The 70,892-nt window shown below is 48.4% G+C and overlaps 2 protein-coding genes across 2 annotated transcripts; both read left to right on the top strand.

The window, feature by feature from the left end:
• The first annotated feature begins 2,724 nt into the window (after positions 1–2,724).
• Positions 2,725–4,504, top strand: LOC114693337 (sentrin-specific protease 2-like). The gene has a single exon (XM_037211926.1). It carries the CDS (start codon positions 2,785–2,787, stop codon positions 4,219–4,221), a length of 1,437 nt encoding a protein of 478 aa, XP_037067821.1. The 5' UTR covers positions 2,725–2,784; the 3' UTR covers positions 4,222–4,504.
• Positions 4,505–28,900: 24,396 nt separating this feature from the next.
• On the top strand, positions 28,901–67,051 carry Gns (glucosamine (N-acetyl)-6-sulfatase). The gene is made up of 14 exons (XM_028869603.2): positions 28,901–29,178; positions 34,849–34,908; positions 38,561–38,767; positions 40,597–40,662; positions 41,075–41,173; positions 42,355–42,522; positions 45,160–45,242; positions 46,123–46,241; positions 48,370–48,473; positions 54,793–54,894; positions 59,747–59,854; positions 60,510–60,620; positions 61,963–62,123; positions 64,817–67,051. The coding sequence occupies exons 1-14, from the start codon at positions 29,008–29,010 to the stop codon at positions 64,893–64,895; spliced, it is 1,638 nt and encodes a 545-aa protein (XP_028725436.1). The 5' UTR covers positions 28,901–29,007; the 3' UTR covers positions 64,896–67,051.
• Positions 67,052–70,892: the final 3,841 nt, after the last annotated feature.

The raw sequence follows: 70,892 nt of genomic DNA, 5'->3' as shown, positions 1-70,892 counted from the left end.
GTGGACAGAGGTATGAGTATATGTAGGCTGTAGGTCTGTTCCCTCTATTTCAAGTTTCTGGGGCATATGATATCTTAAATTCTTTCTAAATGGTGTTATCAAGTGACAATTAAGGTCGGGTGTCATCTTTTCTTCTGCTTTTTTATGTGTTGGTCACAATTTTATTTATTGGTTTTCCGAGAGAGGGTTTCTCTGTGTACTTTTGGTGTCTGTCCTGGAACTCACTCTGTAGCCCAGGCTGGCCTCAAACTCAGAGATCTGCCTGCCTCTGCCTCCCGAGTGCTGGGAGGTCACGATTTTATTTTGTTCCTCCTCAAGAGGCTCATCCGGGCCTTTCCTAGACCAGCCCACGTTTCCTTCCTCACAGTCCCTGCCTCCTCCTTCCATCTCGTCGTCGTCTGTCCTCACCCCAGCATGTCCTTTTGTGATCTGCAGAGACTGCTCAAATGACCTCACTAAAATGCACACAACACACAGGGAGAATGAAAACCACACGTGTGTCCTCTGTGGGTTTGTTGCTCATACATCCAGCCAACCTTTGGGCAGTTCTGCAATTAACTGGAAAACACAAGAATTGGATGAAAACCCCCTTAGCTTTCCTGAAGGCCAACTTCTACATCCTCTTCCCTAAAGTATGTATATATTGAAAAAAAAATCATAATATATATTTTTGCTTCATTTTTTGTTTCTGAGACAGGGTTTTTCTATGTAGCCCCAGCTGTCCTGGAACTATGCAGATAAAGATGGCTTTGTACTCAGTGATCCTTCTGCCTCTGCCGCCCACATGCTAGGATCAAAGGTGTGTGCCACTATGCCCAGCCTTACTTCTTAAATTTTTATTTAATCTATTTCTGTCTGTCTCGTGTGTGTGTGTGTGCATGTACACATGCGCACTCAGCCAACGGGATGTCAAAAACAACTTTGGGAGTTAGTTTTCTCTTTCTGCCGTTGGATTCCAGGTTAAGCTCAGGAATTATCCATCAAGCTTGGTAGTAAGCTCCTTTATCTGCTGAGCAATCGAGCTAGGCCATACTTCTAACTCTGTGTTTGGACTAGTCTCCACAAGGACAGAGTGACCTTAATGTAGCCGAGGCTGAGAGTCTCATGGCCCTGCCTTATGAGTATTATAGTACAGGCCTGAACCATCACACCAGCTTTATATTTTTAATAAAGTCCTTCGATTTAATTCTCTGATTGTCTAATGATTAGAAACAGGGTTTCTTTTGTTACCAGGATGTCAAAGAAATGATGTATCTTTTCCAGTGCATCCAGTCCATGGTGATATTTATTCTCTTACTGACTGATCTTTGGTAAGTCACCATCAGCCAGGTTTTGCCACTGTCAAATTCTATTGTTTTCCTCCATAATTAGTAAGCATGTAATGAGGAGCGACTTTGAAATTATACAAATCTCCTGGTTCTTATCAGTATCTTCTACCGACTGGAGAAGCACTGGGGAGCACTCCAGGGAAGGATGATGATATTTATTTGGTCTCCTGTAATTGCCCATGTCAGACAAGAAGGCTCACCCCTTAAAAGTAAATGTCACAGTCAAGGTGAGCTCGGTTATCATACTGAGACAACCAACAACCCCCTCGGATCTCAGCGGCACGGGGTGTGACCTGAGGTTCCTGGTGACCCAGTGTTCATACCTGAGGGACTCGGGGACTGAAATGAATTCGGCACTGGCTAACCTCTGCCCGGAAGAGCCTCCTATGGCTTGTACTACACCTTCTTCAACAAAATGAACCACATAGGTGGGTCACCTAAAGGAGTCGAGGAAGATAATCCTAGCCTGTGTTGGCCAGAGAGGAGCGGGAATGAATATGTAAATAGCTCCGGGGACTCCAATCCCATCTCCGGGACTTCAGATCTCAGTCCAATAAAGTACACTTAAATAGGACCATTTCTTCCCTATATTTCTATATCTCTCGTGAAGATGAGGGTAACTTCTGCACCTCTTGAGTTCCAATTTGGTCTTGAGGTCGCTTTGGCCCTCGGAACCTGGGCAGACGGCAGGAAGGGTGCCGCTCTGTAGACAAGAATGCTTTAAGACCCTGACCGTGGACAGTGGTGGGCGGAGCCTCGGCCCACAACCGAACGGACGGAACGAACGTTGACTCTTCATCTGTCCAATCGCATCACGCCCGAAAAAGAACCAACCCCGGGTGAGACCCGGAGCTGCGACGACCCCCGGGGAAGGCGTCAGTCTGGGGCTCGCCCTCTTGACTACCCTGCCAAGGCCTGGTGTCCTCGGTGGACCGGCTGGTCCACTGAGTGCAATTTTCAAGGTTTCCGGGTTGTGCTCCCCACCCCTACGCCCAGAGGCCCTCCGCAGGAAAGAGCCTGGACTCTTCGGAGTTTTCCCACGGTGGGAACTGGTGAACCGCCACCGTAAAGACGGCCTTGGATGGATTGAGTCACCGAGTGAAAAGTACCCTTGGATACCGTGGCCTCCATCTGACTTCACATTCCGACTGCCCCCCCACACACACACACACACACTCAAGGCGACCTCCTCTGATAAAGAGGAAATCTGAGCTCTTCAACCGGTGCTTTCTGACCTTGGACCAACATGTCCAGGGTGGACACGACATCTCCGAGTGGACTAAATGATCCTTCAGCCATCCAGAGGGCAACCACCCGAGAGCACCCACCGAGACTCCGGCGGACCTGCACTTGGTCTTGGAAATCAGAAGGCTGCACCACAGCAGACAGCAGACACCTGAGCAAAGGCAATGCAGTCCGTCCCTGTGGGCGGCAACCTCGCCGGCAGCGTGAAACCATGAGCCCCGAACACCCCCGGAAAGGGCAAAAGAGGAAACGCCAGGAAGAGTGGGGAACCCTTGTACAGACTCAAGAGCCAGCCGAGCCTAGGAGGAGGGTGAAACAGGAACAGGGTGAAATTGAGCTTGAGTGTGAAGAACCCGGCAAGGGTCAGATACGGAAACCCCAGGAAGAGGATCGATCACAGCTAAAGCCCGGAGAGTGCGCCAAAGACTCTCAGGAAGAGGCCCTGGCTGAGGTGAAGTCTGTGGATGGTGGGAAGGGTCGCAAACATTCCTACTGCAACACAGAGGAAGGTGTTCAGGAACATGACAAAGAAAAGTACCGAAGGCTGTTGGAAAAGTACCGGGTTGTTGCTCAACCCGGTGATCATGTGAGCTCTGACCCTCACAGTGCTCACAGGAGCCCTGTGGACACCTCGAAGAAGATCAAAGGCCGTGTGGAGGGACAGATTCACAGATCTGAACCAACTCACTCTGAGCCAGGGCAATCTGCCTGTGCTGTCACGAGAGAAGGTCAGTCACCAGTGAAGAGTGAGAAGAGGTCTTCAGAGGAGAAAATTTCCAATGCAGAAGAGATAGTTGGAACAAACCTCAACAATGACAGTAGGGGACATCACCCCCAGCCCGACTTTCTGGGAGGAGCCCAGGTCCAAATCGGCCTAGACAGTGTCAGCAATGACATTCTCAACAACAAAATACCTAGGGCCAAGGAAAAGGCTCTTGCAGATCAAGAGAAGGGCAGAGGACTGGACCATGGCCCCGATGTCACAGCAGACATGGAAAAGGAAATTAGGAGTGCATTAGGCCCAGGGCCAGAAGATGAGATCTTGAGTTGTGCCTTCAAACTTCGAATTACGCGAGGAGACATCCAGACACTGAAGGAGACCCAGTGGCTCAACGATGAGGTCATCAATTTTTACATGAATCTTCTCATGGAGAGAAACCAAAATGAAGGATACCCATCAGTTCACGCATTTAATACCTTCTTTTACACCAAATTCAAGTGTGGAGGCTACAGGTCAGTCAAAAGGTGGACCCAGGCAGTAAACCTCTTTGCAAAGGAACTTATTCTGGTGCCGATTCACCTGGATGTGCACTGGAGCCTGGTGGTAGTAGACCTAAGAATAAAGCATATTGTCTATCTGGATTCGATGGGACAGAAAAGACCAGATGTCCTCAAGATGATTTTTCAGTACCTGCAGGACGAGAGCAAAGCCCGAAGGAATATTGATCTGCACCCTTTGGAGTGGAGGCAATACAGCATGCCAGCGGAGGAGATTCCTCAGCAGCGGAATGGGAGCGATTGTGGAATGTTTACCTGTAAATACGCAGATTATATTTCCAGAGGCCAATCCCTCACCTTCTCTCAGCAGCACATGCCTCTGTTCAGGAAGAAGATGGTGTGGGAAATCCTGCACAAGCGCTTACTGTAGGGGCATGTCTCTCAGGATCCATGGTCTATGGAGCTACAGCCAATGGCCTCTGCAGAAGTGCTAGAGAAAGGTGTCCTGGTCATTCATTTCAAGTCATTTTCTTTTCTGGGATTAAGGAGATCTGCCTTCTTCATGGAAGATGACTGAAATAACTATAACATTGAATGTTCATCTTTTATCCCAAGTCTCCCTGAATATAGACCTCAGCCTTGTAAGGGCTGGACTGCATTGGTTATTTAAAAATTCTCTTCAATTTAAAGCTATTCTTAATTGTTATATATATATATTCAGCTGAAATTTTTTTACTCCTTAAAATTAATATTCCCCCTATTCCCACTGTGGAAATAAGCATTTTGTATTAGTGTTGATACTGCCAATTATTTTACATATAATAGTTTTTATTTAACTTTTATGTTTATTGTTAATCTTATAGCTGTGTTTTTACAATTTTTTATTTAATATAAAATTTAAAGTTAAAGTTCAGAACAAACATACATTGCAAGATCTGGTACCTAGTGTTGTTTTTTTTTTTTTTTGTTTTGATTTTGTTTTGTTTTATTTTGTTTTTTGACATAGGGTTTCTCTATGTATCCCTGGCTGTCCTGGAACTCTGTGTAGACCCAGCTGGCCTTGGACTTGAAGAGATCTGCCTATCTGTGCCTCCAGGGTGTTGGAATTAAAGTTGTGTGCCACCATGCCCAGCTCTTAGTATTGCTTTCATGGTGTAATAAGAGATTGTCTGAGAACCTGGAAAGCAGATGCCAGGGTATGGTCTGCCAGTGTAAGTCACTCATACATATCCCTGCATGTCTATAGTCAAGTTTTCTCCAGTCCCGCCAGGAACCTCAGTCCCACAGCCACTTATAAAATAATCACTCAGAGGCTTACTATTATTTACAAACTATATGGTCTATGGCAGGCCTCTTGCAAACTAGCTCTTATATCTTAAGTTAAACCCATTTCTATTAATCCATTTTTTGCCACATGTTCCGTGGCGTTACCAGTCCGCTGGCATGTTGCTCCTTGGGTATCAGGCTGGTGTCCCGCCTTTCTCTTTCCTGTCTCTCTCCCTGGATTTCCCACCTGCTCTAAGCTACCTTGCCATAAGCCAAAGCAGCTTATTTATTAACCAACAGGAACAACATACATTCACAGAGTACAGAAAGACATCCCCCAGCACATGTCAGTGATTGTTCTTTTGTTCTGAGCCTCCACAGTAAAAATAAAAAAAACCTCAGTGAGGACCTGCTCTTCTACCCTGCACTGTGGAAGAGAAAGGTACTTGGAGCTTTGAGCAGGGCCCGGCTGAGCCCTGTAGAGTCGTGGCCATGTACACAGCCTGGGGGTAATGGGATAGGAATATTTGTCACTGGGAACCACTGTCCATGATTACAAATGGGATCAGGTCTACCGAAAGCAAAACAAAACTAAACAAACAAAAAAGGGAGATTGTAACTGGAAAAAGGAAATGATTCGTTTATGTTTTTCCCCAGGACTAGAGAGAAAATGCTTCAGTTCTGTCTCCTTTTCTATATATGTAGCAGTTTGACTGCGTATAGAAAAAATGAGAAGGTTGAGAAATGGCTCAGCTGGCAGAGCATTTGCTATGCAAGTATGAGGGACGGAGTGTATCCAGAGCCCCGTTAGGATAAACAACGGTGGAATAGCTTGTGATTGTAATCTCAAGAATGGAGAGGTGGAGACAGGGGGATTCCTGGTCAGCTGGATCTAATCCCCAAGTTCAAGGTTAGTAAGAGACCCCCATCTCAAAAATAAGAAAGAAAAAGGGTACCATGACAAGGACAGACATCTTAGGTTGATCTCTGGACCTACATGAATAGACATACTCTACACACATGTGCACCCACCCACACACACAGAGGTACATATACACACCATCTTAAGCTGGGCGTGGTGGCGCACGCCTTTAATCCCAGCACTTGGGAGGCAGAGGCAGGCGGATCTCTGTGAGTTCGAGGCCAGCCTGGGCTACCAAGTGAGCTCCAGGAAAGGCGCAAAGCTACACAGAGAAACCCTGTCTCGAAAAACCAAAAAAAAAAAAAAAAAAAAAAAAAAAAAAGAAAGCTCATACTATGCAAAAGAGACAAAAAGCCCATTCTATGAGACACGGAAGCCCTGATCCTTTTGTGATCATGTGACCTCTCTACCAGCCTCCTTCTCTTGGAAGTATGTCTTTTCCTAATAAATATATAGATATAGATATTTTCCTGCCCTGGGCTCTTCTGAAGCTATCTCTCATCAATTTCCTGTTTTGGAAGAGGAAAAACTTGGAACCCCTTCAGAGTGTCCTTTGAACCCCAATATCATCCAATATCAGCCACGTCCGGGTATCTTCAAGAGCTAACTGTGTGCTTTTCTTGAAAAAGCACTAGAAACTGTGAATTCCAGGAGCGATTAACTCCTAGACTCTGAAGTCAGCTGACCATAGCTGGGTCTTTGCCACAGTAAGTCCTAAACAGGAATGTGTTCAATGAGTACTTTAGTGAGACTTCACAAGTTTGTCACACCGGCTATGGGAAACACTCTGCATTTGTTTACACATTTTGCCGAAGAAGTCCTTTTAGCAATAATTTGGGACACAACAGGAACCTGGTAGGTATACTAATGGCTCCTTCTATTGGAAACCTATGGGACAGAAGTGGCTGGAGGTGGCAGGTTCTTTAAGTTTAGACTTGAAGAGAATAGACAACCATTTCTGAGGTCGTCTCAAATACAACTCTACAAAATTGTCCTCTGCTCATCACGCATATATCATGGTACCTGTACACACACACACACATACACACACACACACACACACACACACACACACACACACACGAGCACCATAGTAATAATAAATCATCTTTTTTAAAGAACAAGTACTTCTGGGAACTTATTTAGTTGATAGAGTTCTTGGTCAATGCATAAAACCCTGGTCTCTATTCCCCAACACCACATAACCCAGTGTGGTGGTATAATCTGGAAATCCAAGGAAATAGAGGCAGGAGGATTCAAAGTTCAAAGCCAGCCTCACTCAGCTACACAGCAAATTAAGGCACATCCTGGGTGACATGAAGGCCTGCCTCAAACAAAAGGAGGGTAGGCCAATACCCACAGGATTGCCATGGTAACATCCCCAAACATTGACAATGTGATATTTCTGGATTCCTCATTCTGTCTGATTCACCTACCTGTTTATACAAAGTACCACAAGTGAGTTCATTCTTTTAATTGTAAGCATTAGTGGTTGAACTTTGTTATATATTAAGGTTGTTTTGATTATTTCTAGTCTAAATTAATACATAGATTTTAGTGGTTGAACTTTGTTATATATTAAGGTTGTTTTGATTATTTCTAGTCTAAATTAATACATGATTTAGGATTTGTTTTCTGCTAAAAGACCATTTTAGATTTTTATAAAGAATACTTCAAATCCTTAAATCAATCCAAAATAATAGAGCCAGATGACCATGGACTGAAGATGTTGAAGCCATGAAATAAACAACAGCTCTCTTTGAATTGTTCTCCCAAGTGTACAGGTCATAGCTACAAAAAGTACACAATTCCTTGGGTGTAATCAGACATTTTCCATGTCCCAACCACTGGTCCCAAATAATCAACTCAGAGGATGAATATGAATTATAAATGCTTGGCCAATAGCTCAGGCTTGTTATGAACTAGCTCTTACATTTTAAGTTAATCCATATTTCTATTTAGTTTTGCCACATGGTAGTACCTTTATTAGCATGGCACATTCATCTACTCCCCTCTGCATCTGGCTGGTGACTCCTGACTGCCCTTCCCATCATCCTTAGTTTGGTCACCTCGCCCATACTTCCTGACTGGCTAATGGCCAATCTGCATTTTATTAAACCAATTCGAGTGACAAATCTTTACAGTGTACAAGAGGATTATTCCACAGCAATTGGACTTTTTTTCCTGTGTTGTTTTAATAGCAAACTTAGAGGAACTACATGGACAACAGGGAGGAAACATGTAAAGACCCATGTGCTTGCATGCAGGGCATCTCACGAGGTCAGAGTCACAGGATGGCAGCCACTGTGCAGTGAACGCGCTATAGTCAGGACTGGAGCGGCAGCTGCGGGTCGGGCTAGTGCCCAGTGTGCATGATGCCTTGGGTTTGATCTTCAGCATTGCAAGAACACTAACCTCTCCCCACAGAAAAAGCCTACAAATGTCACTTGGTGGACATCAATACCCAACTGGTTTCAAAAACAATCTAAGCCAGGCATGGTAACAATGCTTTTCGTCCCAATACCCAAAGCAGACAGGTGGATGTCTGAATTTCAAGGCCAGCCTGACCTATAGAGCAAGTTTCTGGATAGCCAGGGCTACACAGTGAGACCCTGTCTCATAACAAAATAAATCTAAATAGGACCAGCAAGATGGCTCAGCAGGTAAAAGACCTTGCAAGAAAAGGGGGGAAAAAAATGCTTGGGCTATCTCCCAAAACAAACCAGTGAGCATGTGTGCTTACTTAGAAGTTGTGGTGGGAAACTGGAGAGATGGCTCAGTGTTTCAGAGCACTGGCTGCTCTTCCAGAGGACCTCAGTTCCAGTCCCAGCATCCACATGGCAGCTCACACCTGTAACTCCAATCCCAGGGGAGCTAATGCCGCCTTCTGGCCTCCTCAGGCACCAGGCACGCAGGTCGTGCACAGACATACAGGCAAGCAAAACACCCAGACACGTAACAAAAATAAATCTTTGGGAAAAAAAAAAGTTGTGGAAGAAGAGAATCTTGGAGACACTGAAACAAATTCACCCAAATAGTCTGTAGACATCCTCGCACTCACCAGTAATTCCTGAGCACAGTCCAGGGGGCAAACACAGAAGAGAGGGATTACAGACTAGTGCTGTGTTTCTCAACCTGTGGGGCTCGACCCCTCTAGGGGTCCTGTTGTTTTTTAACAAAAATCTCCGTCGTTTGATTTTACCAGTAAAGACTCGGAAGCCAGATGCTGGGGTGAAAGCCTGCTAGCTCAGAGTGAGGCGGAGAAAGCACCCAGCTGACCTTCCTCCTCAGCTGTCACCCCTGAAGCCTCTCTCTCCTACACCTGGTGGTACACCAGCTCCTCAAACTGAATGACCCTCCCTTCTACTTCCTGAGCATCTCTCTATCCATCCTCCTGACGCCCTCTTACTCTCTATGGTTTTTTTTCTTAATCATCCTACGTTCACTTCCTGTCAACTGGTTGCTTGCTCCGCCTCTTGACCTATGGTTGACTATTTAATCCTGTTCACAATTCTCAAGGGGAAGCTCTGGGATTAAAGGTGTGTGCTGTGGCTGAGCCACACCCACAGCCAGAAACAGGGGTTTCCAATAAATAATGCAATCTCAGAGTTCACAGTGTGGCCAGCTATCCTGCAACGGCGTTGCATATCAGATACACTGCACATCAGATATTTACATTATGAGTCATAACAGTAGCAAAATCACAGTTATGAAGTAGCAATGAAAATAATTTTACGGTTGGGGGTCAGCACAACATGAGGAACTGTATTAAAGGATCACAGCGTTAGAAAGGGTGAGAACCACTGCTTGAGCGTGAGAGGCAAGCAAAAGTTCAAATCCATTCCGCACCGTGTTTATTCAAATAATTTACACAAAATGAAATCTATCATTCCTCAACCAAACTCTTAATTTTTTTTTTTTTGAAATTCATCACGGAGAGTTCCAGCTGGGTGGGACATTCTTCTAGAGGGTGATGCTGGTCAACAGCAGCATCTCAGAACTACCGTGGTGGGCGAGTCCACTAAGCTGACAGTGGATCTCAGGAAAGGCAGAGGAGGAACAGGAAAAAAAGTAACTCCTGTAAGAGCCTGAAAGGACCAAGCAGATGCCATAACAGGCTGCTCAGTCTTCTCTCAGAAATCAGGTCTCAATTTCAGTTCCCTGAGACTTGAGCAAGCAGTCTCTGGGAGGGCCATGAACAAAAGACACAGTCCTTGCGGTAGCTCCCTTTCTGCATGTACTCTGACTGCTTAAGGTTTAGTCAATTGTTTACTGTCTGGGACCCCTCACCAACTTAGACCTATGTGCATGAGTCAAGGACAGAGCCTGGGCTGCTGAGTCAGCCCCTATAGTCAAGTACATGCCAGGCCAGCCAGCCTCCATGGCAGCTCAAGGACAGAGCCTGGGACTTGTCCAGGCCTGCCTAAAAATGGTAAGTGTAACCCCCAACTAACCGTAGCCAATTAAAAGTTACCAGCATGATTGCTGCTCATATAAACCAATCCCGAGTCTGTTCCTATGTAGTCTGAAGACCCCAAGCCCCCTTTGCTTTAAAAACACTGTCCCAGTGCTACTCAGGGTCTCTCCTGCTCTGCGGCTGCATCAGACAGACGGAGAGCCCCAGTTAACTCGTAATAGTAGAAAGACTCTTTGCTTTTGCATCAGATTCGGTCTCTTGGTGGTCTTTGGGGGACTCTGAGTACAATAAGTCAAGAACTTGGCACTTTGAATATAATCAGAGAAAAAAAACAATACAAAGTGTACCCCCAAATAACAACAACAGCAATAACATGCCCATGGAAGGACAACCTACTTGAAAGGAAAAACAGACAACCTACACACCTGAGAGACCCAGCACCAAAGTGTTGGACTATCTCAGTTTCTTGGAGCTATTTCTTACCTGCACCTCCACCCTATCTGCCCCCTATGCTATTTTAAAATTTTTTCCATTAACAATTTTTGTATCTACTCCTGGGATACTTTTCATAATAACCAGGGCTAATGCTAAAGCACATGGAGATGGACTACACACACTCTGAGCATGTTACATGAATTAATAACCTCCTGATAATAAAAGCTGTTAGCTCCCAACTGCCAGCTGCATGCGTTAAAGAATTTTGTCCACAGTCCCAGGGCTCCCAATGGCCAAACCCATTAGAGAGTCCCACCGTCCGGAATCCAGAACCTATAACATTAAACCATAGCAGTCCATGGTTTGTGTTGTTTTGAGCTTTGGTTTGTACTTCTGAGCATCAGACCCAGGGCCTTCCACCTGCTAAGAAAACACTCTAGCACTAAGCTACATCTCCAGCCCTAACAATAAGTTTAAACCATTGAATATTAAACATCTGAACAGTTTGTGCTGGGCCTTTCCGTTGTTTCAAATTTCTTGCCATTAAAATTAATGCTTTCCAGCCAGGCGGTGGTGGTTCACGCCTTTAATCCCAGCACTCGGGAGGCAGAGCCAGGCGGATCTCTGTGAGTTTGAGGCCAGCCTGGTCTCCAAAGCGAGTTCCAGGAAAAGTGCAAAGCTACACAGAGAAACACTGTCTCGAAAAACCAAAAAAAAAAAAAAAAAAAAAAAAATGCTTTCCACATGCCTTTGATCCCAGCACTGGGGAGGCAGAGGCAGGCGGATCTCTGTGAGTTTGAGGCCAGCCTGGGCTACAGAGTGAGTTCCAAGAAAGGCACAAAGTTACACAGAGAAACCCTGTCTCGAAAACCAATAATAATAATGCTTTCAAGCCAGGTATAGTGGTATGCACCATTAATCCCAGCATTCCAGCTGCAGAGGCAGGTGGATCTCTGAATTTGAGGCCAGCCTAGTCTACAGAGAAAGTTCTGGGACAGCCAAGGCTACACTGAGAAATTGTCTCAAACAAACAAGAAGTTTAGTATAGTAGAAAAGATGATTTGCCACAAACAACTGTAATTAGATGGCTACAAGTTGAGGGTAAGGCTCACTAGTACACAGTCACCAGGAAGCCTGCAGACAGCTGAAGAAATGGTTGTGTTCAACAGACCAAATTCAATGTCCCTTGGGGTCAGATATCCTCAGGTCCACCTGTCCCCACACCCACTGAGTTTCCCCATTGGTTTTCAATCCTGACATCACCTGCTTCAAAGCTCCAAGTCAAGCTCCAATTCTTAAATAAGAATATCTCATCTAAGGACAGAGACTAGAATGATAAAGAAATGGGTGTAGACATAGAGTAGCTGCTGTTCCGTCTTTACAAAGAAGGGAAGCCTTCCACTTACAAAGCATGGACGAACCCTGAGGATATTACTGCAGGGAAGTCCGTCAGTCACAGAAAACACACAACATGACCCCACTCACGGAAGTATGGATAGTACTAAAGCAGTCGGACATGTATCTGTGCAGTATATAAACTCTAAGTGTGGGTATGCCATAACATTTCCACAGGAGACCAAGAAAGGGTGGTATGAGGAGACAGAGGCTGGAATGCAGGCAAAAGGACATGGCTTGTCAAAGAGGAGATGACGCTAATTGCTTCTCTAATTTCAGCTGTCACAGTGCAAAAATATTCATAAAAGGCGATTGATATTGGAAGTGTGAACTGTAACTGAAGCTCTGTCTCCAGAATGGCCATTCTAAGGGTACAGAAGGTAGAGTTGGGGACTGAGCCATGTGACATCTTTATTGTGAGATCATTACACCATCAAGTGATTTCTTAGATTAAAAAATAAAATAGTCAAACTTCAAGCAGCAGCCAACAGGAAGGTGGTTACCAAGGGCTGGGAGGAGGGGGCAGCGAGAATCAGTGTTCGGTGAGTGTGAGTTCCAGTTATACGAGATGAACAAGCCTGGAGACAGCACACTGTGCCTATGGTGAACAATGGGCACTGGACGCTTACAGTTTGATAAGAGGACAGATATCCTGCCAAATGTCCTCACCACACGCTAGAGTGATGAGAACTCTTAGAGAGGATGAAGCTTATCATCTTGATAATGGTGTCAGTATTGCAAATACGTGCATGTGTCCAAACGCATCAAATCATGCACATTAAATATTCCCAGGGTTTTTTGTGTATCTATTTTTTTTATTTAACATGAACCTTTTATTATTTTTTTGTTTTTTTAAATATTTATTTATTTATTATGTACACAGAAGAGGGTACCAGATCTCATTACAGATGGTTGTGAGCCACCATGTGGTTGCTGGGAATTGAACTCAGGACCTCTGAAAGAACAGTCGGTGCTCTTAACCTGAGTCATCTCTCCAGCCCAAGAAAGTTTTTTTTTTTTTTTGGTCTGATTGTTCTTTATTTTATATCTAGAATCCACTTATGAGTGAGCCTGCATATCTATTTTTACCTATTTCTTTATTTCTGTATATCTATATTTACCTCAATAAAGCTGTAATATATACACACGTATTTATATGCATATTTATGTGCCCAAATGAAAATGATGTGGTCCATTAAGGAAAAAATATGTAAGTCAAACTTGCCAAGTGATAGATGAAAATGAAGATTCTCAGAATCTGCCTGGGACAGATCAGATAGGTCAGTGATGTATTGCTAACATTACTTAGGATCATCTAAGCAGGGACAGTGGCAAGACAACAGGTAGGTTAAGCAAAACCAAAGATGTATGAAAACCCCTGGTGGAGGGGGCTAGAGAGATGCCTCAGTGGTTAAGAGCACTGGTTGTTCTTCCAGAGGACCCAGGTTCAATTCCCAGCACACACATAACATCTTACAACTGTCTGTAACTCCAGTCCCAGGGGATCTGACACCCTCACACACAGACAGACAGACATGCAGGCAAAACACCAATGCACAAAAAATAAAAATACATGAATAAAAACCTTTGGAAACCCACTACTTTATAACTTAATAACAAAACATTCTTAAACATGGTACCCTGCATGGGTGAACAATCCTCTCTCAGAAGACAAGGGTTCTTAAGTTAAAATCACAGTGCCAGGTATTAGGTTCTCGCTGTGGGTTATTGGTCAGGGAGGTCCCAGAAGCTCCCAAAGCAACACGGGCTGCTGACATTGCTCTTGTTTGCCTGACATAACTAGATGGTAAGATCCTGTTGCCAAAGGCACGCATTCTACATAGACAGAGAAATCAAAATGAAACGGACCTGAGAACTTCCCTCTTATTGGCTAGGTTTCAGGGTGCTACAAGGTGCTATGAAGACCGCCAGGGAAGAGAAGTCATCAATGGACTCACCCAGGAGTGAACCCTGACTACTACAGCACCAACCCACCAGGCAAAAATGTGCCCAGTAGTTGAGTAGAGGCATGAAGGTTATCGGGACCACCAACTACTTTCTGATTGGATGTGAGGCCTGCCTCATAGAAGAGACTTCATGCCTCCTACTGTAAATCTAGTCAAACCCCATGGCTGGGGAGGTCATAGGGCCTGGGTGGGAAGGACCGATCTCTGCAGTGGGCAGTAGTTAATACAGAGTCAGGACTGATCAGGGTTCTGAGAATAAGTGACTGTCGGTGTTAAGCCACAAATAGGCTAGCTCTATCCATCACACACACCCCTCCACTGCTCGGGGGGAATGTCATGGAAGAGGGGGCTGATGGAATGTGAGAGCCAGGGCGTGGGGGGGGGTGCTGTGAAATTGCTGTCTTCCAGATAGGACTTGCGCTCATAAATTCACTGTAGTTATGGTTCCCTGAACAAGACCTGCCCAAGCTCAAGCCAGCAAGATGAGTCAGGCAGGACTAATCGAGTTACAAAAATAAAAAATAATAAAGGAAGGAGTGGACATGAAGGCTGTGAGCGGCATGGGGACATGCTGGGGTTTGGGGGAGATTGAGATGGGTAGAGTTGGAGTGGAAATGATCAAGACACTTTGTACATATGAATGAAATTATCAAGGAATACATAAAAGATATTCTAACACACGCATGCTGGTTAAGTAGCAAGAGTCAGCTTGAGGGGTATTAATATTGGGTGGCATTCAAGCAAGAAAATATGTTACGGGAACTTTGGCTCCTATTTGTTTTATTGGACTTCAATGTGACAAAAAATAACATCTCACGTCAGGACAGGGTCCATGAATGAAGCTGTGTGAGGGGATTTCTGAGAGCGTGGGAGACAACTCCAAGTGAACAAGACAAGCTCTGATAAACTCTGTTCCTCCATCCATGGGCTGTTCTTGGAATGTGTTTGCATGCCCCTCCCGGGTGTAGTGAATAAGAGTGGACTCACTTCAGATTATTCGTTACAACTGGTGATTGTGGTTTGTTTATACGCACGCCTCTGTGGAAAAACAGGTTTTGCCACATGCAGCCTGTCCTTGTGGTTGGATATTTTACTCATGTGACTCTTCTTAGCTCTCAGAGGATAAATGGTCTGATGCTCTGAATAAAGTTGGTTCTTGCATGAGACTCTAGTCTGCCTCATTTCTAGGCTCCGTTCTCCCAGGTCCCACCGCCTCTAGAGTGGTAAACAGTTTCCTTTGCAGTAACAGAAAAACTGCCACTGCTCCTCAGCCAGAAATGAAACCTCTGATCTCTCATCTGTATTTAAAAATAAAAACCTTTTAAACCAAGGTCTCAGGATGCAGCTCATGTTGGCCTTGAACTTACAATTCTCCTGCCTCACGCTCCCAAGAGCGGGGATGATAGGTGTCATGATGCCATCTTAAAGCATCGTTTTTAAAAGGAAAGTGTCGTGCCTGTGGTGACAGCATGTGGGTAGAGCTGCCTGGCCAACACAAGCTCAATAAGATATTTTATTACACAAATTAGATAGAATTTGTCATTTGATGCCTCGTCTATAGTGCATGCTTTCTGCTGAGCAGAAACATGATGCCATGACCGTCAATGCCTGGAGTCTCCTCATGCGTCCATTCATGTGTCCTTATTGTCCCAGACCTCTCATTTCCAGTTTTCCAATCTTTCAACACTCACCACCAGTCAACCGTCCAGTATTACCAAGAAGAGTGAGTGTGTGTGTGTGTGTGTGTGTGTGTGTGCGCACACGTGCGCGCACTTGTGTGTGCACATGGCCTACATTTCTCCTTCTAAACAGACCAGATAGTCAGATGCACTACCCAACGCTCCATCAGAACGGCTTCCTCTCTCCCGTGCCAGTCAAAACCAATGTTGAGTGAGACTGTAATGCCGCCATCATCCATCTCTGCCTCATACCATATTCTTAGCTATTTTATCCAGAGGCCCTGATTGAGTTTTTCTCCATCAGCCAGTCATGGGAGCCCCTGAATGTAAGCTCAGAGAGACACTGGCGTAATCACAAATGATGGGGGCGTCTGGAGCACCTCACTCATGCGCTTGTCTGTGCCCTCTGGTCCTGCTTGGTTCTGCCCTGCTTACCTTCTGTGGTGGCATTTGCACACATTTGTTTATTTTTTGAAACAGCGTTTGTCTACAACATCCAAGCTGACTTGTAACTTTCTATGGCGACCAGGCTACATTCATATGTGTATATGCATGCACCATGTATGCGCTTGGTACCTGTGAAGGCCTGCGAAGGTTAAAAGAGAGCATTGGATCCCCTAGAAGTGGGGTTGCAGAAGGCTGGGAGCCTCCATGTGGGTGTTGGGAATGGAACCCAGGTCCTCTAGTGTGGGGTATACATGGGCTGCAAAGAGGGTGCCGAAGGAAATTCAGATAACTAGAGCTTAAGCTTTAAGGTGGATACCAATGGTGAAAAAGAAAGTTAGCTCAAGTTATTTATGCTAAGATACTAAAAAACAAGAGATAGTGTCAGCACATAAACAACTCGTAAATAGGGTGCCCTTTAGAATGATTGGTTGGTTCCTTCTCCCCCTCCTAGGGTTTGGAGGTTTTCTGGTATAAAAGAAGCTTACTGCCTATCAATAAACGAGTTCTTGCTTGACTTGACTCCCCGCTGGGTCTGATTGTCTCCGGGTAAGAGGGAGGCTGCCTTTCCTGGGTTCCAGGCCACCTCTTCACAGGTGACCTAAGTTCCCGCTGGGGCAGGTCCCCACACTCTAGAAAAGCCATCAATGCTCTTAACTCCCACACCATCTCTCCCGCTCATCATAACTTTTATATCAGCTACAGGCTTACAATTATAAGATAATTATCATTTATATTCAAAGTTAAATTCAGACTTAAGCAGAAATGATCTGTAATAAAAGCAAAACGCTCTTCAGAAGCCCTCTCTACAGGTATTGTGAGCACAATGTGCACCAAAACCCGCTGTTTGAAATCCTGTCAGGCGTGTGTTCCATTATCGTAAAGCCTACAAAATGCAGCCGGGCGGTGGTGGTGGTGGCGGTGGCGGTGGCGGCGGCGGCGGCGGCGGCGGCGGCGGCGGCGGCGGCGGCGCACGCCTTTAATCCCAGCACTCTAGAGGCAGAGCCAGGTAGATCTCTGAGTTCCAGGCCAGCCTGGTCTACAGCGCAAGATCCAGGACAGGCACCTGCAGGATGTTTACCCACCAACCCCACAGTTCCCCAGAGTTTTCTTGAGTGCGAGCAGCAGGAAATATTAGGCAGAAGGATTTAGATTGTGGAGATAAACAGAAAATAAAGGACAGCCTCGAGAGGGCCTGGAATCTTTTCCAACGGCCCCGACTGTCTCTGCCCCAGGGTGTTTATAGAGACGCCAAGGGGTGGAGCAAAAGACCTCCTCCCCCAGCACAGCCAAGTGCAGACCATCTCAGACACCTGCACTCAGGCCGGTGGTCCTGATCATCCTCTATTCGGACCTGCTGGGTAAAGCCACGAGGAACCCGAGAACGGGCTCCCACAGGTCCCCCTTTCTTAATATAAAAACAACTCGTTATTAATGGCTTACAGCAATCTCCATAGCTGTTATACCTCCCAGTTTGGGAGTAGAAGATGATAAAGATGGCATTTCTTTTTTGGATTAGGTCCAGGGTGACTACAGCAGTCTTAGCTGCCCCAAACCCTGTCTAAACCAAAAACTTAATACAATTGCAAACTTAAAGAATCCCTTAGCTTCATCATTACCATAAACAGGTTAACATAAATATTGCTCTACATAGTCACAATTCTCCCAGTCTTACATCTCAAAGAAAACTCTTAACAGAACCATTTGAATTAACTTGCTAACAGAACATAGGAAAAACTTCTGATGTTTTTACGTCAAATATTTCCTTAACTTCACAAACCCAGGGTGCATTATATCAATAGGTTAACATAATTTCTGCAAACATACATTCATCCTTAATTCACTCATAACTCCTCCTTTTCTTTATAAACTTCAACAAAACCTTGAACCTAGTTAGAAAAACCCAAATTTACACAATTCCTACAAAGCCATATTTAAAAACAATATTCTCAATCTAACCATTAACACACTTTTTAAATTTTTTTAGCAAAACATATAAAAGCAGTTTCTTAATAAAACTTTATGCTTTAAAGTAATCTCTGAGTACACCCATTTGCATTTCTAACAAAACATTAATCCATTAAAGGAAAATATTTTTTAAATAAATAGACTAAGGAATATTAACTCTCCCTTTTCTTTATAACTTTTTAAGCAAAGTCTCAAGCCTAGTCAGAAAACCCAAACTTTTCCGTCTGAACAGTTTCATTTGTAACACAAAACCAGTTCCATAAGTAATTCCATTTTTACATAAACAATTCCATTTTTAACACAGAAAAATTCATGAATCACCAGCATATATGCATGCACAAAACTGCATCTTGAGTCCAGGTAGAAACAATAAATGTCTTCATTTAAACAGTTCCATTTTTAACACAATTCCAGAAAACAGTTCCCAGGTCATTACTATAAGCAAGTTCAAAGTTGTCCCATTGCAACAAAAATCACTATTGCTCATTTCATTTCTTAAGTCCCAAAATTCAAATAAATTCTGTTGTCAGCCTACCAAATATTAAGAAATCCATAACCAAAATCTTTTAGTTTTATCTCATTTTTTTAAGTTCGAAAAGTTCAAAAAAAATAAATTCTGGTATCAGACTTTCACTTCCAAATATGAAGAGATGTTTTACAACCAAAACTTTCTGCAGTTAACAATTTTAGTTCAAACAAGCATTTCTGCAACTTTCATCTCAAGCCAGAGACCTTTTTAGCTACAGTAATATTTTAAACCGCACCATTTTTGCTGTTAGCTCAGGTTTTTCTGTGTTGCGTTGATTTTCCACAGACCTCAGCTGCGGATGCCTTGCTGTGCTGGTTCTGGCGTCTGCCATTCCTAGCTTCTTAGTGGCTTCTGGAGCTTTTGAAACCATTCAGACTACCTGCTTTGCAGTCTACTAGGACACTAACTTCTGCGTATCAGGTTTTTTCACCATATACATTAAGCATAGACTCACACTTAACATTTATACTTTACAAACTCACATAACATCTTGCAAAGCATTTAGACTCACATTCATTTACACTTTATAAACTCACACATAACATTAACATCTACTTATTTATAAAGGAAACTATAAGATTACTTTAGCAAATATTCTTATTTACTTCTTATATTCATTCTATATTCTCAAACTTACATTTACAACTAGCATCTTTACTTTTTTTTTTTTTTTCCCTCGAGACAGGGTTTCTCTGTGTAGATTTTGTGCCTTTCCTGGAATTCACTCTGTAGCCCAGGCTGGCCTTGAACTCACAGAGATCCTCCTGCCTCTGCCTCCTGAGTGCTGGGATTAAAGGCGTGCGCCACCACCGCCCCGCGCATCTTTACTTATTACAAGCTTATTCTTTTCTAGTTCTATCACATATTTATATTACTTATACTTATTTACTTATAAATCTATTTTACACACATATTCACAAGAACTATTACGCAAACTCTACAGGGCTACCAATTAGCATATATCTAATTTAGCAAACACCTAAAGATTTCTTAACACCTAGAGATTTAACATTTTCTAATGAGACAGAATTTTCTACTTCTTACTCTTAATTATTACCACTATCTCTAATAGAAAGATTCTCTTAACTAGACAGGAAGTATGCAAATAATTTCTAAAGTTCAGAGCTTATAGACAGCTTTGATATTCTAAAAGTTATATTCTAAAAGTTCTTGATAGATTGAAACCAGAGTAATTCTTTAATGGCTCTCTCTTACCTCTGGGACTTAGTGACTTCTGTTTGCTAGACAGTACTTTATGCACTTCAGATCTTTTATAACAACTCTATTAAAGAGCTACGTCAGTTTACAGCAAACCCAAAAAGAATGAAGAAAAACCCTGTAAGGAATATTCTGTTTCTGAATTGCTTAGCTAGTCATTCCATAACAGTCAACTTCCCAACAGAAGCTAGTTGTCTAAATTGAAATGAGGCTCCAGACCTGCAGCTTTCAGCAGGTCTGAAAACATTGCTGAAACATATTCACAGTTGTCTCAAGCACCTCAGCAGTCTCAAAACCTCTTTATGCTCCTACTATCCCCAGACTGCAGGATGGAACCTCAATATCGAGAAAATTGATTTAGCTGCTTTTCATACTCAAACTCTGATACAACTTCCCCCCTTCTTAATTTTTTTAAAGCTGTATTTTGCTATGAGTTCTTTAACCATGGTGATGTTTCTGATAGATTTTTACTAGCCCAATATTCTCACCAAAACTGCTACTATTCAAAAGGAGTCAAGAACATAGGTGTTCTTTCACGAAAAATATCCTTTATTAGCTTACGCTGAGAAAAAAAGCATTTTCAGGATTTAGTGTTTCACTTTCATTAGCTTTAACTCCTGATATTAGCAGCTGTGATATTTAGCATTGATTTCTTATCCGAACTTTCAGGTGAAGCAACTCCATTTTTTAAGACAGCTAGATTTTCTGAAGTTTGTTTCCCATCTATAAAGCAGTCATTTCTTTTTTAATGCCTGTTTCCTTGTCTCCTTATTAGATTTGCAAATTAATCACTCACTGCAGGCTGTTTGTTCAAGGCAAAGAACTTTTTAAATTTCACATAAGTTTCTTCATATCTAAGACAACGTTCAGTGTGTATAAACTGCTTTCCCTTGTTTTAAGGATTTTAAAGTGGCTTGTTTGCTCTTATAGGTAGCTTTTTGTCTGATCTGAGTTCTCAAGAGGTAAGATTAAGCTTTCTAGCATTGCTTTGAAAAGAAACTTCATTCTGAGCTGAAAAGTTTTTGGATGGTAGCGCCATCTTTAGATGAAAAACTACATTTCCCAGAATGCATTTCTCTTATATCAGTCCTTTGTTGCAAGCTAGCTTTCAGACTTCATTTCCCATAGTTCTTTTCGGGTCTAAAAGTCAACTTCGGGCTCTCCCTTACCGGCTCACTTATGAAGTTTTTGCCCGGGAGGTTTGAACCAAGTTTTTTTGCTTTTGCAACAGGAGATGTGAACAAGCGTTTTACATTTTCAGTTAAGGGACATTGGGAGATTTCTGTTCTCTCCTCAGCTGGCTTCAACAGGCGTCTCTGTCTCTGCTTTATCCGACGTCAGCCTGGGATCAGAACTGCACCTGCCTCGTTAGTGAGCATTGAGGTGGGCAATTTCTGATAGCAACTTCTCTTGGGGCTTGTGTTTTTCCTTAGCTAGTCAGTGAAAAACAAAAGCATTTATAGCAGAACTTTTCCATAGCTCCTTCAGAGAGATTTCTCCCACTGATCTTTATCTCAGTTTTGCTTGTTCCTTCAGATATCTCAGGCTGTGGCTCTGCTTCTCTGCTAGCTGCCTTTGGAGGTAGGAGCTCCCCCCAGCCCCCCAAAAAAATCTGCCTCAAATTCTAGCAGCTTTCCTTAGATCTTGCCTTTTCTGGGGAGGAATATGTCCCTTTCTCAGCTTCTTCAGAGAATCTTTCTCCCTGACAGTTCCCAATTTTGGTCTCCGTTTATTCCTTCTGCCCCAGAAACAGTTTCTGACACTAAAGTGGCGGCTTTTCTGCTACTGAAGGTAGGGGCTTTTTGTCTGTTTCTGGTTTGGGGGGGTCTGTGAGGTTTGTGTTCATACATCAAGCTTAGCAAGGGAGGTTTTTTGCCATCTCTAAGCTCACATCAGGCCTTCACTTGGCCCAGTTCCCCAGTGGATTGTTTTCATTTGTCCTTGTTCTCAGAACTTATCACCTGAGGCAGTCAACTTCCTAGGGCTACACTCGCTCATCTCACTGGGAGTCAGTTGAAACAAAGCTTTTCTCATAGAGTCTTTCTCTAACAGAAAAGAACTTTCCTCCCGGATAGTTCCCCGTTCTGCCCTGGCTAGGCTTTTCCCCCAAACAGCATTCTGACTCCGCAGAACAACTACAGGTACAGTTTGGCTTTACTGCTTTCCCCAGAAAGGTCTTTCTCTGCTGGGAAAGCTTTTCTCAGATTTCTTTTTGCAGCTGTGGACACTGCATAATCCCACCTAACCACCAGGACTTTCAGAAAAGCGGCTTTAGCTTTGTTCATTAGCAAACGTCCCCCTGGGTCCTGCACCTTCCTGCCTCAGCTCTGTGCTCCAGGAAGTTCACAACTGCAGGAACCCTAGTATCCCCAGAATGCACTCCAACTCAGAGACGCTGGCCAGTTGCTTCTCCCTGGTTGGTTAGAAGCGAGCATACAGTGCTAACAGTTTGCATTGCTTCAGGGGATCTTCGTGTTAGGGCGATCAGGAGCACCTTTTCCTTCTGAAACACCCACTCAGAAACAAAACCTCAGCTCAGCTGTAACTGAAAAGCTTGGCTTTTTTGCTTTTCCTAAGTCAACAGTTTCCTGACCTTTTGGGCTCTCTGTGGCTCTTCACCCACACTCTCCCAAGCGTTTTTCCCTCATGAGGGGCACTCTGACCGGCTGCCTTTTACTAGCTTGAAGAGACAGAACTTAGAGGTTTTTAGAAACTCCATCCCTGCCTCCTGCATTACAGGGAGGATTTTTCTGGCTTGAAAGAAAGACAGAACTTAGGTTTTGCTGCTTTAAGGGGTTTGCGGTTTTCCCTTAGAGCTAATCACAGGTAATTCCCATACTAATATCTTCAGGTGATTCTAATTGTCCTTCTGAGAGAAAGTTAAAGGCTTCAGTTTAAGTTTTTTAAGAAAGCTTTTAGTTTGAGAGAGATTAAGGCTTTTTAGAGATTTTTCCCCCAAAATTTTCCAACAAACACTTTTAAAGATTTTTTTCCCCCCAAGAGAGAGACCAACTTTTCCCAAACTTCTGAACTTTAAACTTTCTGGCTTCTTACACGCGAATTTTCGCCTCGGAGAAAACACTTTCTCCTGCGGCTTGGACTTAGCATTTCAGCTGTCCCCAGGTCAAAAGCTTCCATAGGAAACTTTCTTCCGCATAAGCTCAGAGAAGAGCTTTTTTACTACGCGTAAAGCTCAAAGATTTTCCCCCCAGTTTGCGTTCATAGCCCCCAAAGTTAGAAAATTGAAGAGTTTTTCTAGTTGCCTTACTATTTTTTCTACACCACCTTACACTTCTAAGTTTTTCCTACCCTATACCTTATACTTATTTTTCTGCAGATAGAAATTAAGAGAAAATTTTTAATAGAGATTTTTGCACTGCAGCATCAGACATCCTTCCAGTCTGTTTTTTCCTTTTCTCTCGAGGATAAAACCCGCTGCCTCTTACTAATATTCATATTTCATATTCCATTACCACTGGACATGTCCCTTTCTTTCCACTGGCAGGGCCTAACTCGCACTTTAGACAAAAACTCTGTAAAAAAAAAAAAAAAAAACTATTTTCCTTTGTCTTTAGTCCCTGTTCATTTGTTTAGTTCCCACCCCTTTTTTTTCTTCTTTTTCTTTTGTCCCTGTTCAAGGCGCCATTCTGCAGGGCATTTACCCACCACAGCTCCCCAGAGTTTTCTTGAGTGCGAGCAGCAGGAAATATTAGATAGAAGGATTTAGATTGTGGAGATAAACAGATAGAAAATAAAGGATAGCCTCGAGAGAGCCTGGAACCTATTCCAACAGCCCTGACTGTCTCTGCCCCAGGGTTTTTATAGAGACGCCAAGGGGTGGAGCAAAAGACCTCCTCCCCCAGCGCAGCCAAGTGCAGACCATCTCAGACACCTGCACTCAGGCCCGTGGTCCTGATCATCCTCTATTCGGACCTGCTGGGTAAAGCCACGAGGAACCTGAAAACGGGCTCCCACAGGCACCAAAACTACACAGAGAAACACTGTCTCGAAAAACCATAAAATAAAATTTAAAAAAGGCCTACAAAATGCTCTTCTACATTTCTGCTACAGTAACAGTTACATCCTTGAGAAGACGGATCCTTCTCAAAGTTCAAAAATTATTTACAAAATTAGCATTTTCCAGGAGCAACTGTCATCACTTTCAATTGCATCAACAACTGAAGATGAATTTGCTGAAAGATGTGGTGACCTTATCAAAAAACGAACTTGCAGAAAAATCGTATAGTCAATCAAATACCATATTAATAAAATCCTATCATTTATTTTATATATAATGCCAAAAATGTCTTTTGTATCTCTTCCAATGACATTGTTAATCACACACCTCTGTAATATCTATTGTTTTTAAAGACTTACTTTTAAAAAATATATGAGTATGGGTATGTGCACATAAGCGAAGGTGCCCATGGAGGCCAGAAGTATTAGATTTCCCTGGAGCTGGAGTTACAGGTGGTTGGGAGCCACCCCATGTGGGTGCTGGGAGCCAAACTTAGGTCCTCTGTAAAAGAGTAGGAGCTCTTAAATGCTGAGCCATGTCTCAATTCCTATTGCATTCTGTGGGCAATAAGATATTTGTAAAAGAACAAGCTTCACAGGGTTTATTTTTCCTTTTGCAATAAGATTTCAGGTCGGCGTTCCACTTGCAACCCTGTCTCTACACCTCCTGAGCTCTGAGACTACACGCTTTATGTCTTAGGACATTTAGCAATTTTTTTTCCCTGCTTTTTGCAAAATGGGCCCTACAGTGTTGCTTCACATTGGCCTCCAGATTATGTAGCCATCCTTGCCTGGTACCATGCACTTTCCTTCTCTCGACCTCCCTCAGAGCTGACAGTCTTCATGGCGCTCAATACATGGTTACAGCAATATTCCTAGGTGTATAATATTTTGAGGCTATGACTTAAAGAATGCTACCAGACAGCATGAGTCTCTAGTGTCAGAAACACAAGGTGCAGCAATTTTTTTTTTCCATCTGAAGATATAGCCTGGCACTTTGGGACTCTGAGGTTTGGTGATGGGTTAATCTCTATAACTCATAGAGGACCTGAGTTCCCAGCACCCACATAGGGTGATTCCAGCTCCCTAAGATCCAATGCCTCTTGCTTCCATTGCCACTTATGATGTATCCATCCCACACCCTGGAGCATATGACATCATCAAGGTTTCCAGCGTGCTAGCCACTTCTTGTTTAGCGTGTGTGATCATCCTCATTAAATGTAATTGGCAGATCAATGTTCAGTAAGGTGCACCGAAGTCTACATCTGGTTAGACCACGTTGTGACACACAGTGGCACACTGTTACACGTGGGATCATTTACATCACCTTGAAACCAAGCTGTAAATATATTTTGCTATGAATTTCTCACAAACAGGGACTACTTCGAATCTGTTTTTTCTGATGGGGTTAGAAAAGAATTTATATTTCCTCCAGCAGAGATGCTACTTTGCTGCAATTACCTAACCGTTGGCTGAGATCCTGAGAGACCATAATCATCTTCATGGTCCTTTCTGCCGGGGCCAGACTGCCTGCCTCCTCCAGTGGAGCTGTGCTGGGGGATGCCACAGCTTGTCTGTTTCTCGGTTTCATTAATCTTCCCAAAGAGGGGCTGGAGAGATGGCTCAGAGGTTAAGAGCATTGGCTGTTCTTCCAGAGGACCCGAGTTCAATTCCCAGCAACTACGTGGTGGCCCACAACCGTCTATAGTGGTATCTGTGGCCTTCTTCTGGCATAAAGTCATACATGTAGGTAGAGCACTCATATACATAAAAAATTAATTCATTAATTTTAAAAAAAAAACTGCCAACTTTAAAAAAGAGAAGAAAGAGGGGCTGGAGAGATGGCTTAGCAGTTGGAGAGATGGCTTAGCAGTTGAGAGTACAGACTGCTCTTCCAGAGGACCCGGGTTCAATTCCCAGCAACCACATGGCAGCTTACAACTGTCTGTAATTCCAGGTTTTTATTTTTATTTATTTATTTATTTTTTATTTTCTGAGACAGGGTTTCTCTGTGTAGCTTTGGAGCCTGTCCTGGAACTCACTCTGTAGACCAGGCTGGCCTTGAAGTCACAGAGATCCGCCTGCCTCTGCCTCCCGAGTGCTGGGATTTAAAGGCGTGCGCCGCCGCCGCCGCCCGGCTGTAACTCCAGTTTCAAGGGACCTGACACCCATGGCAAAACACCAATTCACATACTTTATGTTTTTGAACCTGCATCACTGAAAGCATAGGTGGATAATCCAACTGAACCTCACGGAGACCGAGCTGCACGGAGGTTGACGTGAAAAATTAAAAAATAAATAAATAAATTTTAAATTTAAAAAAAAAAATTTTTTTTCCGGTGTTCACGTCTGAGCAGCACTGGCCGCAGAGAGTGCTTTTCATCACGGCTGACCCTGTAGTGGCTGGAAACTCTGGCAGGAGTCATCAAATCTGCATACTCAAGGCCATGCTGCTAAAGCAGGGGCTAGGCATCGCAGGGGCCAGGGGGACTCACTTGGGAGTCACCTGCTGGTTTTCCTGGAGTCCTTTGTGACCGGTAAGCATGTTTCTTCTGCCGCCTCTGCCCCTTTCTCCTTCAACATTCTTTACTATGAAGCATCTATTTATGGATCCTTAATTAGTTAATTCATTTGCCAGGCTGGCTTCAGACTAGTGTGGTAGCCGAAAATGACCGTAAACTTCGGGCCCTCCTCCTCCTCACCTCCTAAGTGCTGGTGCTGCAGGGGGATTGCCTGTTTGTGACCCCAGTTTACACAGTCCTGGGCTTGAACATGGAGCTGAGGATGTGCTGGGACATTGATTTCTTTTTCTTCCTTCTGTACCGCCTGCCGCTGACACCACCGTGCTGAGCAGCAGGGTGAGGGTCAACACTCTTGTCACAGCCTGGAAGCTAACCTTTAGCCTGTTACAGTGAAGCAGGCCGTTAGGTAGAAGTTTTTCTTAAACTCTTCCCACCCCACCCCACCCCACCCCTTAGGCCAGGTTAGTTAGCCTCGAATGTGTGATCCTCTTACCCCAGCTTCCCAGGAGCTAGAACTACAGGTATTTGCCATCAAGCCTGAGGGGAAAATGTCTCTGATTATTCTGCATGGGGTTGAGCTTCTAGAATCTTATTTTCTCCAAATTTAGACGTTTTGAACATTCCTAACTCCCGTTTTATGAGTGGTCGACTACATCGTTGTGTCTCTCTTAAAAAAAAAAAAAAGATTTATTTATGATGTATACAGTATTCTGTCTGCATGTATGCCTGCACTCCAGAAGATCTTGTTACAGATGGTTGCGAGCCACCATGTGGATGCTGGGAATTGAACTCAGGACCTCTGGAAGAGCAGCCAGTGCTCTTAACCTCTGAGCCATCTCTCCAGGCCCCCCCACCCCACCCTCCCCCCTGTGTCTCATAGATCACAGAGATCCAGTACATTCTAATTTTCATCTCTGCTTTATTCTGGACATTTTCTATTGCTATGTTTTCAAGTCAGTTTATGTCCACTTCCCTCCCACTATTTAATCTGTTAATTCAGACCGTGAATTACTTTGAGTATCATATGCTAGTAAGTTACATTAAAAAAAAATCCCCTTGTTTTCATTAGGTTCATATTTTCCTGTAAAAAACAAAAACAAAAAAACTTGAACAGTTATATTAGGTGCTCAGGGCCCTGGTCTATTGCCTTTTTCATACCGGCCACTTGTTTCCAAGGTAACCGTTTCCTCCTGGTTGTGAGTCAAGCCCCAAGCCTTCTGCTTTGAGATCTTTGTAGTAAGTTTTACTGAATGTAAAACTTCATAAATTTCCTATGATTACCTAGTTTTTGTAGTCTTAAGATTTTGGGGGGTTCTGGAAGGTAAGTGAGGTCTTTTGATTTCCCCAGGAACTGGGCAAGCATAGTAGCATACACGCAGGCAAACACTCATACACATAAATCATATATATATATGTAAGTCCAATACATAACCAAATGACAGAGTACTTTCTGTCCTGCATAAAACAAATACTCATTTGGTATATTGTGCACTCATCTCACAGGAAGCCCTAACAGCAATTTAACTTTTCAGCCAACTGAAAGTATTTATCTGAGGCCTTATTCAACAAAGCAAGAGATTTGTTGCGATTGACCATGCACATTCTAAAGGCTTCCAGGAAGGCTTGCAGAAACTCACCAAAGAGGCCTGGCCAGAATGACTCAGCAAGCAAAAAAAAAACACCTCCAGCCAAGCCTATGGACCTGAGTTCGATCCCCTGGCCTCACTCAATAGAAGGAAAGCCCTAACTCCAGCAAGTTGTTCTCTGACCTACCTATCTACACACACACACACACACACACACACACACACACACACACCGCGGAATATATAGATGAGCGCACAAAACACACAAAAATAAATGCCTGTTAAAATATAATTAACTTCTAAGACATCCACCAAGAACTATTTATTGCACGTCAAGTTGTTAAGATATCCCTACACTGAAACTACACCAAGTCGCATTAACAACAGCTGAGCCCAGTGAGAACCTTCATCCCGAAAGGCGGAGCTGTCCATTGACCCCAGGAAGGAGCCCGGACTTTGGCCACCAGCTGATCTGTGCACACAGCAGCAGATGCCTTCCTTCTCTCCGGGGGTGGGGGGGAAGTGGGGCGGGCGAGCCGACAGCTCCCTCCCCCCCGATTCCATCCCCTTCCCCCCCCCCCCCCCGCCCCGTCCTCTGTCGTCCTTCCCCCTGCACCAGGAACAGCCCTGATCAGGGGCGCTCAGCGGGGCGGCAGCGCAGCTCGGTCCAGCCGCTCAGACCCCGCCCCCGGCCGCCCGTCACGTGACGGCGCGCCCCGCCCCCTGCCCCGGCTCACGTGATCTCGCCGAGGGAGAGAGGGAGAGAAAGCTTGACCCGGCGGGCGGGCCGGCCTTGCTCGCCCTCGGTTACCTGTCGGGAGCTCTCGGTCCCCCCGCGGAGCGCCGCGGCCATGCGGCTGGGGTGCGCAGCCTGGCCCGGGCCGGGCGGCTCGCCCGCGCTGCTGCCGCCGATGCTGCTGCTGCTGCTGCTGGGCTCCTGCCCGGGGCTCGTCGGGGCGGCTCGCAGGCCCAACGTGCTGCTGCTGCTCACCGACGACCAAGACGCGGAGCTCGGCGGCATGGTAACGCCTCTCCACGCCCTCTCCCCCAACTCCCGGACCCCCCTTTTTTGCTAGCCGCTTGGGCCGTGGGTGGGTGGTTGGGTGTGAGCGCGCGGTCACTCCAGGGGGGCCCCCTCGGAGAGCATGGACGGCCCCCCCCCCAAGGACTCGGGTTCCTCTCCTGGGCTCACCCCCGCCGAGGCACGCCCGTGTGCACGGTGTCTGTCTAGTCTGGACCTTCCTGCTGCAGCGTCCACCCGGGGCAAACCTGTGGAGGAGGCCAGGGAGGGAGGGATTAGGGGGATCCGAGGCCACGTCACCCCCCCCTTCACGAGGGAGCCGGGACGTCGGCATCTGCGCTTCTGGGATGGCTCTAAGTGAGGAGGGGAGCCGTATGTAGGCAGTGGGGTTGTGGAGAGGGTGTGCTTTCCTTAAGAAATATCAAGAAAAAAAAAATCAGCGTAATTGAACACCTGGCCGGGCCACCCCTGTCAGGGCTCCGTTTCTAATGGGTGTTGGTCACAAGACTTCACTTCCTTCTCAGAGTCAACTTCTGCTCTTTTGAGGTTCTGGAATTTAACCTTTGGGAGCATCCACACCAACACACACACACACACACACACACACACACACACACACACACACACACACACACGCCTGCCGGAGTCACATCTTCACTTTCGAGGTTCTGGAATTTAACCTTTGGGAACATACACACACACACCCCACCCCCTGGCCTGTCCAGCAAGGGCTTGCCCAAGGCACTGAAGCAGGAGGCCGATTAAGACTGAAACCTCCACTGGTCTTCCGTCCTGGGTCAGCACTGCTCTCATTTTATAAAAAGAAAAAGTGTTTCCCTCGCCTTTCAGTTCTCCTTTTCTCCCAGCTGACAGCTGGAGCTGTGAAACCTCTCCAAGCAGCCGGGGCTTGCCTTTTCCTGTGTGGTAATACCCTAGCTCAGTGCCCTTCAAGTTGCTGGTCCCAGCCGGTCAGTGAGTTGTGAAATCCGTTTAGGGAGTGACTGCCAGCATTTTTGGCTTTCCGTGTGTCCCGCGGGATATTGGTAGCAGAGCCATGTGTGTCTGGGCCGTGGTGGAGTGTATGTGTGTGTTGTGATCAGTGGACGGTGTTTCACGTCCTGTCCCACAGCCTCTCTTTTCCTCCACATAGGTCCCGTGCCTTGTTGCTTTTACATGCTAAGTCAGTGTGCTCCCTCTGAGCTAACCCCCACTCCCTGTACCAGAAGCCGTGACTTAATTTCCCTCTTAGGTTTAGGATTTACTATCACTCCTGCTCCCAGAGCTTTCTTCTCTTTATTTCCTTTTTCTTTGTTTATTTGTTTCTTTTCTTTCTTTTTTTGAGACAGGGTCTCACTATGTAGCCCTGGCTAGCCTTGAACTCACAGAGATCCGTCTTCTGTCTCCCAAGTGCTGGGATTTCAAAGTTTTAAAAAAAAAAAAGCTGCCTCGACCAGTGAGTAAATTACTCAACAGGTCATGCCTTAATACCACTGTTGAAAAGCAAATCCACTAGTTAGGTGTTCTCGGGTCAGCGACTTTCACTTGGCACAGCTCTTGGCTGTGTATGGTCGAGGTATTATTTGCCTCTATAACTTTTTTCTTTCTCTTTGCTTCTTTATACCGGCAGGTCCTGTGTTTGGGAGGGGTGGGGAGTGTATGTACACATGCCACAGTGGCCTGAACATGGTGTGGGTTATAGGAAAACGTCTCTCGTTCTCCGGGTGGGTCCTGGAAACGGAACTCAAGTCCTCAGGCTTGGCAGCAAATTTCTTTGTACTCCACACAAGTCGTCTCGCTAGCCCCAGGTTCGTTCTTAAAAATAAGTATTTATACTGGCCTCAGAAACCACAACAGATGGAGGGAACAAGTTAAGCTTAAAGCTTATAGTGCTTAGACCGTCAACAGCTCGAGTTCGGCTCCCTGAATCCCGCAAGCGCCAGGCCACCGGCACCCACGCTAAATAGGTACATGGTGTTTGTTTTCAAGCTGTGGCCCCTTGCAGAGTTACGACACCAATTGTCAGACAGGATGACAAGGTGGGAGCCGAGGCGGTAATGATGCTCGAGACCCTCCTTGGTGCCAGGCAGAGTGTGAGGTGTCCTATGGCTGTGTTTCTAACGTCACCGAAGCTCTGGGGACAACAGTCTTATTTGCTTTGCTAGAACACTGTGGTAACCCTGCCTTGCCTCATGTCGCCTGGAATACCCACACCCAAATAGGTACTTTGTACTGGGATCTGAGTCTGTGGTGGCATTCTGGAGTGTTGTCAGTGGTGGTGGTGGGGGATGTCACCCGAATTCCTTACTTTATGTATAAAGCTTTATGTAAAGTGTCTTTACCACAGGGAGGAATTGTGTTTCAGATTGCGGTAATAGTTGGCACAGTAAACATTTGGGACCCCCCACACACACACACCTCGTCTCACAACCAGCACACCCACTCGGGCTCAGATCAAAGGTCCATATCACAAGGTTTTCATTTATTGTGAGTTTTTCCCCCTTTTTTCAAGGCAGTCCATGTCCTAGATAAGGATACTATTGCTGTGCCACTCGGGGAGGAAAGGGTTTATTTGGCTTACCTATGCATGGTCGCAGTCCGTCAAGGGAAGCCAAGGCAGGAACTCAAGCAGGGCAGGATCCTGGAGGAGAACGTTGATGCAGAGGCCATGGAGGGGAGCTGCTTACTGGCTTGCTCCCTCTGGCTTGCTCAGGCTGCTTTCTTATAGAACCCAGGACCACCAGCCCAGGGGTGGTACCATCCCACCATGGGCTGGGCCCCCCGACCTCCCTACCCTACCCTCCTCACCCCCACCCCCGTCAATCACTAATGAAGAAAATGTCCCACAGGCTTGCCTACGGCCTGCTCTTATAGAGGCGTTTTCTTAATTGAAGTTCCCGCCTCTCAGATGACTTTAGCTTGTGTCAAGTTGACATGTAACTATCCAGCATAGTCCAGGATGACTCGTTAGCGATGTAGCTGAAGATGTACTTGAACTCCTGATCCTCCTGCTTTTACCTCCCAAGAGCTGGGATTACAGGCACATACCATGCTTTTTAAAAAAATGTATATGGGTGCTTTGCCCATGTGTGTGCATGTACAGCCGTGTGTGAGTGCCTGGTACCTGCAGAGGCCAGAAAAGGGTGTCAGTTGTGCTGGGACAGGAGTTATAGACAGTTGTGAGCTGCCATGCAGGTGCTGGGAATCGAACCTGGGTCCTTTGGAAGAGCAGCCAGTGCTCTTTTCTACTGAGCCATCTCTCCAGCCCCTGTCAGTTGTCAATAATTCCATCTTCTCTCTAGTCATATCATCGTTCACATTTAACATCTCACACTATTTGTCCCACATATCATCTGTGGGACTCAGCTTTTATTGGTTTTCCCAGGGTATGGTGTTCACAAAAGCACAGGGTGTCTTTTACATCATTTACTCTAGGGAAAGGGGGCGCTTGGTCAGGAGCCACGCGGAAACGTAGGGAAAGGGTAAATAGGACGCGTGTTGCCTAAAGCAGGATGGCTTCCATGGTTCAAAGGAAAGCCAGCCATTGAATTATCAGAGTCATCGGAACGTTCATTAGGCACGCTGATAGGCAGGATCAGGAAAGTCCAGGACGCCTTTGGTGTTGGCGAAAGGGAATTTGCTTAGGACGATGAGGAAAGTTACACACGGGCTCCTGAGAGTCAGAGTGGCTGTTTCTTAATCCCATCACGTGGTTTCCACCTGACCAGCCTCTGTCCCTTTGGATTAACATGGACTCGTATTTTCAGTAGAGTGCGACCTCTTGCATGGGACTTGTTCAGCCACAGCAAAGATGATTAATGTAAACTTCTGATTGGAAATTCCTGAGAAGTCCTGTGCGTCATCTTGCCACGCCACTCCTCCGTCTATCTCTTGAGGTGTTTCCACACTGGCTCCTTCTTGTCTCCATTGGGCCGTTTGCCTGGCCCAGCCTGCAGGCTCCTCCTGGGTCCGTGAGTGACCTTAGCCGGGGCTGTAGGGCCCTCAGCAAGGTTCCCGCCTTTAGGGGCCTTCTTGCTCGTCTGACATCCGTCCATTAGGACCCGCTCCGTTCTCTTCATGGCACCTGCCACTGCCCGAGGTTGTTCGGGTCCTAACGCTGTATGGTCGGGGCAAGACCTTGCTTTCTCCCGGCCTTTGCCTAGATCGGTGTGTGGTACCATTTGATGACTAGGTTCCCTCTCAGTTCCAGGTCTTCTTCCTCTAGGTCAGTGGTTCTCAACCTCCCTAACGCTGCGACCCTTTACTACAGTTCCTCCTGGTGTGGGGACCCCCACCCGTAAAGTTATTTTTGTTGCTACTTCATAGCTGTAATATTGCTACTGCTATGAATTGTAATGTCAATACATGAAATGCAGGGTATCTGATATGCGACCCCCAGAGGGTTCACGACCCATAGGTTGAGATCCTACTTCTGGCATTGTCAAAGCTGACTTTAATGAGTTGAAATTGTGCTTTGGAGACTCCATGCAGCTTGGGCTTATAAATCAGTGGGGAAGGTTACATATTGTTGAAAGTGAGTCTTTTGTTAGCCTGGGTTTGTATTTGGAGGCTCAGTCTTTACAGAATTACTGTGCCAGCTGTACTAAGATTGTGTTTAGTCTGTTCTTGGGGTTCACGGGTATTTGGAATCACATGGACCTTCTCAAGAGCCTCCTCATCTGTGGTAGTTTTTGCTGTCTAGGAAGTGAACAAGATCAGTGTACCTTTATTGATAGTTAAATAACTGCCTTCATACCTCTATCCTCTGGGATGAATTTAACTTTTCCCTGTACTTATTAAAAATCGGAGGTTTTGAACAAAAGATGAAAAACAAGAATATAAACAGTAACGGGACTGGATATGTAGCTCAGTGGGAGTGCTTGCCTAGGTGCACGAGGCCCTGGGTTCAATCCCTAGCCCCGAAGTAATAGTGTTCATGATTGACAGGGTCGTGGGCTGCCGTGTAGTTCAGGTGTGACCGTGGGGGGCTAGTCAGTAGAATCCTCACTGGGTCGGGTTCCGACATTGAGTGTGTAAGATTGGAAGCAGTCCGTGAGCCTTGAGACCTTGTCTGGTTTCCAGCATTTCATCATTTCATCTGAGTGTTGGTGTACTTCCCCATTGCCGATCGCAAGCTTCCTTTCGGGTCATTTCGGACCTCGGGGTTATCGGCAATAATACGAGAGCACTGTGATTTTATTACCTGCAGTCAGTGTGGATGAAACAGTGTTAGGGGCTGTGAACTTTGGCTTCCTGCTTGCACAGGGTTCACCTGACTGTGACCAGACCTGTTTGGTTCATCCGAAGAATCATTGTTCTATTTGCCTTTTGTCAGAGCTGGCCACTTGGAAATAAATGTTTAAGATAAAACAAAAAGGGCTGGAGAGATGGCTGAACGGTTGAGAGCACTTGTTGCTCTTGCAGAGGGCCGGGCTTTGGTTCTCAGCACCCACACAGTTACTGAGAACTGTCTCTGTGTCCATATTCAGAGGATCCAGTACCCTCCTCTGGCCTCTGCAGGCCCTGCATTGAGTGCACGTGGTGCCCGGACATACGCAAGCAGGCAGAACATCCACACACATTGAATAAGTCTAAGGTGTAACGAAACGCAAGTGTTGGTTTGTATATTTTATTTTATCAAACGCTGTTTAACAAGGAATTGTTTACTTTGTAGACGCCGCTGAAGAAGACCAAGGCCCTCATCGGAGAGAAGGGGATGACTTTCTCTAGTGCCGTAAGTTTAGAAGCCAGTGTGATGTTGTAAGATTTCATAACACATTCTGGGAAGAAATACGCGTGCTGGGATTCTAGTGTGTACATGTGTGGAAGGAGTTTTGCCTTTGTTTTTCAGTGATATGTCTAGTCTGAAGAGTTTCATTAATTCTTTTCGTTGAAATGACAAATTAATGCTGGTTTGTTTTGGGAGAAGTGGGTTGTTTGTTGTTTATTTTGAGATAGGGTCTCACTAAGTAGCTCTGGCTGTCCTGGAACTCACCATGTAGACCAAGCTGGTCTTGAACTCACAGAGATCTGCCTGCCCCTGCCTCTCAAATGCTGAGATTAAAGGCGTGCGCTAATACACTGAACTAAATGCTGTATTCTAGTCTGTTTACATAACTAGGGAGTTTTATTGAGGTCCTTGCTGTTTGAGGGTTGAAACTAGATGTATAAACCAAAAATATTTGTGCTGTATAAATGGTTACAGAGTAAAAGTTCCGTGAGTTCTGTTAGCTCATGTAATGGTACTGAAAACACATACAACATGTATGGAGTCAGAGACCCAACTTAAATCTAAGTGTTTATATTCAAGAGCCTTACAGAAAACTCTGTAAGTGACGGGATGGTGGCTTCGTACCAAGAAATCCACTGGACAGTAGCACAGTGCTGTGCTTGGGTCTAAGCACAGACTCTGCAGCCAGATTGCCCTACTTTTGAATATTTACTTATTTGCCTGTCTTTTGGTTTTTGGTTTCCCCATTTAAATGAAGTCAGTGCCGTCCACCTCACGGTTATCGTGGCTGTATGAATGGGCACATGTGAGGCGTGTGTCAGTGCAGGCTCCCGTAAGTTCTACATGATTTGGGTGTGTGTCCACAGAAGGAGAGATTGGAGGGGGAAAGGCAGATGTCCGTCACTACAGGTGTGTGACAGCACCCTCACTTAAAACGAGTATTTCCCACAGGTAGCGTGTATTATGCTGACGATGAAGGCTTTGATAAGACAAGGCTTTGATAGCGGTCACTTAAGGCTCTGCACTGTCATTAATATAAGTCTTCATAAGTGGATAAAACTATGAGAAAATGACAGTTATTTCCACTCTTTTGATTCTTTTGATTTTTTTTTTTTAACCTGGAAAACTCAGTTCATGTAACACTTTAAAAATGAACCCAGGGTGGTGGTGCATGACTTTAATCCCAGCACCCAGGAGGCAGAGACTGGCAGATCTCTATGAGTTTGAATTCCAGGCCAGCCCAGGTTACACAGTGAGATTTTTTTTCCCCCCAGGGGGAAAAAAAATTGAACAAAAAAGTTCCTTCCCTAATAATAGCTGCATAAAATTCATTCCAGGAATAACAGGTAGTGGCCAGAAATGGTTAAGATTTATACAGACAGCCCAGACCCAGTGGTACAAACCTTTAATCCCAGCACTCAGGAAGCAGGGGTAGGCAGATCAAGCAGGTGTGTTTGAGGCCAGCCTGGTCTACGTAGTTCCAGGACAGCCAGAACTACATAGTCAGACCCTGCCTTTAAAAAAACAAAAAACAACAACAACAACAAAAATAGAAAACTGTAAAAAATAAAGTTATAATACATTTTGGAAAAAAATGTATGATATGTTGCTAGGTACATCATTTCCTATGTGAAGACATTATTATAAAATATATTTCTAATTAAAAGTCTTAATACTTTTTTTCTCAAAGTCCAACCAAATAAATGATTTTAATTATTATCTAGAATGATGATTAGGTAAGGACAGTCCAGACAGTGTTTTTGGTGGGGGGTGGGGGGTCGATACCAGGGCTTTAGGTGTGCTGTACACATACCTGCTCAACCACTGAGTTACGCGCCCAGGCCCAAGGTTAGTTGGTTCCTGTCCATACCAGAGATCAGACCCATAAAGGCGATGTTTTTAAAGAAAGGACCTAACCCAGTACTAAAATGAAGTAGGGAAATTCAGTAACAATGCCATACTGACCATAAGAGGTCAAAATAAATAAATCAATAAAAGGGAAGTGTTCTAGTTTCTCTTCTGCTGCTGTGGTAGAATACGCTGACCAAAAGCAGCTTCAGGCTAGAAAGGTCTTCCGTGACATTTGCTTCTGGTCACAGTTCATAACTGAGGCAAGTGAAGGAACGCAGGCAGGAGCTTAAAACAGGAACCATCGAGGAAGACCGCGTGCTGGCCTTGCTGGCTCCTTTGCAAGCCCATGCTAAACTAGCTCTCGTTCGTTTTGTTTTTCAGGGTTTCTCCGTGTAGCTCTGGTTGTCCTCGAACTCACTCTGTAGCCCAGGCTGGTCCTGAACTCAGAGATCCGCCCTCCTCTGCCTCCTGAGTGCTGGGATTAAAGGCGTGCGCCACGGTAACCGGCTTTTCTAGCTTTTCTCATACAACCCGGTACCAACTGCCCAGGGAATGGTGTCACCCACAGCGGGTTGGAGCCTCCTGGATCCATTAACAATCAAAACAGTCTCTGATCTGGACATCTCGGTTGAAGCTGCCTTCTGGGTGACCCTCGGCTGGGGTCAGAGTGGCAGCTAAAGCTAGCAAGGACAGGAAAGAAGGACGGTCAGTGTAGACATGACAGAAGGCTGGGCCGGAGAGAGGGTCCGCACTTAAAGCTGCTCGCTGCACTGAAACGGAGGTCCATCAGCCATGTAGCAAGCCAGTGCGCGCGCGCCCCCCCCCCCAATGACGGACACTCGTGAGCGCACATACACAGGCGGACACATACATAACTAAAATCTTGGGGCTGGAGAGCTGGCTCAGCGGTTAAGAGCACTGACTGCTCTTCCAGAGGACCCGGGTTCAATTCCCAGCACCCACATGGCAGCTCACAACTGTCTGTAACTCTAGTTCCAGAGGATCCAACGCCCTCACACAGACATACATGCAGGCAAAACTCCAATGCATATAAAATAAAAATAAAAAATAACTAAAATCTTTTTAAGGCAAAAACTTGAAAAAAAATTACAAACACATCTGATTTAAAAAAAAAAAAAAAGGGCAAAGTGGGTGTTCATGTGGAGACAGCCCCCCTCCTGAGTGTTTTCAGATGCCAGTCGGAACTGGAGGGGTTAGCTCAGCCGGAGAGCACAGGCTTAGCATGTGCTGGGTCCGGATTTTTATGTCCTAGCACCGAAGAGGGGAAAACAGGTTAAATCCAACTTGAAAGGCAGAAAAACAGCAGCAAAAACAAGTGAAGTACTTAAAGGGGTCAATCGTGCTGGCATGGATTTCAGAGGATCGGTTTTTATGTTTCATATAAAGGCAATGGGTTTAATGATGGCGTGTGTGTGTGTGTGTTTATACTTTTGTGTTCCTTCCCCATCTTCTGCTTCCCTCTTGTCCCCTCCCTCCCCCAACAGTCTTTCCTCCTGCTTTCCTGTAACCTGTAGCCCATGTACCACCCCCACCTTGACCCCCACCTTGACCCCCCCTCTTACGGTCCCCTTGTCTCAGGTCGCAGCTCGTCCACTGTTGTTCCTCTTTAATCTACTCCGCTGTTTGTGATGGGTGAATGACTTTCAAGCCGCCCTGGGGTGTGCCGTGTGTGAAGGAGGGGATCTGCTCCGGGAGAGCCTGGGATGGCAGTGAAAGCGTGGGGTGCCGTCCTTTTCGCTCTCGGTGACTGACGGAAGGTGCCTCTCTCCCCCGTCCCCCGCAGTACGTGCCCAGCGCTCTCTGCTGCCCCAGCAGAGCCAGCATCCTGACGGGGAAGTACCCGCACAATCACCACGTGGTGAACAACACTCTGGAGGGCAACTGTAGCAGCAGGTCCTGGCAGAAGATCCAAGAGCCGGCCACCTTCCCCGCGATCCTGAGGTCGGCGTGCGGCTATCAGACCTTCTTCGCTGGGAAGTATCTAAATGAGGTGTGTGGGCTGAGCTTTGCCTCTCCTGGGACGGCATTTCAAATGTGACTTGATCGGTTTCCTGATGATTATTTTTCTCGCTGGTATCGAGTCATGCCATTAAAGGGTTTTGGCTCGATGCAGCTTTTTGCTGATCTGCCCCTTAACTGGACAAACATGTGCTTGGGTTCTGTAGTTAGTTTCCTTCTACATGGCTCCCAGGAGCATTTCTTTACAAATTGTCCTGAGCGATGTCCCATCTGCCCCCACACACACACACACACACCCCGATCCGCTGCGTTCACCCCGGGGTCCTGGTCATGTGGCTGTCACAGTCAGTAGCTTTGTGTCCATTTCCTCTTTTTCAGCATCCAGTGGGGAACTTTTGCTCCCAGACTCCACTCAGGTTTCCTAATCATTTCTGAATTCGCACAAGTCAATGTACAACTCCTTTTTTGACCTTCGGGCTGAGAACAGAAGTAAAAGTGAGACTTGGCCAGGCAGTGGTGGTGCACGCCTTTAATCCTGGCCCTCGGGAGGCAGAGGCAGGCCTGGGCTGCAGAGCGAGATCCAGGACAGGCACCAAAACTGCACAGAGAAACCCTGTCTTGGGGAGGGGAAAGAGAGAGAGACAGACAGACAGACAGACAGACAGACAGACAGATTAGACTGGGGGAAACTGTGATAGAAGGCCAGCACCCTGTGGGCATGAGACTGTGGAAACATGGCCAGGTGGTTGATGATCTGGCCTCGTGGGCCCGGACAGGGTGTTCCCTCACTGTGGCCAGCCACCTCAAGGTTCATAGTCCCAAGTCCACCCCCTTGTCCTCAGTTTTCTTTGATCTGTGCTTAAAGGAAATGACGTATTGGAAGTGTTCGGGTTCTCTCTGGTGATGGCTAAACTGGGTGAAGAGTCGATGTGCATTTTCTCACATCCTTCTTCTGTGGTGGCCAGAGGTCTTTCTATCTGGTCTGGATTTTCAGTGCCCCTTCGTCCCCATTGTTAAGGGGATCTGTCCCCTGTGGGCTTGAAGGAAGACGAGTCAGTTTGAAAGAATCCTGAGAATTAGAAAGCTGCTCTGTTGTGGGGTTGGGGCAGTTTGATGGTCGTGAGGAACCTTAGGAGCCTTACACATTGACGGGCATTTGACGGGTGTGTGATGACGGGAACCTTTCAGGACAGAGACTGTTTTCAGGGACTGCATCCTCTAAGTGGGCAGTTCTAAATTCTATTTAGATAGGGAGAGTGTCCTTATAAGTGTAAGTAGTCACTTACAATCATTTTACCAGGTTAATTGGGCTTCAGAAATAGATTTCATCAGGTCAACTGAAGTGATCGTCCATCGTCTGATTCTCTTGGCTATTATCAGCCAAGTGTCATTGGACTGTTCAATCGTGGCTCAGCACTCAGCCCCTGAACAGGTCCCGGGTAGCAGCCAGATGGTGAATGTCGGGTTTTGTGGGCCACACATGTGTCACAGAAGCTGTGCCCAGAGCTGTCATGGCAGAGATGCAGCTGTGGACTCTCATGAGTGTGTGTGCCGGGCCGTGTTCAGATACAACGTCTGCACTGCAGTCTGAAGCTTGTGTAGCTCACAGTTCACAAGGCAGTTTCCTTTCGACTGACTGTGCGTCTCCGTGACCGACTGGCACACCCAACAGCTGGCGGGCCAGGTTTAGCGGTGACTGTCCTTACTGACCCTGCTGAAGAAATGGCGTGGGTGTGTGTTTGGGGAAATCGTTCTCCTGTTGTTTCAGGCCCCGGTCACACGGTGTTCTCCGGCGCCTGTTTCTTCTTTCTGGGCTGGCCATGTCTAAGGTTCTAACCCCCTGCTCGGCTGTCTTTTCAGTACGGAGCCCCCGACGCAGGTGGACTGGAGCACGTCCCTCTGGGCTGGAGTTACTGGTATGCCTTGGTAAGTGACTATTAGAGGCAATGACAACTAGTCACAGCCCGAGACGCAGAATATGTACACTGCGGCTCAGCCCTGATGCCGACCGAAGTCTCGCTTTATGGAAATTATTTGTCTCCCTAATGAAGGTCTGTTGACTGTGAGTCACTTCATTCCAAGGGTCTTTCCAACCATTAGTGGCCTGAGCCGTGTAATTTACTGGTCTTCCTGACCCACAGCTGGCTTTTCAAACAGCACAGATTAGTGGAACTCTGTAGTGTAAGCTAATGTCCTCACACCCAGTTCCCTGTTGACCCTGGCAGTGACCGTCGCCTGTTTACCGCTCTTTAGACATCACAGGGTAGCAGCAGGAGCCCACCCTCTGGGTTTGTGTGGTGGTGGCCTCGTCACAGATCTCACTTCCTCTTCCCTGCAGGAGAAGAACTCCAAGTACTATAACTACACCCTCTCTATCAACGGGAGGGCTCGGAAGCACGGCGAGAACTACAGCGTGGACTACCTGACGGATGTTCTGGTGAGTGCCGAGGCCCAGCAGCTCGGGCCACCGAGTGCCCTGCCCTCTAGACGGCGTCTGAGCCTAATGTGTATCAGCAAACAGAAATGCGTAATAATATTTCCAGCTGATCAAAAACCTCCAGAGGGTGTTTTTCCTCCTTATATAAGCCAGCCTCGCGTCTCGTGTTCTCATAATCCAGCAGTGAATGCCCCCCCACCCGCGACGGTGGGGGCTGCCCCGGAGAGACCCCCCTCAGAGGGTCCTTCGAGGCCTCTGTGGGCGAGGCTGTGTGCGTGTAAATCACTGGGGTCAGGTGGAGCCCTCCTGTCCTGACGTGTTTGTAGTGGAAACCGTCCACAGAGTACTTCTTTGCCGAACATTCTAGCACATAGTCCAGCGGTTGTCCCTGATAGGTGAGCCAAGCCCAGCTCCTCGGAGGGCACCCTGTTCGTGGCCAGAAATCCCACACGTGCCGTGGGGGTGTGGTTATGCCTACACACTCTTTAGTCACTCTGTCGTCTGTCGGGTGCTGAGGGGTTAGACCAGAAAGGGGAAGGGTGACCTGGGTAACCTGAGCGGGGACCTGAAGGGGGTCAGAGTGGGGAGTGCAGCCCGGGGAGGGGGCGGGGGGAGTGAGCCTGGAAACAAACCACAGGACGCTGTAGGGCTTGTGGTGGGGGTAGGGGGAAGAATTCCACAGACACCCTCCGGAGTTAGCGCTGAGGAGGAGAAGAGAGGCCATGAGTGGGCTGGAATGAAAAGATCCAAGAGTGTGGTGGGATCAAGTCTGCCCTTCACCCTGTGGGTCCGGGGTGGGGGGCGGGGACACGGCTCACAGGCTTGGCAGCACGGAGCCCCTCTGCCTGCTGAGCCATCTCACTGGCCCTCTAACATCTTCTAAGGCATCCAGTGCGGATAGGCCAAGCTTCGTTATAGAAGGCAGTGCTAATGGACGGTTTGCTGTCTCCACTGTTTGGCAGCCTGCGGGTCTGGTGACGTTAGGGTCTCGGTTGCTTTCCTTGGTAGGACTTCTCAAGGTTGTAAGCATTGTCCGAACCAAACGAGTTCTTCCAGCCGTGTGCTGCTCATGACCGTGACGTGAAATCCGTCATAGAGATTAGTAGCCACCCTGCCCCTGCGTGCTCTCTAGGCGGGGGTAGGGGATGACAACTCTGTGTGTGTGTGTGTGTGTGTGTCAGGCCAACCTCTCCCTGGACTTCCTGGACTACAAGTCCAACTCGGAGCCCTTCTTCATGATGATATCCACTCCAGCGCCCCACTCACCATGGACAGCCGCACCTCAGTACCAGAAGGCTTTCCAGAACGTCTTCGCACCGAGAAGCAAGAACTTCAACATCCACGGCACGGTAGGTTCCTCTGGTCGGGAGGCAGGCCACACGCGCTGTGTCCAGCCGCCAGGGAGCCGGGAACCTTGGAGGGGTTTCCTGAGGGCTCCGGAAGGGACTATGGCACTCGTCCCTGGGACAGTGTTTGCACGGATGCACGTATAAAGTTCCTACCACACATCCAGTGAGCAGCTAGAAGACATCCCCAGGAGTGTAAAGACACTGCCACTCCCGACTGACCCTAGGCACGCCTCCTGCCTCCTCTGTGCTGGTAGTAGTAGCTAAGACGTGTCTCTAGGGACGTCTGCACGTGCAGCAGCCTGGGTGGTTCTCCCTGGCCCGAGGCATGAGAAAAAGGTGCACGGGGCAGGGGGTGGGGGGTGGGGGGGATGGAAACGTGAGACGGCGGGCTGCGTGATTGAACCACAACCCAAGCTGTTACTCATCGCAGGATGGCGCCTGTCTCTCAAGTTTTCCCTAATACCTTCCTTCCTTCTTCTAATACCTAATACTTCCTTCTCCATTCTCCTACCCAAGGTACCGAATGCCCCAGACTCCTGGGACAAATCCTGTCAAGCCATCCCCGAAACTTCAAGCCCAAACATGAAGGGTCTTTCTCCCTCACACAGAAGTCCCGTTTTTAGCAACAGAAACAGTTCCCACACACCATTCTCTCCTTCCGGTCGCTGTCTCCCAAACGTGTTCCTCAGTTTGTATTGTGAGACACAGTCTCTGTAGACCAGGCTGGCCTCGAACCCAGTGACCTCATGCTTCTGCCTCCTAAGTGCTGGGATTAAAGGTGTGTGCTGCCATGCTGTCTCCTCAAAAAGTATTCTTAAACATCCCTTGGCTGAGGGTGTAAGCAGGTCCCCACTGCCTGAATCTCACCTGGAAGCCACAGTGCCTATAACGATACAGAATGGGTCCAGAAGTCGGGCCCAGGAGCATCAGTTTCTGTCTGTGAAATGAGCGAGATGCTTACCCTCCTGTTCTTCTCCCTAAAGGGGAGGTCCCGAGCGAGCCTTTGATTCCTGTAATGATTAAAATATGGAGAAGCATCTGGGCCATACTCCCCACCACACCACGGGCATGCGCTTGTTAAATTAGGTTGAGAAGCTGATTTCAACTAGTGGACTAATCTCAATTATGTGTTCCAAAAAGAATTACTAGAGCCGGGCGGTGGTGGCGCACGCCTTTAATCCCAGCACTCTGGAGGCAGAGCTAGGAGGATCCCTGTGAGTTTGAGGCCAGCCTGATCTACAGATCGAGATCCAGGACAGGCACCAAAACTACACAGAGAAACCGTGTCTCGGGGAGAAAAAAAAGTTACTGGGAACAGCAGCAATACTGAAAACCTTAGCTAAGCCACTGCCACAGGACTTTTCAGTCATGTGTGATCTAATGTGAACCTCCAGCAGGAGAGCTTAAGATCGAATTTCTTTCTTTCTTTTTTTTTTAAAGATTTATTTACTTATTATGTATACAGAAGAGGGCACCAGATCTCATTACAGATGGTTGTGAGCCACCATGTGGATGCTGAGAATTGAACTCAGGACCTCTAGAAGAGCAGTCGGTGCTCTTAACCTCTGAGCCATCTCTCCAGCCCAAGATCAAATTTCTAAAACCTGTTAACCAAAGAACAATTTGAGGAGTGTAGTTTGGAAAGGAGTTGCTGAGAGCCTTGTGAATACAGGAAGAATTGATGGGATATAGGGGTGTTTTTGTTATTTAAAATGTGCCTTTTATATAAACAAAAAGGCCCCATCAAGAATTAAACTTGAAGGAGGCTTTGTTATTTTTTTAAGATTTCATTTTTATATTTTTAAATGTTTATGTATGTGTCTGTGTCTCTGATGTGCTTATGCTCTGTGTGCAGTACCCAAGGAGGCCAGAAGAGGGTTCAAATCCCCTAGAACTGGAATTACAGGCGGTTGTGAGCTGCCCTATAGAGGCTGCTGGGAACCACGCTTGCATGCTCTGCTAGTCAGTATGTTCATGCATACTACTGCAGTGTGTGCATGCTAGTGCAGTGTGCACAGAAGTTGAAGTTTGAAACCCATGTGGCAGGATCTTTCCCGGGATGTCAGTCTCTCGGGTTGACAGATCCGTGGAAAGCCAGGGCGTACAGGCAGAACTTGGAGAGGTACGTTAGTACTGGCCCGTTTGTAGCCACAGCTGACGTAGGATCAGAGTTACCACCTGAACCTCACTTTCACTAGTGGCTTCCCTGCGGCGCTCACTGGAGTCTCTGATCACCACTGCTAACAAAAGAGTTTACCAGTGGGAGGCTGGTACAGAGTCCGTCTGTCCATCTGCAGAGCTGATGTTTGTGGGAGCATGGGAATTTTCTGATGCGGCTTCGACAGCTTCCAGAGCCACGGTTCTCAACCCTCCTAACACTGTGGCTTGAACACAGCTCCTCGTGCTGTGCTGACCCCCAGCCATAACATTATTTTCATCGCTAGTGCATAACTGTCATTTTGTTGCTGTTACGAATCGTAATGTAATACCTGATGTGTGACCCCCCCTGGGGGGTCGTGACCCACAGGTTGAGAACCACTGTTTTAGACAGTTGGCTGGAGTGGAAATGATCCTTTGTCTTCTCTACTATGAGACGATGGTGACTCAGTGCTAACACTGGTGTCTTCTGACTTTCAGAACAAGCACTGGCTCATTAGGCAGGCCAAGACTCCAATGACGAACTCTTCAATCCAGTTCCTAGATGACGCCTTCAGAAGGAGGTAAACGCCGCCGCTCCGTTCTCGGCGTGGATGGCTTGAGGATGGGGGGTCCACTCTGTCGTCCTTGAGCAAGCATGGAGGCAGGCAGGTGGGAGGCACTGTGGGGACTGCCACTCCGCAGGCGGGCAGGCGGGCAGGCAGTCCTTGTTCAAGTGCCTGAGGAAGTCTCTGGACCCCACGACGGATTAAAACATCCGTTTTTAAGACTTGGTAAAGAAATGACAAACTATTTGCTTGAAAGTTTTTCCCCAAGCTTAAAGGAAAGGTTACATAGAAATCAGCTCAAATATTGAGCAAAGTGATTACCTCTGGTGTTTGGAATTTGCAAGACGTGCTAGGTCAGTTTTTAAAAATCCACTACTCTCTCTTAGAGTGTATTAAATTTGGATCAGAAGTCAGTAAACATTTTTATGTAGGACCAGATAATAATAGCAAATGTTGTAAACTTGCAGGCCATGTGTCCCAGCACAAAGGCAGCTTTAGGCAATGTGAAAATATTGCTGTGTGTCAATAAAACTTTATAAAAACAGGCAATAGTCAAGCTGATGCCTAGTGTTTGGACCAGTAAACAGTAGTGTAGCACAGACTTATTTGAACCAATCTGTAGTGATGTAAACTGAGTTAACAACTGTCTTTTTCTAATTAACTCCATTCTTATATGGTAAGAAATGAAGTGAGCTCATTATTAAAAGCCTGATTTATGTCTTTGGAAACCGATTTGAAATGAAGTAATTGTTGTGTTCTGGAATGTTCTGATCCATGTTTGCAATGACGGAGTCTGGGGGACAGAGTTGGGCGTTTGGTTTTGCTTCTGTGGGATGAGGGTTCCTGTGCAGCCATCCCCCCTGAAGTCCCGTCTCCACCCCGTGTTGGTACCCAGGTGGCAGACTCTGCTCTCGGTTGACGACCTTGTGGAGAAGCTGGTAAAGAGATTAGACGTCACTGGTGAGCTGGACAACACGTACATCTTCTATACCTCAGACAACGGCTACCATACAGGTGAGCGGCACATCCCCTGTGTCACCCATGTGGGAGGAGTCTAGCCCTTCCCAGCGGGGCGCTTGCCAGGCCGAGGCCTCCTCCATGAGAAGGCACTTCCACCTCAGGAAGAAGCCGGTTTTCCTGATCCGCTGTCTCCGATGCTGAGTGAGCTGGTCTCGGACAGGAGCAGAGAATGCATTTACCGTGTGGAGACCAGCCATGGGAAAGCGCGAGGATGAGCTCGCTGGGGGATAAGTGGAACTTAGGGAATGTGGTGTTGTAGATGGGAAACAGAAAGTTACCCTGGAAGCACAGCTTTATTACTAAATCGTGTAATTTGGGGAGCATTTCCGGCTTTTGAAAACTGCAGTATGAGTGAGCTCCGTACCCTTGGCCTGCACCCTTCTAACTTGGACCCCTATAACTAAAGACAAGTGTTTTCTTTTCTCTGTGTATGTATATATATAGATTTCCTCTTGAGTTAACATGAGGCTCGCTTTCCTTTGTGCAGATTGACTCAGCAGTTAATATACTATTGTGGGCATTCTTTAGCAGGCAGAGTAGAAGCTAGAGTGGCTGGGTGTGATGGTGTGTACCTACTTACCTTGCGGAGAAGGCTGAGGCAGGAGGATTGCTGGAGCCCAGGAGCTGGAGCCGGTGTGGTCAGCACAGATCCTGCCTCTTTGTGGTGGGGCACGAATTAGAAACACCTCCCTGTCTTCCTGCTCAAATTTCAGCGGCAGATGGTCAGTCCGTGCAGTCTTCCCGCCTTCCTCCTGGTTTTCCCTGTCTGTAGGCGTGGGGGGCGGGGGGGCAGGGTACTGGCAGTGCTGACGTCAGACTGAGCCCTTGCACACGGTAGTGGGCTGAGCGCCATCCCCAGCCCTTGGGTTTTTTGATCACTTCATCTCCCAAGTTTGCCTTAACCTCATGATGGCCCTGCCTTGGCCTCAAGTGTTGGGATGATGGTGTACCTTGGCACCGGCTGTTTTCCTAAAGGGTTTGAAGCAACTCCCAGGCACGCGTGAATCCACAAATGGTTCCATGCGAATCTAATTTATCAAGCAGATAAGTCTACATATGACCTTGAATTTTGAGTTCCTCCAAGCCTCAGTTGCTTCTGACTTTCTGAGGAAACACTGGTCCTGTAGAGCTGTTTATTCTGGATTTGGCTAATGACTGTCTGGTGAGGCCTTGCTTGTTCATCTCCACTCGGTATCTCCTGCAGATGGGTACTGAGAGCTGGAGCCCTGACCCAGGTCAGTGTCTGCAGACCAGAAAGGGGGGGGGGGGCAGCGATGCTGTGGTTTACCTCTCATCCAGTGTGTGAGCCACCGTGTCTGGCTGTCCCACTCCAGGGACGCCAGTGTGGACTGATGGCCAGGGGGTCTAAACTGGTCCCTTCCTCTGAACCTGTCATTGAGATTCCCTCTGAAAGTTGTCGCTGAAACTTTTCCTCACACTGAACTTTGCCAGATGTTGACGTCTGATGTCCTGGTTCTGTCCTCATGGTGTGTCTGTAGGAATTCCTCAGGAGGGCCTTTCCTCCTCCTTGGCCTTGTCCCCCAGTGCATCAGGGGAACGGAGTATGTTTCTCTCTCTGTGGCGGTGTTTGGAGCGACATCATTCACCTGGGATCAGGTCACATGTGCATTACTGTTTACACATGTGTCTCTCATTCCTTCCAAGACATTATTTGGCTCAGTTTGTCCTGTTTAGAACAGATCCTTCTTAGTTACCTATCTGGAGAAGGTAAACTATTATTTCTTCTGTATTGTGAAAAGAAACCCAGGCGAGTTTCAATTTCTATAATAAAGCTAGAATTAAGGGGCTGGAGAGATGGCTCAGTGGTTTAGTGGAGTGCCTCTGGAGGACCCGAGTTCACTTCCCAGCGCCCATGTCCGGTGATCAGTAACTCCGGCTCTGGGAGATCCATCATCTCCTCCTAGCCTCCAAGGGCATGCACACATGTGGCATACGTTCACACGGATACACGCGTAAACACACACACACACACACAACACACACACACAACACATAAATAAAAAAGAAATCGTAAGCATCTTTTTCATTTTTCAGCGGCTGAAATGGTGTGTGTGCCGCACACCGGTCCTGGCTCTGCGTGACTCTGTGCGTTTTGTTTCAGGGCAGTTCTCTTTGCCAATTGACAAAAGACAGCTGTACGAGTTTGACATCAAAGTGCCACTGTTGGTCCGAGGGCCTGGCATCCGACCGAACCAGACAAGCAAGGTAGGTGCCGGCCTGCGGCTGGCCCTGTGGACGGGCGGCGCTTGCCCTGAGAAGGCGCCACTTCCTCCCGGAGAGGAGGGCTGGTCGGTGGTGTACGCTCTTCTGCCTCCGTGAACCTTGGAGAGAGTGGCCTTTCTCTCCCCCAGCTGTCCACTGCCACGAGTGTGTGTGTCACACCAGCATGCATGTGTCACACCAGCATGCACAGCCTTGGTTCACTTCACGATTGATTTCCGGCACTAGTGAGTCTCGGGAATCACCATCTCAAATTGTGTGGGTTTTTTCTTTCCAGTTTTCGTGTGTCTGTTTGTGTGTGTATGTTTGTGTGTGTATGTTTGTGTGTGTGAGTGTGTGTGTGTGTGTGTGTGTATGTGTGTACATGCACATGTATATGCAAACATCTGGAGGCCCAGAGTTGATGTCAGTAATCATCCTTGATAGTCTTCTACCGTATTCATTGAGGCTGATGTCAGTCAGACTCAGACCCCACTGATAAAGCTAGCTTTGCTACCCAGCATGCTCTGGAAACCCCGTCTCCACCTTCCAAGGTTGGAATTAAGATCAGGCTGCATGCCCACCTTGGCTTCTGGAGATGTGAATTCTGGGTCCTCACACTTGCATGCCAAGCACCAAGTGCTGACTGTCAGCCGAGTCCTAACCCCTGAAATTATGAAGGAAGACCATGGCATGCGCTTGGGCAACCTCCAGAAGGGTTTTGATTGCCCTGTGGCATGAACAGACACTGCTCTTCATTCCCCTTTCAGCTTAGGCGGTGGAGACCCGGTGTAGGGCCCACGTGTCATACAACAGAACTACTCAGGCTGTGCATGTGAGAATCCCAGGGTGTCTTGTTAAAATTCAGGTTCTAGCCACGCACAACCCCCCCCCCCAGGTGGTATCTGCTGCTGACTGACCTCATTTGAGTATAGTATGAGGCCGTGGAATATTTGATTTTCCCTGGGGGTTGTGAACAAGTGTCCATTCACCCACAACGGGGCATGACAGCAAGCCTGGGAGAAGCTGATGAATCAGTGCATTTACTGGGGTTCCTTAGGGATGGCTCAGGAGCCTCATCGCGGGAATGTCCATCCCAGAATGGGTGTTGAGTTATGAGAGACACTTGGCTGGGGTCCTCTCCAGTTGGCAGACAGCTCCAACAAGGAGTCTCCTCCAGTCCACCGACTGTTGCTGCTTGTTTATATAAACCTTAAGGGCAGGGGCTTGTGCATCATGTCATTTCCTGAACTTCCGGAATCTTACTTCCCACTCTCATGAGTCCACACACAGGAGAGCACAGTTCAGGGCTTTCCTCGTCCTCACTGAAGCTGTTCCGCTCTGCCCCTCCTAGCCTGCCGTGTGCAGCATATCCTCCTCCTTCTTCTTTTTTTTTTTTTTTTTTTTTTGGTTTTTCGAGACAGGGTTTCTCTGTGTAGTTTTGGTGCCTGTCCTGGATCTCGCTCTATAGGCCAGGCTGGCCTCGAACTCACAGAGATCCGCCTGCCTCTGCCTCCCGAGTGCTGGGATTAAAGGCGTGCGCCGCCACCGCCCGGCTCGAGGCTGCTGCTTCTGACGGAAGTGCCCACCTCCCCAGCCTGCTTGTCCTTACAGACTCTGGAGTGGGGTTCCCCTAGGAAGTGTCTTCGCGCTCTCCCCCTACCTGGCATCCATGCCTCTCTAAACCTTCGTCTGCTGTCAGCTGGCTTCACATCCTGTTGAGTTTACTTCTTGTTACCCTGTGGTACCCTAAAAAGAGGAAAGATGTAGGCCTGTAACCCCCACCCTCCGTGTGCACTGGGGTTTACCCACACTGGTGAAGTAAGGTGGACTTTGTAAGTAGAGTCAGGACTCAGAAGCTGTGTCTGTTCTCACAGTGGGGTGTCGGCACACTTGCTGGGCTGACTGGTGTAGTAGTGGAGGTGTGAAATGCCTGGGGACCGAGGCTGCTCTGGCAGAGAGTGCCAGTTCTGTCCCCAGCACACACAGGAAGGCTTACACACTCCGGAACTCAGCGCTGGGGATCTGGTGACACCAGGTTTGGCCCCAGCACACACATGTACACATATATATGTGCAGGCATGTATGTATGGCGCTCAGACACAGGAGATCTAAAGTCTTTTTTAAAAAGAATGTCAGGGAACATTACTGTGTGTTAGCAATCACCATCTGGAGACAGAGGCTCTGACCCGTGGCCTGAGCTACCTGTCGCTGCTCAGAGTGGGGATTGATTGCATCTGTGGATGCCAAAGGTTGGCTGGTTTTCTCCTCTGGCTAGACATTAGTCTAGGTCCAGATTTTGAGTAGCAGTTCTTCAAAGGGGTTTTAGAACAGGGACAGTTTCAGAGCTGGTCTGGCCCAGGGAGATATGATGTGACTGAAAGTCAGGAGGCCAACCCTTAGCTCTCAGACTCTGACAGCAGAGAAAGCCTTGTTCTTCCTGGTCCTCAGATCAGGACGGTGCTGCATCTGTGTGTGTGTGTGTGTGTGTGTGTGTGTGTGTGTGTGTGTGTGTGTGTGTGTGTGCGCGTGCGCGCGGTGCGCGCGCGCGCCCACAAAGACCAGAACAGGGTGTCAGATCCCCTAGAACAGTGGTTCTCAACCTGGGGTCACATAGCAGATATCCTGCATATCAGATTTTTTTATTACAATTTATAACAGTGGCAAAATTACAGGGTCCAGTGTGGGAGTGCGTTTTCAGGTTCCTCGTGGCTTTACCCAGCAGGTCCGCATAGAGAGGATGATTAGGACCACGGGCCTGAGTGCAGGTGTCTGAGATGGTCTGCACTTGGCTGTGCTGGGGGAGGAGGTCTTTTGCTCCACCCCTTGGCGTCTCCATAAATACCCTGGGGCAGAGACAGTCAGGGCCCATTGGAAAAGGTTCCAGGCCCTCTTGAGGCTATCCTTTCTTTTCTTTCTTTCTTTCTTTTTTTTTTAAGATTTATTTATTTATTATGTCTACAGTGTTCTGCCCGCATGTGTGCTTGCAGGTCAGAAGAGGGCACCAGATCTCATTACAGATGGTTGTGAGCCACCATGTGGTTACTGGGAACTGAACTCAGGACCTCTAGAAGAACAGCCAGTGCTCTTAACCTCTGAGCCATCTCACCAGCCCCTATTTTCTATCTGTTAATCTCCACAATCTAAATCCTTCTATCTAATATTTCCTGCTGCTCGCACTTAAGAAAATTCTGGGGAACTGTGGGGTTGGTGGGTAAACGCCCCACAGTCTCGCGTTAGGAAACTTGAGAACCACTGACCTAGAGTGGGGCAGGTGTGAGGCACCCGGTGTGGGTGCTGGGAACTGAACTCAGGTTCACCGGGAGAGCGGCAAGTGCTCCCAGCCACAGAGCCAGCTCTGCAGCTGTACTCTGTACAGCCCTCCTCTGTATGCAGCGTAACTGGTGGACACCCTGGGCTGCTTCCTGGACAGAGGAGCTAAGGGCAGAGCCACCGCAGCCACTCTCCTGCGGTGGTGCTTTAGTGTTTGCGACGCTGATTGTGTTCTGAGAGCACGCCGCCTTGTTTTCAGGAATGTTGCGGGGTTGTGTTTCTTCCACAGCTGATGTTCGGCTTCTGTGAGACCAAGGATAGACTCAGCTCTCTCTTGAATTTTCTGCTCCTCATGATCTGTGTCCGTGAAAGTCTCTAGGCTCCTCAGACAGTGTGGGCACATTTTGAAACCATCTGCTTCATAGGCAAAAATCCTGTCCCACTTAGAGAAGACACAGTAGTTCTGTGTGGGGGGAGAAAGTACCCTGGGGACACATGTATGTTTGTGGGACTTAAGCCAGACCTTAGTGGTTCGTGCTGGAATCGACAGGCCTTGCCACTGAGCAAAGTCCATTAGAAAGTGTAACCATCATGCAGCTCTGGAATTGGAAGTGAGTTTTGGTGAACCTGGCCGTCACGTTTTCATCCTGGGTTTCTGGTGCTTTAATATTTAAAGTTGATCCTGTGGGACGGCTCCTGCTCTCGCCCCTGGACTCTGGGGGCTCGTCTTGCCCCTCCTGTGCTGATCTCCTCATAGTTCTGTCCAGACTTGCCAACTGTCAGCCAGGCTGCTCGGTTCACCCGGGGTCTGGGAAGAAGGAAACTGACCCGTATGTGTGGGCCTTGCTGCTCTCTGGAGACGGCTCCGGGGAGCTTTTTCCGTGACATATGGGCTGCTGCTCCCTGGATTGTCTCGTGGAATAGTAACCCCTGACAGCTGCCGAGACGCGCTAATGGATCCAGGGCCAGGTTGTGCGTCACCGGCTCTCCCAGCTACCAGGAAATCTGAGCCCTGATGAACAATGCCGTGAAGATGCTCTTGCTTTTCATACGGGCCCTTCTGGTTTGGTTTTAAATTAAAAATGACAGTTAATTGATTTTTTTTTTAATCTCCCTCTTTGGCTGCCTAAGAGAAGTTTTCTCCATAGTTTCAAAGACTTACTATAGTGTGTGTGTGTGTGTGTGTGTGTGTGTGTGTGTGTGTGTGTGTGCGCGCACAAGCCAGAGGACAGCCTCAAGTGGTGTTCCTTGGCTGCTTGCCTCGGTGCTTTGTCCTGAGACAGGCTCTCTCTCTCTGTATCCTCCTCTGTCCTAGAACACACTCTGTAGACCAGCCTGGTCTCTGTCTCCCAGACACCCGCCTGCCTCAGGCTTCCAAGTGCTGGGATTAAAGACATGTGCCACCCAGCCTGGCTTCTCGGCTTGTTTTTTGAGACAAGGTCTCTGTGACCGAAGCTCACCCTGTGGGCTGAGCTGCACATAAGCATGGGGACCCGGGTTTGTTCTCAGAATCCACATGGAAAAGCCTGTAATCCCAGCACAGAGGAGGCAGGAGGCTGGAGCCCAGAGGCGCTCTAAGGCTTGCCGCCTTGGCAACCCAGCCAGTCAGTCAGTAAGCCCCAGGCAAGGAGAAACTGTTTTAGATAGAGCCACACCTGAGGTTCTGGCTTACACACACACACACACACACACACACACACACACACACGAAATACAATTTTAAATTTTTGACATTAAACTGACCCAGCCCGCACTGTGTTTAGATGGAACCATGTCGGTTTAGGTCCTTAGAGGAATTGTGTACAGAAGGAATTCAGTCTTCTAAACCAAGAAAATAAGGCAAGGTGAACATGTAAGACACTGTTTCTGGTTTCTAGAATGCATGTTTTAATTTTCTCGTATATATGTATTTATTGTGTGTGTGTATTGTGTGCATGTGTGTGTCATGGTACACAATTCAGGGGACAGCTTGGGGAAGGGGGTTGATTCTCTCCTTCCACCGTGTGGGACCCAGGATTGAATTTAGGGCATCGAGCTTGGTGACCTCTGCCCTCCGGGCCGTCAATCACATGGGCCCTAGACTGTTTCAATTAAAACAGGTGTTTTGTGCTCTTTAAAGTAATTTGTTGATCAATTAAGTAAGTTTTCTGCAGCCTTCATGGTCTATTGAAAGTGGTACACACCTGTGGTCCCAGCGTTGAGGTGGCCAAAGATGGTGAATCACAAGTTTAAGACTAGCCTGGGCTACCCGGCATACCCTGTCTAAAGTAAATTGAGGATGGTGCGGTGGTATTGTCACTTTGAAAACTATAAAATGATCTCATCTTCCTTGGTGTTGGCAAACATCCAAACTTTGAGGCTTTAATAAAATGTTTGTGGCTGGGAGACAGCCTAGTCTACATAAGTGAGTTCCAGAACAGCCAGGGCTACTAGGAAAACCGTGTCTAAAAAAAAAGAAAAAAGGAGAGTGTGAGTGGGCTGGCGCGATGGCTCGGCAGTTAAGAACAACGGTTGCTCTTGCAGAGGACCCGGGTTCAGTTCCCAGCACCCACACCCCACACCGGTGGCTCATAACCATCTGTAACTCCAGTTCCAGGGGGTCTGACACCCTCTTCTGGCCTGTGTGGATGTATTTATATCTATGCAGGCAAAACACTCATACCCATAAAATAAGAATATATAAATCTTTAAGAATGTTAGGAATGCGTGTGAAGTCAAATCTAGTGAAGGAAGGTGAACGTCAGGTTGGAAAATAATTGGTTTGCAGCAGTGGTCAGCAGTGCTCCCACGGGTCATGACGGAGAAATCGCAGACGTTTTTTCAGATGGTCTGATAGTGACCCTGTGGTCAGATGCGTGCGTGCGTGTGTAATGTCCGCATGACAAGCCCGTGTCTTCAGCTGCAGTTGAGTGTCTGGAGCCGGGAGGAGAGAGCGGGTTATCGGCAAGCGATGGTGCTGTTGGTTTCTGGTGGGTTGGTTGTTCAGGGTCTCCGAGCTGGCAGAGGAAGACGAGATCAGTTGTGCTCCAGACTCTTCTCCTCACTCGTACAGATGCTGGTCTCCAATATTGACCTGGGCCCCACCATCCTGGACCTCGCTGGCTATGACCTGAATAAGACACAGATGGATGGGGTGTCCTTACTGCCCATTCTGGTGAGTATAAAGCCCACAAAGAACCAGGGCCAGAACTCAGAAATAAACCCCAGGTAGACAAAGAAAAGTTAAAGTTAGCAAGTCTGGTGGGCAAAGGGAGGGGATTTGTCTCTTGCCTTGTGGTAGACAGGAGTTTCCTAAAGGAGAGGACTGACTGGGCCACTTGTCACCTCCGGCCTTCTGTATTCTCTTTCCCCTCACCTCCCAGAACAAACCTAAGGTGACCGACGGGTTGAAAACAACATTTGCAACTTACAGACAAGAGGACAGTTGAAGGCATGGGAGGTCTTAGAGAGAGAGAGGTTGACATCCCAGTAGAAATAAGCCAGAGAGTAGTGAGTGACCACCTGTGGAGGACGGGGGAACGGCCCAGGTCAGTGTGGAAGGGTCACTCAGCGTCGTCAAAGAGATGCTGAAGTGAAGGAGGCCTGTGTCGCCTGCAGAGTGGCAGGGACTGAAGATGAACGCCCAGTGTTACACAAGTCTGAGTGTGGAAACGTGCTTGCACACTGTTCACGAGGTGCGGGCAAATACTGACCTGAGTGCAGTTAGAAAGATTGCACTATCAGCAGGCTGCGGCCGCGGCTCATAGCAGAGCGTTTACGTAGTGTACAAAGGCCTTGGGTTCTTTCTGAAAGGGGGGTGGGCGGAGGAGGAAGGAGAAAGAGGAGGAGAGATCAGTGTTACCCACACTGATGCCGCTGCTCCTTGTGGTCCCCGTGCTAGTTAGCTGTGTTACCTTAAGTCTTGCTTTGAGCTTTAAGTGCGCGCGCGCGCGCGCGCGCGCGCGCACACACACACACACACACACACACACACACACACACACACACAATTCTTCAGTGGATCTGTCTGGGGTTTTTTAAAATTCAGTGTTTGCAAGATGGATCCATACTGTTCTCGGCTACCTGATGCTCCATCACCTGGCTACATCACACCCAGTTGTGCGTCTCCTCCCGGGTAGTGTCTGTGCTGCTCTGGCTCTCTCATGGTCGCACCACCGCCCTCGCACTCCCAGACACACTGTCCCTCCCTTCTCTCCTGGCTGCTTTCACTCAGCATGTCTCTGGAATCCTCCACATTGCAGCCTGTATCCGTCCTTCATTCCTTCCAGCGTGCCGAGTACCACTCTTCCCTCGCCTTCAAGGAGACTTGGCACTCTGTGTGTTCACCACACGGGTGTGCAGGCCCTTGTTGCTTTGGGGCAATCTTGACTAACCCCGTTATGAACATTTACGTGAGTCTCTGTGGACACACGTTTTCAGTTCTCTGTGTGCTCAGTGTCCATGTGGTGACTATAAGTCTACCTTTTCAAAGACCACCGGACTGTTGACCGTGTTGTGTATTTCCATCAGCCTTGTGCAAGGGTTTGCATTTTCCCACACCTTCAACACTTGATCATTTTTGTTGTGTTATCATAGCAGGTGTGGAGGCGTCTCCCTGTGGTCCTCCTCAGCGGTTCTGTTGTCACGATAGGCTCCTTGCCGTGTGCGTACTGGTGAACACATCATTGTTGACGCGTCGTCTATCCAGAGCCTCCACTCACTTTCAGTTGCACTGTGGGTGAGAGACTCTGCTCTGTCTTCTCCCCTGTGAAGCATCTGTGGCCGCCCATGCTGCTCTGCCTGCGGCTCCTCTTTCCTCTGCCACACGGTAGGAAAAAGCATGAGCATACATCCGTGGGTGTAGACGTGAATGCCGAGGTCAGTCTTCAGGGGCTGGTCCCCACCTTTTCCTTGTTTGAGAAGGTCTTGGTGCTGCTGGGGAAGCCAGGCTGGCTGGCCCACGAGCTTTAGGATGGCCGCCTGTCTCCAGCTCCCATCTTCCCATAGAGAAGTGCGGGGCTGTAGATGCTTGTGCTTCTCTGCCTGCTCTGGGGGTCTGAACTCAGGCTGTCAGGCGTGTGTGGTGCGTCCTCTCCCCACCGAGACGCCTCCCCAGCCCTCTTCGTGTTTTTATTCGTGTATTTATGAAAATGCTTCGACATTCCAAGTTCGAGATCTCTTCCTTGATTTTCTTCCATGAGTTTCACAGTTCTGTCTCTTGTGTGTCTGGGAAGATTTTCCTGTGGTTTTGGCCAGGAATCGTATTTTTTCTCTGTAGATACCCAGGTGTCCCTCTGGCCCACTGGTCCTTGCTTGCTGTACGTCTTTGCCTCCAGAGTGGTAACCAAGTCTATCTCTGTGGGTCTCCCTCTCTCCACATTCTGTGCTCCATAGAAATGTGAGAATTGGCTTTGGGCTGGGAATGCCTGGTATCTTTTTAACTTCACGTGAGTCAGGGCCAGGCTAAAAGGCGCTGGGCTGTACAGAAGGGACCTCACTCGGCACGGTTCTGAAAGCGCCACCTCACACTTCGTGCCCTGTTAGCTCTGTTTTTTGAGGTTGTTATTAAGAAACACATATTAGGCCAGTTAGATGGTCACATGTGGCTTTTTAAGTGAACTAAAGTACGATGCAGAGTCATTAGTTCCTTGATTGCATTGGCTTCGTCCTGTGGGCAGACCAGCAGCTCACACACCACAGCCTCAGGACCAGATCTAAGCCAGCCCTGGCTTTGAGAATGAAGGCCAATTGGAGTAGAGTCCCACTCACCCTGAGATGAGTAGATGTCACAGATCATGTAGGTGTAGAACATAAATATATACACATAGGCCTTTTTCAGGAAAAAAAAATGGCATTTTTTTCATTGCCATAGATGCTGGGTGGACATGGCAGCCCACCTCTGCCATAGATGCTGGGTGGACATGGCAGCCCACCCCTGACTCCAGCACCAAGAGACTGACAGGTCCCGAGACCTTGCACCATCCAACTTGCCTACTCGTCTGTCTCCAGCTTTGCCACCTTGATGGCATACAGCGGCTTCTCTCAGTCGCTTAAGTGACTTCACGTCCACGCCTCCAGTAGAGATATCAGGGGTCACAGAGTCACCGCAGTAGGAGTTTGAACGGAGAGGAATCCAGATGACAGTCTTTGGGGACGCATTAGGGACTTTCTCTTGCCTCCTGGCTGGTGTATAATCCTTCATCCGCCTCTGCATTTCATCACATGTAAACTTCTTTCCCAGATGTTGGCTGCTGCCTCTTCATGTTTCCTGGGAATCTCTGCACACGGACAGGGACGTCTGGGGAGTTTCTCTGCTCTTTTCTGAAGGTCTGCACAAAGGTGGCATAAGCCAACATCTTTTCTTCTTGTTCCCTAGTCTGCGCAGCCTAGGGCATGACTCCCCAGCTGAATACTAGCTGCCTCGAGCACCCCAGGAATGTCTAATGGGATGTTAATTCAAACCCTGAGTATCATCTTGGTCCCCGTTATAATCACTTAGGGAAACGAGATACTATAGTGCCGGGTCCCCCTCCCCTGAGAGATGCTGATTTAATTGGCATGGGCAATTTTTCAGGTTCCTTCAAGTCTCCGCAGGTACTCTTCCTCCTCTGGACACTTGATCCCCGAGTGTGGGACTCTGAGGTCTACCCACGCATGACTTGCAGCTCTCCCCAACTCTAGCAGTGTGAGCAAGGACGAGGTGGCTCTTCTGCGGTCTCCAGTGACTCGGAATCTGAAGCCTGAACCGGCAGAGTTTTGTTCAAGTTTTAGTGTGTAGCCATGAGTTAATAATCCCCACTGCTGACTCTCCTTCCTTGGCATTCACGGCCTGTGTAAGCTAACACCCATCCCCCACTAGGTCTTCCAGCTCGGGTGTTCTTGAGAGGCATGGTTCTCAGACTGACACTGGGCATGCCCGCGGGCTCTCCACCTGGATTGAAAGCTGGGGGTTTGCATTTATGATCGATGCTGGTGATAGAACCACACCAACCAACGATGGGATCTAGAGATGAACAGGAAAAGGCTCAAGGCAGGCCAGATCAGAAGGACCCTTGTGTCCTGCTCACAGTTTCCTAGATAGGAATGTCCTCTCTGCTGCTTACCTAGAGTGTGTGAGACCCAGCCTCGGTCACTAGCACCAGGAACAATATTCCGCGGGCTTGAGATGGTGTCAAGCAAGCTGCCATCCAGCTGTTGAGGAAGACATTAGGTTGGCCAGGTCAAAGGGACCCTAACGTCAGCCTTCGGCCCTTTCCTGTTCATCTCTAGATCCCGTTCGTGGCTGACCTCTGAAGCGCAGCCTTGCTCTGTCCCTTCCTCCTCAGAACCATCTCCTGCCTGTTACTCTTCCGAGACGGGTCTCTCTGTTGCCCAGTGATCAGGGCTCAGTCATCCCTCGTGCCTCAGCCTCCCGAGTAGCTGATGCTGGAGACTTGTCCCCTGGGCCCGGCCTGCCCGCTGCTTGGGGCCTCCGGGCATTCAGGCCCTGGCTGTCTACCCTCCCCTGTTCCTGCTTCCTCCTCTTGGAAGCTGGGGTTCGTGACCCACCTGGATCCATGTTCTCTGCGATCCCGATTCATCCGCTTTTGATCTCAAACTTGCTCCTGTTCTCGGACTTCCTTTTCCCAGCGTTCACCTGCGTGGCTCAAGTGTTTGCGGTTCCAATGCCGCCGCCTCTCTCTCGGCACAGCCAACGTGCAGCGCAGGAAACGTGCCGTGTGGGTTGTGCTTTCAGGGTGTACACCCTGCACCGCCCATGTGTCTCTCTCAGCTAGGCGCTGTTGGCACTGACCTTGACTAGATCCATGCACCACCGTCCATTCTTGTTCAGGAGCCGCTTCCTTCCCGCCGGCACGCTTCACATACGGCCCTGTGAAGGGATATAAGACATTCTAAGCATCTGGCCTTCACTTTGAAGACGAAAGCCCAGAAATGACAGCAGTGGCTCTCATATGCATGCGCAGAGTGAGCACTGATCCTCACCTTCCGTCCGCGCCTCACAGAACCCACCTCTGCTCTTTTTCTAGAAAGGGGCCAGTAACGTGACCTGGAGGTCAGACGTCCTGGTGGAATATCAAGGAGAAGGCCGGAACGTCACTGACCCGACCTGTCCTTCCCTGAGTCCCGGAGTGTCTGTGAGTAGCAGCTTTCTCCCCTGAGGCAGGTGCCGGATAGCTGCTCCAGGCTCCCGAGTGGTGCTGCCGGCTTCAGGCTCGCCCCGCACGCGCGCGTGCGCGCACACACACACACACACACACACACACACACACACACACACACACCCCTTACCCTCTCTCCAGTCTGGTACCAGGCAGGTCACTCAGATGGTGACAGCCACATTGACCTGGCTCTGGGACATGGCGCATCGGTTCTCCAGACACTGAAGTGTTCTGAGTAAAGGACCCAGCCCAGTGTGGGGGCACAGACTTTCATCCTAGGTCTGGAAGGCAGAGACAATGGATCTCTGAGTTCCAGGCCAGCAGGGACTACATAGGGAGCCCCTGGGGTGGTTTGGTTTTGTTGGTTTTCTAAAATGCCTGTGTAAAGACAGAACACAACCAGCTGTGGGCTAGCAGAGTCTGGGAAAACTTGGGAGTGTGGTCCTTCCTGGTGCTGAGCTCTTGGGGCCCTCCCTGTGTTTTCCTTCTTGCCCCAGGATGGCAGCTCCAGACCGCCCTTCAGAGTCTCACTTGACACCTGCCCCCCCCTCCCCGTGACTGGCTTCAGCCAGCCTTTTGTTAGTATGGCAGAGCCGTCCGTCCTCATTTAACTTGTAAAATCTTCCCCCAGCAATGTTTCCCCGACTGCGTGTGTGAGGATGCTTACAACAATACCTACGCCTGTGTGCGGACGCTCTCGTCCCTCTGGAACCTACAGTACTGCGAGTTCGATGACCAGGAGGTAAGGGGGCTCGGGCCTGGTCACCCCCCACCCCACTGCGTCTGTTGCTGGTGTTCGGTTGCTTGGCCTTGGTGGCGCAAGGTCGATTCTAGAGCACTACCCGGCGTGTGTGCGTGTGTGTGTGTGTGTGTGTGTGTGTGTGTGTGTGTGTGTGTGTGTCTGTCTGTGTGTCTGTCTGTCTGTCTGTCTGTCTGTCTTCTCTACACTTCCCTGACGTCTCGCACACTTCACGGGAGACTCTTCGTTCTCTGACTGACATTTCTCCCCGGAGTCTTCTCTGCTCACCACCTCCACACCCCACACACTTGAAACGCGCAGTTGACTTGCGGAATGGCACGTGCCTGCTCTGGGGGCTTCCCGGGTTGTAAACTGAGGCACCTCGGCATCCCGACAGGCTGGCCAGCCTCTGACTTGCCCAGAAGCTCCCTTTGCTCACACAACACAAGCCGCTGCTGTCTGCTATGGGAGCGGAGAGACTGGCGGGAAGGGCCATCCTGGGGAGAAGGGGGGCCGGGCCACACTGGTAATTGTGGGGGACACCAGGGCCTTGAAGCCACACGCGGGTGCTCAGCGTGCGCTCACCGGCCCTGTCCGGCCCTCGTCTGAAGTCAGCGCTCCCCTGTGTTCTTCCGAAGTGGACTCTTCCCCTCCTTACAGCTCAGCAGCGCATGGAGGAGGAAGGAGCTTCGCTGCAGCCGAGCTGCCCTTGCCCGCGTGCGTCTGTCTGTCCGTCCGTCCGTCTGTCCGTCTGTCTGTGTGATAGCGCTGCTGAGGGGTGCTCTGAGGGCAGCGGTTTGAAGCCGTCAGGGGCAGCACTTGACTCCCACGTCCTGGCTTCCTTCCGTTGGACTCCGTTTGGAAAACAGTGTGCGGATGAGAGGAAGGACTGAGGCCAGGCAGGAACTACCCCAAGCCACTCTCTAAGAGAGGAAGAGGTTCCCGGCCCGAGTCAGAGCCGACCTCGCCCCCGTCCTCACTGAATCCCCGATCTGAGGCACAGACGGCTTCTCCCCACTTACGAGCTGCAGTGCCATTTGGTACTGAGGCTGGGCCATGGAGGGCCATCGAGAGCCATCGAGGGCTCGCTCCTGGTCACCCTCTAGAGGGTCATAAGTTACTCCTGAAGACAGTAGTGGACGGTGACCCCAGCTCAGCATGGGGCTCTATGTGCAGTGCAGGTGAACCCCGACACAGACAGTGTGTGACGCCTTAGACCACGTGATGAATGGGCCTTGGTTTCTCGACTGTGTCTTCCCTTTCCATTCAGAAATAATTGCCTTAGGAGTATCTTCTCAGCATAACCTCTGCTCTTTTCCTTTCCTCCATCCTCCTCTGCCTCTAGGTGTTCGTAGAAGTCTATAATATAACTGCAGATCCAGACCAGATCACCAACATTGCTAAAAGTATAGACCCCGAGCTTTTGGGAAAGATGAATTACCGCCTGATGATGCTCCAGTCCTGTTCGGGGCCAACCTGCCGCACGCCAGGAGTCTTTGACCCCGGGTAAGTGTCCGTCTTCAGTGACTCTGCTGCCGTCTCTAGAGGTCACGCTCTTCTGGAAAAGAGGGAGACCATGGTCTGCTGCCTCCTGGAGCCGTGTGTTCTGGAGAGGGAGGCCTTGGCTGCTGCCTGGAGCGTGTGTTCTGGAGGGGGAGGCCTTGGCTCCTGCCTCCTGGAGCTGTGTGTTCTGGAGGGGGAGGCCTTGGCTGCTGCCTCCTGGAGCCGTGTGTTCTGGAGGGGGAGGCCCTGGCTGCCTCCTGGAGCCATGTGTTCTGGAGAGGGAGGCCTTGGCTGCTGCCTCCTGGAGCCGTGTGTTCTGGAGGGGGAGGCCCTGGCTGCCTCCTGGAGCCATGTGTTCTGGAGAGGGAGGCCTTGGCTGCTGCCTCCTGGAGCCGTGTGTTCTGGAGGGGGAGGCCTTGGCTGCTGCCTCCTGGAGCTGTGTGTTCTGCTGCTTTTCAAGGGAATGCTGTGTTCTTGCTGTGTCAGCGTGTCATGCTGGGAAAGTAAACCGCTTGGCACTTGGCTCTCTGCCAGTGGCTGCTGAGTCCGCAAGCGCAGCCCTGCTCTCCTGTCCCCAGAGTTCTCCTTGGTCACCCTGGTCAGCTCTGGCCTGGTGCTGCCCTGGTCCTAACACTTCCAAGAGCATACCGCTTCATTCCTAGAAATCCAGAGTATAAGCACGGACGAAAACATATGGAACTCAGACGGTAAACAGAAAGAACCCCACTGCAGTGCTGAGTGTGAATGGCCCTTCCCACCTGCGAGGCCACGTGTGCCTCGCACTCTGAACTGCTTACACAGTACGGGGCCTGCAGGACACTGGCTGCACTGCCCGTGCATTCATGCTGCACCAGCAAGAAGCATGCCGCTATTTTATGCTTGGAAATTAGGAAGATGAAATCAGCATGTCACTGGGAAAAGATGATTTCAGCTCTCAAAGCGATGTGGGGGTGAGGAAGGCGAGGTGTCCAGTTGACTCACGGTCAGGTATAGCTTAGCCTTCTTCACAGTGGATTGATCTGTTCTCCAAATGAGAGATGAAGGAAAGATGAATCAGTAGAGGAAAAGGTACACACAGCCAGGAACACAGACTCCAGACTGCCATACTCACAGCAGGGCGCTCACCTACATTCTCACAGGACCCCTTGGCTCCAGTCCCAGCTTGAAGTTTTTTGTTTTGTTTTCAGAGAGGTCTCTCTGATTGTCTTAGAAGTTGGGATGTCGACCAGGCTGCTTCTGCCTTCCCGGGTGCTGCTGGGATTAAAGGCACACCACCATCCCTTGCTAAAAAAAAAAAAAAAAAAAAGAAAGGAAATAGCTGGGCAACTGTATGGGCAGACAGTGTTCGTCATTTTATCCAGCTTAAGCAAGTGTGAGTGTGGTGAGGCTGGGCAGCCGTTTTCCCTGGGCAGCACTCACCCTCTCTGAAACAGGTCAGTCTCCAAAGCTGCCTTTGCTCTCGTGTTCCAGCCATCCCACTGACTTAATACTTTGAACCATACAGTCTCGGGCTGACTCTGGGAATTGAAAGCCAGAGTCTAACTAAACCCTCAAAAGGACATGGGAGGAATCTCCAGGATTAGGACGTGTGGCCAACCACCCTGGTGACTCTGCTCCCGGAACACAGACCTCCCACAGCACAGCGTCTGGCCAGCCAGAGCAGGGTGGCTGCAGGGGCTGGCTTTTTCCGGGCATCTGGATCAGGTCTGCTTTCCAGAGAGCCCCCAGCCCCAACACGCACATTTCACGTCAGGAAGTTTTTTGCCCAGGGGTCACCTCTGAAGCACGGGTTCGTCATGGTCCTGTTTCCCTAGCACTGTTTAACCCGAAACAGCCTTTATAATTCACCCCGATGCTTATTTAATGCGGAAGACGCTGGCTTTGTGTGCTCTTGTTGACCTGCGCTGTGTAAACACCGGCCGAGTTTGTTTCTAACTTATCATCCAGGTTTTTCTTTTCTACCAAACATTTGGTCTTCGGAGTCCTCTGCAGTAGGTCACCAGACTAGATCCTGTAGGGACAGCCGTTGGCACCCAGCCACACACGTTCCTGTCACTGCCGTGGCCGGATGGTCCAGTTGTGCCTCTTCCTGTCCTCTGGCTCTTTACAAAGTGTTGCTGCAGCTGCTGACCCACACGCAGGAGCAAGTGTGAAGTCCATGCAGTGTGTTTCCTTCCGGTCAGCACGTGGAAAGCCAGTCTGTAGTCTTTATATAGTACTGTTCCCACTGAGGGTTCACTTGGAGGGGTCCCTACATTTTACGTGAAGGCCTTTCTGTTGGATGACCAGAGACATTTGGAGTTGTCTAAATTCGTAAGCCGGGTTCAGGCGCCCATCTGAGGTCCGTGGACCTGAGGACTGTCCCTTAACCCACCTGCCTTTAATCCCAGCACTGGGGCCCGAGGCAGCAGATCTGGGAGTTTGAGGGCAGCCTGGTCTGTGTAGATATTTCCAGGCCAGCCAGGGCTGTGTAGTAATTTTTTTTTTTTTAAAGAACCTCCTGCTTTTTACCATTAACATGTTCTCAGCTCCCAGCCTGTGTGGAAATATCCTCACCCTCAGAAACCACGGTTATATTCTGGTCTCCTCCAACCAGCTCCTTCTGGTTGTCGGCCCTCCTGCCCACTGGAGAGTAGGCCGAGAAGTCTCCATGGCTGGCTAGAGTTCACGTGACATCCTTCTCCCCCTTCCCTCAGGTACAGGTTTGACCTGCGTCTCATGTTCAGCAGTCACGGCAGCGTCAGAACAAGAAGGTTCTCGAAGCACCCTCTGTAGTGCGGTGCCCAGCCTCTGCAGCTGGATCCTCGCACACCCCTTTCTCATGAAATGGTTGTGGTAGGAACCCATGCCTGGAAGAGCTCTGGCCTGGCTGTTTGGGGCCCTGTTGGAAAAATCACCCGGTCAGCTGACTTCCAGTACTGTGAATCCAGCCCTGTGTCAGAAGTGGCCGACCCTGTCTCTTCCTCAGATGACAACCAACACTCCTGAGGTCTTTGTCCTCCCCATGTCCCTTCATCTTGGGTGGGCGCAGTGTGCGATGATCTCCCACATGGTCAAGTCTAAATCCGTAAAACTGTTCAGGTCAATGGCAATACTTTGGGGCAGAAAGAAAAAGGCCTTTTGGTCTGTAGCTCGCCCCCAAATCAAAAGTCCTGTCTAGCATTTCAGACTGAGCCTCTCACTGTCAAAAACACATGCAGCCCCGAAAAGAACTGTTTGTGGAGATGTGGAGAACAGATGTTTCTCACTTCCATCACGGTGCGCTAAACATGCAGCTTGTCACCCAAGCTCTGTCCTATTCTGCTGGACCCCTGGGCTGTGCTGATGCAGCAGCAGGCTGTGGGGGGTCAAGGTGAATCCCCGGGAGCTCTGGAAGCCATCGGCTCTTCAGTGGCTCCAGCCACCGCCGTGAGTGCTCCGAGGCACTGGGGAGAGGCCTGCCGAGGGGAGGGCCAGAGCAGACAGGGCTCCTGGGGGAGCAGGCAGGTGGAAGGGGGGCTGCCCAGAAGTGCCTGTCGGGAGGGATGGCAAGTGTCGAAGTCAGTGACTGGCTGCAGTTAGCCGCCGGTTGGTGTGAAGGACCAGCAACTTCATCCCCCTCCCTCCCCCTCACGAAAGCTCTTGAGTTTCCAGTCGGTAGCCCCGGCCCAGGGTTCCTCGCTGCCCAGAACGACATCGTCGTCCTGCTCCATCACCGAAAGACCGAGTCCACTCTGACATTTCCCGGAAGGACCGCATGCTGCCAGGACAGCAGAGAAGGGAGGGAGAGCTGGGGTTAACCTGTTCGGCTTAGGCAGTGACTGACCCAAGCTTTACACGGCCTCTGTCCAGCTTTAAACACTGCAACACACAGCTAGAAGTCACTTGGGGATGCCAGAGGCCACGTTGGGGTAATAGCCATGGAGTTGATTCCTTTACCTCGTGACCCCAGCAACTGCGGTGATACTGAGAATCTGGCAATGGAGGGAAAACCTTTTTAAGTTACAGAATTGAATATGGGTACTGGCTCCATTCACTCCCCCGGGATTCTAAACACCATCCGTCTCTATTAGTGAGAGTTGGCCATAGCTGTCCCCAAATAAAAAGTAACCAGCTTTTTTTTACCAGGCCGTGGACTGTGATGTCCTATTCTTCAGTTTTGTGGCTGGCTCCTGGAAGTAAGCAAAGCCAGAATGACTGGTCAGCTGCCACGAGGGTTTCTACCTCGCTGTCCTTAGAGTCAGGGGACACAGTCGGGTGGTGGGACAGTTCTGGTGCCGTTCCTGCCAACCCCCGAGTGGACCTCACTTTATCCTGACAGAGTGCAGCGTGCACGGCTTCCCACCTACAAGGGGCGCACGGCAAGAGCCCTGGAATCTGTACTCATGTGAATTTTGACGTCTCCTTTGAAGGCCGGGGCCGTGTCCGCCGGTGCTTTTCAAAATAGAGAACCGTAAAACCAAAATGGAATGCAGGGACTTCGCCTTCTAAGATTCCTGTTTCAGAACTGCCCCTCAGACACCGTTTCAAAGTAGGGTACACGTTTGGAGTGTCTTTGGGCTTAACAAAAGGTACCGTCGCAACACCTTTGGAATTGTCAGTGCTAGGGGTTTCGTACGAAATAGTAGGGGTAGCTGTGGAAGTTACACCTTAACCTATGAGAAACATCCAGAAGTATCTGCAGACAACGTTTTTTCTTTTTTAATGAAAGACAGTGGGCCAGACTCCTCAAGAGAAAGCACAGGGGGTACCCCAGCCGAACAGCACTGGGGTCGCTGGTACACTACTGTCCTTCAGTTCACCAGCTCCTTCTGCTGAATGGACTGAATTCCCTTCTCAGTATCACCTGTTCCTCCGCCCCGGCTGTCATCTCATTCACGTAGAAAGTGCCCTTCAAGGCCCCTGTTCACTGCTGCACTTTTCAATGATTAAAACTTATTTCTGTTCTAGTGGCAATGTGTCCTTTGTTTGAGTCCCCATGTAGCAGTCCTCACAGGGCGTGAGGAGGTGGCTGCTTCCCGGGGTTTCCTGGGGCTGGGGACCAGATTCAGGGCTGACAAGTATCAGGTCGGATAACCTTTTCCGCTGCTGTGTAAAGATCATCACTGACCGACCTAGCAGTGAAAATGGACCGTTGCTGGGCTGAAGAGATGGTTCAAGCACTGGTTAAGAGCACAGGTTAAGAGCACTGACTGCTCTTCCAGAGGTCCTGAGTTCAATTCCCAGCAACCACATGGTAGCTCACAACCATCTGTAATGAGATCTGGCGCCCTCTTCTGGCCTGCAGGGATACATGCAGGTAGAACACTGCATACATAATAAATATTTAAAAAGGAAAAAATGGATCATTTCCTCATCTACCTAGAATGTAGCCCTCACATACCAGTCCCTACTAATCATCCGGGGCCTGGATAGCTCAGTGGCAGAGGACCCCAGGTTGAGTTCCCAGCACCCACGGGGTAGCCAACAGCCATCTGTACCTCCAGCCCAGGGGGCCAAATGATTCTTCTCAACTCCACAGTCTCTGGCATGCACACAAATACATGTAAAATAATTCTTAAAAGAAAAAACATCCCGATAAATCATGTTCGGCTTCTTGGCCAGCTTTTAAGTAAATAGACAAACTCACCTTTGAAGATGCATTGTGATAGCCCAGGTGTTGGATCCATTTCCCTAAAAGAAAAATCACATCTTGCAGGAGTCAACAGACTTTCTTATAGGGGTAAATACCGAATGTTCTAGGCCTACAGGAGACATAGTCTCTGCCGCAACTACCCTGTTGAAGCATTAAAAATAACCCAAAAGGGGCCCCCTGGTGGTAGGATCAGAATCCACCCTTGGTGCATGGGCGGGCTTTTTGGAGCCCACTACCTATGATGGGACACCTCATGCAGCCTTGAGGCAGGGGGAAGGGCTTGGACTTGCCTCTACTGGATTGCCTTCTTGTGGAGGGGGAGGCTGGCGGGGGCAGAAGGAGGGAAGAGGGGGATCTTTGGTGTGTAAAAAGAATGAAAAAAAATTTTCTTAAAAAAATAGCTCAAGAGCTGGACCCACAGCTCAGTGGTCAGATGCTTACCTCATACAAAGCCCTGGGATCGCCCCCATTGGCAAGTGAACTGGGTGGGGCAAGGCACCGTCTGCTACAGAGTGAGACCCAATCCCGGTAAATAACTGTGTGAGGCTCTGTTCCAACTTAGAAAAACAAACTGGCCACAAATCACCAGCCCCAGACACAGTGGGTTACTTCCTAGACCAAGGAGATGTTAGATGTTGAAACCCTGACAGGTTGCTGTCTGGGAAAGATCATTTCAGGGCTGGAGAGATGGTTGACGACCTATGCTGCTCTTGAAGAGGACCCAGGTTTGGTTCCCAGCCACCCACATCGTGTGGCTCACAACCACCTGTAACTCAAGCCTCAGGAGATCCAACACCTGGCTTCTGTCAGTACTACACACGTGCACAAACCCACACATATGCACTTAATTAAAAATGAAAATCTTGGGGGCTGGAGAGATGGCTCAGAGGTTAAGAGCACCGACTGCTCTTCCAGAGGTCTTGAGTTCAATTCCCAACACCCACATGGTGGTTCACAACCATCTGTAATGAGATCTAGTGCCCTCTTCTGTATACATAATAAATAAATCTTTGAAAAAAAAAATGAAAATCTTTAAAAAGTAACGAGTATACCACAATGTCAAGATCATCCCTATGAATCACAAGCCTGTCAGCCCCCGCCCCTGCTCCCCGCTCCCACCCATGTAGGGGTCAGGCAAAGTCCCACACCGAGGGGACACACTTGGGTTTTGTTGCAGGTGAGGAGCACTAAGCTGAGCAGCCTACTGTTTTATAGCAAGCCTGCTCTTTGCCCCAGAGGAAGACATTACCTCATCCATCCACCTTGATCACTTGCCAACGGCCCCCTGAGTCGTGGCCTGCATAAACCGTGTTCGGGGGCTTGCGATTGGGATACCATAGTTGACACAGGCCCAACAACCCTCCGCTGGGTGATAGCAGGCGGTCACTTAGCTGGATGCCGTCCCTGCCCTGACCACAGTTGAGTCTAGAAGCCAGGGCAGCCATCCACAAGCACTGTGATGTGGTCAGGAGAGAGCTGCTCTTTAAGCCTGTGTTTAAGGTGAGGGGTGTGTAAAGGTAAGTAATGAACACTGTGCTTTTATGTATTCTGTACTGTGTGCGTGCACATGTGTGTCGGGGGAGGGGGGGTGTGCCCGTCAGAGGACAACGTCCGACAGTTCTTTCCTTCCACCATTTGGTTCTTAGGGACTGAACTAGAGACCTCAGGCTACACTGGAAGCATCTTTACCTGTTGGACCATATACCTGGCCCAAGCACTGGCCTTTTGACAGAGAAGATACCAAAACCTTAAAGCCATGAGGGAAAGGTAATATCAGCGGTGATGTTTAGATCAGGCTCTTGAGCAATACCTAGTCCTAAATAAGAACTGAAGGTTCAATGTGATCACAAACTACCCAGGGGAAAAAAAAAGACATGCAAATCTCACCCTAGGAAACAGGCTCTATCTCACCGGCATGCCAACAGCGGTCAGCACAGGCACTCCTGGGGGAAGACCTAACATCTCACCTGGTCCCACTGACATGGTACCTGTCCCTTGGAGCCAGATTCCCTGCACAGGTCTTTGTGCCCTTTCCTTTCTCCCTGAAGTGGGTCTCAAGGGCTGTCCCTATGCATGCAATGAAGCCAGATCCATAAACCACAGAATTCTTAGGACCCAAGTTTGAAAACCCTGTACTGAACTCTCCTGGAGGCTTTGGGAACCGCTGTAATTAGACTAGGTTAAGAAGTGGGACCAGGTGTGGCAGTACACAGCTCCAGTCCCAATACTCGGGATGACTTGGCCAAGGCCGGTGTTGGCTACATAGCAAGACCCTTTGCAACAACCACCAAAGTTCTGGAGAGATGGCCTTTAATCCCAGCACTCGGGAGGCAAGGGCAGGCTGACCTCTGTGAGTGTGAGGCCAGCCTGGTCTACAAATCGAGTCCTAGGACAGCCAGGGCCACCCAGAGAAACCCTGTCTCGAAAAACCAAAAAAACCTCATGGGCCAGGAGTGGGAATGTCCACCTTTAATCCCAGCATGGTCTGTCCATCCCTGTCTCAAAACAACAATAAGATTCACCGGACAGATTTCCCCCTTCCGCTTCATTTATCAAAGCTCACAAGGCTAATTAGTGAAATATAGATTTAAAAAATCAGAGTTTCAAAGATGAAAGTTGAGGATGGTGGCGCCACACCTGTGACCCCAACACCTGTGAGACTGCGATGATTGCTGTAGGTTCTAGGTTAGGCTGGGCTGCATAGTGCGTTCTGGGCCATAGCAAAACTCTGTCTCAAAAAAATAATAATAATGGAGCTTTAAGTTTATCTTTTTCTTTTTTCTTTTTCCTTTTTTTGTCCAGGGGCGGAGGTGAGGGTTAGGGCAGCGTTGAATAGTTCTGACTTGACACAAGCTAGAGCCATTTGGGGAAAAGGAACCTCAACTGAGAAGACTCTCCCACTAGAATGAACTGTGGGCAAGCCTGTGGTACATCCTTGGTTGATAATAGATGTGTGAGAGCCCAGGTCACTACAGGTGGTACCACCCCTGTACAGGTAGTCCTGGGTGTGTAAAAATGCCAGTGGTGTCGACCCTAGGCAGGTGGTCCTGAATGGTTAAGAAAGCAGGCTGAGCAAGCCAGGAGGAGAAAGCCAGTGAGCAGCACCCCATGGTCTCTGCACCAGCTCCTGCCCACAGGTTCCTGCCCGGAGTTGCCGC

The sequence above is a fragment of the Peromyscus leucopus genome, chromosome 18 (assembly GCF_004664715.2).
Source record: "Peromyscus leucopus breed LL Stock chromosome 18, UCI_PerLeu_2.1, whole genome shotgun sequence".
NCBI lineage: Eukaryota > Metazoa > Chordata > Mammalia > Rodentia > Cricetidae > Peromyscus > Peromyscus leucopus.
This window is presented reverse-complemented; position numbering and strand designations above follow the sequence as displayed.

Coding starts and splice junctions, on each gene's coding strand:
- LOC114693337 (XM_037211926.1), top strand. CDS start 2,785: ATGAGCCCCGAACACCCCCGGAAAGGGCAAAAGAGGAAACGCCAGGAA.
- Gns (XM_028869603.2), top strand. CDS start 29,008: ATGCGGCTGGGGTGCGCAGCCTGGCCCGGGCCGGGCGGCTCGCCCGCG. Junction 38,768..40,596: donor CTGGGAAGTATCTAAATGAG/GTGTGTGGGCTG, acceptor CTGTCTTTTCAG/TACGGAGCCCCCGACGCAGG. Junction 62,124..64,816: donor CCAGGAGTCTTTGACCCCGG/GTAAGTGTCCGT, acceptor CCCTTCCCTCAG/GTACAGGTTTGACCTGCGTC.